A 72,089-nucleotide genomic window follows, 5' to 3' on the forward strand; every position below is an offset into this window, starting at 1 on the left:
AGTAACTTCCTGCATCTGCTAAAGATGTAGAAGCTGCCTGTCAGTGCGTGTCAGTGCAGTGTGGTGTTGGAGAGAAGCTGAGGGTTGGAAGTTTGTATCCTCACTCCTGCTTCCACTCAGTCTCTGAGAAACATCTACTCTTTGCTCCGTGAGGGCAGTGCGTTTGAAATGGTCCCCGCTCTGATTCTCAGAGTTTTAAACCTGCCGGACTGACAGGCAAGGGCAGATCACTCACCCTCAAGCTTCTTTCTGGGTGGCACAGTGGCACAATAGTTAGCACTGCTACCACACAGTGCCAGAGACCCGGGTTCAATTCCCATCTCGGGTGACTGTGTGGAGTTTGCACATTCTCCCCGTGTCTGCGTGGGTTTCCTCTGGTGTCCTCCCACAATCCAAAAATGTACACGTTAGGTGTACGTTGCCTGTAGTGTTAGGTGAAGGGGTAAATGTAGGGGAATGGGTCTGGGTGGGTTGTGCTTCAGCGGGTTGGTGTGGACTTGTTGGGCTAAAGGGCCTGTTTCCACACTGTAAGTAATCTTAACTACAGCATTCTGTACTTTAGATACTTTAGTCACAATGATCTACCAATTTTCAGCATTGGAAATAGCTTCTTTGTGCTCATTGTAACCACCACAATTATATTTTATCCTTATCCCACTTAACTGGTATTGTCTAATCAAGAAGTGATTGCTGGGCCTCTTACTGAGATATTTGTGTTATCGATAGTGACAGGTGAGGTGCCGGAAGACTGGAGGTTGGCTAATGTGGTGCCACTGTTTAAGAAGGGCGGTAAGGACAAACCAGGGAACTATAGACCAGTGAGCCTGATGTCAGTGGTGGGCAAGTTGTTGGAGGGAATCCTGAGGGACAGGATGTATGTGTATTTGGAAAGGCAAGGACTGATTAGGGATAGTCAACATGGCTCAATCTCAAACTTGATTGAGTTTTTGAAAAAGTAACAGATATGTGGGATAATCAGGATTTCAACCTGAGACTCCTGGTCCAAAGTTAGAGACACTACCTCTGCACCACAAGAGCTCTCAGGATTGAACCCAGACATCCCTTTGCATTGCAAAGCAGCTGTCCAGCTAACTGAGTCCTGATAACATCCCAACCTGAAGCCAGCCATGTAACCAATCCTCTTCATGAACCGCTATGTTGTGCACATCTCGAGAGCCAAGTCCCTGCAAGATCAGAGTCTCTCTCCCGAGGTGGAGGCCTCAGGACTGATCACAATTCCTCGGAATGCTGTCTAACTGGAGCTTTGGTTATCCATGACATAACTCTGATGAGCTTCTGCGCAAAGCTTCCTCCCTGAAAAGCTTAAATTGATTTTTAAACCGTTAGTTCAATCATTTCCAGTGATTTTTTTTAACATAAAAATGCCTCTTCTCCATTTTTCCTAAATTCCTGATCTAGTTGAGTTGGTTATCTCATTGTGGTTAGCTGTTTGTGATGGTTATCTGATTGTACTGGTAACCTAGTTATGCAGTTATCAAATTGTGCTTTTCTCTGGTTGTGTGGTTATCTAGTTGACCTGGTTATCTAGTTGACCTGGTTATCTATGCTTCAAGATTTCAATGATTTAATTGTGAATCAGATTAAAAATTCATGTTTAAAATGATCAGGTAATGATCAAAATTCTCAGGAGCTCAGACAACAAGGAAACCAACTAACATTAAAGGTCATTGTCCTTTCACTAGAGCCTGGCGAATGTTGGAGATTAGAATAAATCCCGAGCTGAATGAAGTGAAGAACAAAAGGGAAATTCTACAATTGAGTGGAAGGCCACAGAGACATAAAGATCAAAGGACTGATTACTCAAGGCAGAAGGAGATGTTAATGATATAAGGCAACATTGGAAGGGAAAAAGATGAGATTCTGAAGGGAGAATATAGAAAGTTTAAAAAGGAGGTCCTCGAAAGTAGTAATACTGTATCTGGATTACTCCCGGTGCTCCGAGCGAGTGAGGGCAGGAATAGGAGGATGGAGCAGATGAATGAATGGCTGAGGAGCTGGGGTATGAGAGAAGAATTCACATTTTTTGATCTTTGGAGTCTCTCTGGGGTAGAAGTGACCTGTATAAGGACGAATTGCACCTGAATTGGAAGGGGTCTAGTATATTAGCAGGGAGATATGCTAGAGCTGCTCAGGACGATTTAAACTAGTAAGGTGGGAGGGGGAGGTGGGACCCAGGGAGATAGTGAGGAAACTGATGGACGGACAAAGCAGAGAACAAGGTAGGACTGATAAATTAAACTGCATTTATTTCAATGCAAGGGGCCCAAGAGGGAAGACAGATGAACTCAGGACATGGTTAGGAACATGGGACTGGGATGTCATAGCAATTACAGAAACATGGCTCAGGGATGGGCAGGACTGGCAGCTTAATGTTCCAGGATACAAATGCTACAGGAAGGATAGAAAGGGAGGCAAGAGAGGAGGGGGAGTGGTGTTTTTGATAAGGGATAGCATTACAGCTGTGCTGAGGGAGGATATTCCTGGAAATTCATCCAGGGAAGTTATTTGGGTGGAACTGAGAAATAAGAAATGATGATCACCTTATTGGGATTGTATTATAGACTCCCTAATAGTCAGAAGGAACTTGAGAAACAAACTTGTAAGGAGATCTCAGCTATCTGTAAGAATAATAGGGTGGTTATGGTAGGGGATTTTAACTTTCCAAACATGGATAGGGACTGCCATAGTGTTAAGGGTTTAGATGAAGAGGAATTTGTTAAGTGTGTACAAGACATTTTTCTGATTCAGTCTGTGGATGTACCTACTAGAGAAGTTGCAAAACTTGACCTACTCTTGGGAAATAAGGCAGGGCAAGTGACTGAGGTGTCAGTGGGGGAGCACTTTGGGGCCAGCAACCATAATTCTATTCGTTTTAAAATAGTGAAGGAAAAGGATAGACCAGATCTAAAAGTTGAAGTTTTAAATTGGAGAAAGGCCAATTTTGACGGTATTAGGCAAGAACTTTCGAAAGCTGATTGGGGCAGATGTTCGCAGGTAAAGGGACGGCTGGAAAATGGGAAGCCTTCAGAAATGAGATAACAAGAATCCAGAGAAAGTATATTCCTGTCAGGGTGAAAGGGAAGGCTGGTAGGTATAGGGAATGCTGGATGACTAAAGAAATTGAGGGTTTGGTTAAGAAAAAGAAGGAAGCATATGTCAGGTATAGACAGGATAGATCGAGTGAATCCTTAGAGTATAAAGGAAGTAGGAGTACACTTAAAAGGGAAATCAGGAGGGCAAAACGGGGACATGAGATAGCTTTGGTAAATAGGATTAAGGAGAATCCAAAGAGTTTTTACAAATATATAAAGGGCAAAATGGTAACTAGGGAGAGAATAGGGCCCCTCAAAGATCAGCAAGGTGGCCTTTATGTGCAGCCACAGAAAATGGGGGAGATACTAAATGAATATTTTGCATCAGTATTTACTATGGAAAAGGATATGGAAGATATAGACTGTAGGGAAATAGATGGTGACATCTTGCAAAATGTCCAGATTACAGAGGAGGAAGTGCTGGATGTCTTGAAATGCATTAAGGTGGATAAATCCCCAGGACCTGATCAGGTGTACCCGAGAACTCTGTGGGAAGCTAAAGAAGTGATTGCTGGGCCTCTTGCTGCGATATCTGTTTCATCGATAGTCACAGGTGAGGTGCTGGAAGACTGGAGGTTGGCTAACGTGGTGCCACTGTTTAAGAAGGGCGGTAAAGACAAGCCAGGGAACTATAGACCGGTGAGCCTGACATCAGTGGTGGGCAAGTTGTTGGAGGGAATCCTGAGGGACAGAATGTATGTGTATTTGGAAAGGCAAGGGCTGATTAGGGATAGTAAAGATGGCTTTGTGCGTGGGAAATCATGTCTCTCAAACTTGATTGAGTTTTTGAAAAAGTCACTGAGGATTGAAGAGAGCAGAGCGGTGGCATGATCTATATGGATTAGAGTCAAGATTAGAGTGGTGCTGGAAAAGCACAGCAGGTCAGGCAGCATCTGAAGAGCAGGAGAATCGACATTTTGGGCAAAAGCCTATTCCTGATGAAGGGCTTTTGCCTGAAATGTCGATTTTCCTATTCCTTGGAAGCTGCCTGACCTGCTGTGCTTTTCCAGCACCACTCTAATCTTGACTCTGATCTCCAGCATCTGCAGTCCTCACTTTTGCCTAGTGCCACAAGGATCGGTGCTGGGACCACTACTTTTCATCATTTACATAAATGCTTTGGATGTGAGCATGAGAGATATAGTTAGTAAGTTTGCAGATGACACCAGGTTACAATGGGGTCTTGATCAGATGGGCCAATGGGCTGATGTGAGGTGCTGCATTTTGGGAAAGCAAATCTTAGCAGGACTTATACACTTAATGGTAAGGTCCTAGGGAGTGTTGCTGAACAAAGAGACCTTGGAATGCAGGTTCATAGCTCCTTGAAAGTGGAGTCACAGGTAGATAGGACAGTGAAGAAGGTGTTTGGTATGCTTTCCTTTATTGGTCAGAGTATTGAGTACAGGAGTTGGGAGGCCATGTTGCAGCTGTACAGAACATTGGTTAGGCCACTGTTGGAATATTGCGTGTAGTTCTGGTCTCATTCCAGTTAGAAGGATGTTGTGAAACTTGAAAGGGTTCAGAAGAGATTTACAAGGATGTTGCCAGGGTTGGTGGGTTTGAGCTACAGGGAGAGGGTGAACAGGCTGGGGCTGTTTTCCCTGAAGCGTTGGAGGCTGAGGGGTGACTTCATAGAGATTTATAAAATCATGAGGGGCATGGGTAGGGTAGATAGACAAAGTCTCTTCCCTGGGGTGGGGGAGTTTGGAACTAGAGGGCATAGGTTTAGAGTGAGGGGGGAAAGATATAAAAGAGACCTAAGGGGGAACTTTTTCACACAGAGGGTGGTACGTGTATGGAATGAGCTGCCAGAGGAAGTGGTGGAGGCTGGTACAATTACAGGGTTTAAGAGGCATTTGGATGGGTATATGATTAGATTCCCTACAGTGTGGAAACAGGCCCTTCGGCCCAACCAGTCCACACCAACCCTGTATACAGAATGGAATCCAGAACTACACACAGTACTCTCAACATGGTCTGACCAGGTTTATACAGGTGTAACATAATTCAAGGAGAAAGTGAGGACTGCAGATGCTGGAGATCAGAGCTGAAAATGTGTTGCCGGAAAAGCGCAGCAGGTCAGGCAGCTTCAAAGGAGCAGGAGAATCGACGTTTCGAGCATGAGCCCATCTTCAGGAAATAATTCAAACCCATTCACTACATGAAATGATAGAAGAGGGATTTCACTGGCATGAATGGAAAAGCCTGGCTTTGAGGGATGAGAGGCCTATCGAGGATATTCAGCTCAGTTGGCAGCTTTAGTGTTCCTTCAGCACCATCAGGGCCCCCTTCCTGGGGCAGAGCCCCAGCACCATCAGGGCCCCCTTCCTGGGACGGTCACCCAGCACCATCAGGGCCCCCTTCCTGGGACGGTCACCCAGCACCATCAGGGCCCCCTTCCTGGGATGGTCCCCCAGCACCATCAGGGCCCCCTTCCTGGGGAGGACCCCCAGCACCATCAGGGCCCCCTTCCTGGGGCAGACCCCCAGCACCATCAGGGCCCCCTTCCTGGGGCAGACCCCCAGCACCATCAGGGCCCCCTTCCTGGGGCAGACCCCCAGCACCATCAGGGCCCCCTTCCTGGGGCAGACCCCCAGCACCATCAGGGCCCCCTTCCTGGGATGGTCCCCCAGCACCATCAGGGCCCCCTTCCTGGGGAGGACCCCCAGCACCATCAGGGCCCCCTTCCTGGGGAGGACCCCCAGCACCATCAGGGCCCCCTTCCTGGGGCGGTCCCCCAGCACCATCAGGGCCCCCTTCCTGGGACGGTCCCCCAGCACCATCAGGGCCCCCTTCCTGGGGAGGACCCCCAGCACCATCAGGGCCCCCTTCCTGGGGTGGTCCCCCAGCACCATCAGGGCCCCCTTCCTGGGACGGTCCCCCAGCACCATCAGGGCCCCCTTCCTGGGACGGTCCCCCAGCACCATCAGGGCCCCCTTCCTGGGGAGGACCCCCAGCACCATCAGGGCCCCCTTCCTGGGGAGGACCCCCAGCACCATCAGGGCCCCCTTCCTGGGGTGGTCCCCCAGCACCATCAGGGCCATGATACACAGAATTAGCTTAACTTCCCGACATATCAATTCTCAAAACCCTCTCGAAATGGCAGCTGATGTTTGGCCAATTTTTAAATTAGTTTTGATAACCTGTGGCACAACTTTCACACTTTTAGTGACCAGTGGATTTGAACTGGGATTTGAACCCTTCATCCCACCATCCTACAGGACCTTGCACCTTCCCAGTAAGTGGTGATCTCAGTATTCTTCCTGTCTTGATACTCAATTGTACAGTTACCGCGTGAACAACATTTGTCTGTCCTGGTACATGCATTAATGCCCTCCTGAAATTTGTTGCAGTCCTCCTCAGCATTGACTGTTTATCCTTCACGTCCCACCCAAATTTGGTGTCATCTGTACATTTGGAAATGGTGAAGCTTATTGTTACAAACCCACACTCTACTCCGTCTCCTCCCACTGTTAGTACCGTTCATTGTACTAACGGTAAGTACATTCCTGCAGTGAGTTTGTCATATGGTAGAGCTCACATGACTACAGCAAGTCATCTAACGCATTCATACAATGGGGCATTTTATTGCCTGCGTGTCCCAAACATCATCCTTTTCAGGCGAAGTTAAAAAAATCACACAACACCAGGTTATAGGCCAACAGGTTTATTTGGAAGCACTAGCTTTCAGAGCGACGCTCCTTCATCAGGTGGTTGTGAAGTATAAGATTTACAGCAAAACAGTTACAGTGTCATGGAGCTGTCGTGATAAATTTAGATTAAGTCTCTCAGCCTTTAGAATGGGATGGGCTAGTTTTGGTTCCTTAATATGTAAATCCCAGAATTCCTTTTAGGTTACATTCTTAAGATAGTTTTAGCTTTTCTAACTATAGGTCCATCTCAGCTCAGACAATGCACTAAAGGTGTGAGGTTAAAGTCTGCCTGTGTCCCACTGTTGAGTTAGACTGGTTCTATTTCTAAAGTGGGACTTACAGCTTCTTACACAGATTTATTCAGTTTTTGAGCAAAATAAAATGTCATTCTGCAAGTACAAAGTCACCCCATAAGCTTGTGTGTGCACCTCCAGGTGAGACAGAGTGAGTGTATGTGTGAGGGCTTGCATGTGAAAGAGTATGTGTGTAAGCTTGGTCAACATGTGTGTCAGTGTGATGGGGTATAGCCCTGTGAGAGGGTGTGTGTGTGGGTGAGTGCAGGGGTGAATGTGTGTCTGTGTGTGTGTCTGTGTGTGTGTGTGTGTGTGTTTGTGTGTGTCTGTGTGTAGTGCAGTGAAGTGAAGTTACCTGTAGTGTGACCTGAACCCAAGGTCCTAGTTGAGGCCATCCCCATGGGTACCAAACTTGGGTATCAGCCTCTGCTCGGCCACTTTGCATTGTTGCCTGTTCTGAAGTCCACCTTGGAGGATGGCTATCCGAGGCCGAATGTCCCAGATTGTTGAACTGTCCTCCGACAGGGAATTGGTGACTGTTGTGCGGTGTCCATTCATCTGTTGTTATAGCATCTGCTCAGGCTGGCCAATGTACCATGCCTCAGGGCATCCTTGCCTGCAGCGTATGAGAGACAATGTTGGCCGTGTACACGGTGAGTGGTGTCCCCACGTGTAACGGTGGTATCCATGTTGATACTCTGACATGTCTTGCAGCGGTTGCCATGACAGGGTTGTATGGTGCTGTCTGAGAGCTGGCAGTTTGCTGTGAACAACGATCTGTTTGAGGTTTGCTGGTTGTTTAAAGGTGTGAAGTGGAGGTGTGGGGGAAGGTCTTGGCGAGGTGCTCATCCTCATCGATAATGTGCTGCAGGCTGTGAAGAACATGGTGTAGTTTTTCAGATCCTGGGAAGTACAGGACAAACTGGACAAATAAGGACAAACCTTTTCAGACAAAACAGATGCAGCATTATCATATAGACTGTGAGCATTATCATATAGACTGTGAGCATTATCATATAGACAGTGAGCTACTCCTGAACCCTCTGGGTTCTCATGCATTAACACTTCTTCAGTCCTGTCAGTCTCTGCATGTGGATTCCTAACACAGTCTTTAAACTGTCAGACACTTTATAGTGGGCTGGTGTACTGTCATGAGCAGTTTGTCTGGGTGGTGTTCCTCCTTCAGGGAGGTGTGTCACTCTGTGTCACTTGTTGGTGCTGTGGTGCCTGCTATTGGTGGGAGCCCTATTGGTGGGGGGGTCTATTGGTGCTGGGATCTGTTGGTGGGGGCTGTGGCCTGTTGGTGGGGGCTGTGGCCTGTTGGTGGGGGCTGTCGCCTGTTGGTGGGGGCTATGGCCTGTTGGTGGGGTCTGTCGCCTGTTGGTGAGGGCTGTGGGCTGTTGGTGGGGGCTGTCGCCTGTTGGTGGGGTCTGTCGCCTGTTGGTGGGGGCTATGGCCTGTTGGTGGGGGCTGTCGCCTGTTGGTGGGGTCTGTCGCCTGTTGGTGAGGGCTATGGCCTGTTGGTGGGGGCTGTCGCCTGTTGGTGAGGGGTGTGGGCTGTTGGTGGGGGCTGTGGGCTGTTGATGGGGGGGGTGTGGCCTGTTGGTGAGGGCTGTGGCCTGTTGGTGGGGACTGTGGCCTGTTGGTGGGGGCTGTGGCCTGTTGGTGGGGGCTGTGGGCTGTTGGTGGGGTCTGTCGCCTGTTGGTGGGGGCTGACGCCTGTTGGTGAGGGCTGTCGCCTGTTGGTGGGGGCTGACGCCTGATTGGCTACTTGCAGCTGAGGACTAGCATCTGTAATTGCGCACACAGGCCATTGGCTGTGCCAGTACCTGGTCATTCTCTTGCTCCACACACAATCGAGGTAATACTTTTTCTCCCCAGTTCCCAACGCTGACAAGGTTCTGGCAGTCTTGTCAATATGAAATTTTGATTTTCTGCCATTTCACCTTGATTTATATTACTCATGCCTGTTACTAATTCTGGGTTTTGTTTTGGCGATTGGAAGTGTAGTATTGGAACTGAACTCTTCTCCCGGCCTTGAATTGGTGTGTTCCTGCACCTGGGGAATTGGCTTGCATAGGTTTGTGTGTGATCTGCTTGATTTCCTGATGATCGCTTTGGTGCCTTCCCCTGCTACCTCAGGCTGTCCATTGGCCTGAGGAGAGTGTGGGGAGAGTGTACGTGGTATTGAAATTCTCAATCCTTAATGAAGTGATTGAGTTCCTTGTTGCTGAACTGAGAGCTATTGTCACTTAGAGCACAACATCAGGAAAGGAACACTGACCGGCAATCCTGATGTGCAATCAGGGATTTGGCCAACTCTGTAATAATCACTGTTCCACCCCTTCAGCGGTCAGAATTGTAGTCTACAATGACAGAAGCATTTGGATCATAGTTTGGAAAGTTGTTTTATTTAAACAGGATAAACAGAATCCCACGATCAGGAGCTCAACACAAGAGTGCTATCACAGGTGAACCATCAATTCACTGGTTGGTGACAGCTACAGATGTGACTATCTATCTACGAAAGGTTACTTTCAGTTTGAAGGTAAAAGGAGGAAATATTTAAAGGCTACAAGCTTAAAGACAAGTGTGAAATTTTTAAAAATCAGATTAAGAACGAAGTAATGAAAATCGAGGATGCAGGGCCGGGTGATGTATTGTAACTGCTTTGATGTGGATGCTGGGAGACCCCATTGTTATTCAGAGTGATCACATCTGGAGTAAGCCGTACACTCACCGAGTCCTAGAGATGGACAGATAGAAACACACCCTTCAGTCCAGCCCATCCATGCTGACCCGATACACTAAAATAATCTAGTCCCAATTGCCAGCATTTGGCCCATATCCCTCTAAACCCTCCCTATTCATATCCCCATCCAAATGCCTTTTATGCTGTAATTGTACCAGCCTCCACCAAGAACAAAGACCAATACAGCACAGGAACAGGCCCTTCGGCCCTCCAAGCCTGCACTGACACGTTTTGCCCTTCCATACTGAAACTGCCTTCCCCTAGAGGATCCGTATCCCTCTATTTCCTTCTTATTCCTGTATTTGTCCAGGTGCTGCTTGAAAGCTGCTATTGTGTCTGCTTCTACCACCTCCTCTAGCAGCATGTTCCAGGCACTCACCACTCTTTATCCTGGAAGGCACATCTCTTTAAATTCCACCCCCCCTCCCCCTCACACCTTGAACCTGTGTCCCCGAGTAATGGACCCCTCCACCCTGGGGAGAAAGCCTCTACCCATGCCATTCACAATCTTGTACACGGTTACCAGTTAAACTTCTATCACTTCCTCTTGGAGCTCATTCCATACATGCACCACTCTCTGAGTGAAAACACTGCCCATCGGGTCCCTTTTATATCTTTCCCTTCTCACCCTAAACTATGCCCTCTAGTTTTGGACTCCCCTATCCTAGTAAAAAGACCTTGTCTATTTATCCTATCCATGCCTCTCATGATTTTATAAATCTTTATTAGGTCACCCCTCAGCCTCCGACGCTCCAGGGCAAACAGCCCCAGCCTATTCAGCCTCTCACTGTAGCTCAAACCCTACAACCCCAGTAACATCCTCGTAAATCTCTTCTGCACCCTTTCAAGTTTAAAAAGATTTTTCCTACAGGAAAATGAAACATCGCACATCCTCAGGTTATAGTGCACCAGGTTTATTTGGATAAAATGAGCAAAACTAATGTCATTTACAAAATACTGTACAAGAACTGTAACAAACACTACATTGGACAAACGGGCAGAAAACTAGCCACCAGGACACATGAACACCAACTAGCCACAAAACGACATGACCCTCTCTCACTAGTATCCTCACATATGGAGGAGGAAGGTCACCACTTCAACTGGGACAACACATCCATCCTAGGACAAGCCAAACAGAGACATGCACGAGAATTCCTAGAAGCATGGCATTCCAACTGGAACTCTATCAACAAACACATCGAGTTGGACCCCATCTATCACCCCCTGAGAAAGGAACAGGAAGTGACTTCACCACAGGAAATACATCACCACAGGAAATGACATCACCAACTCAAAGAAACCCAAACATATAAATAGAAAGCAGAAATTTTCAGTGTTGCTTCACCTGAGGCCCACTGAAGGTGTTACCTAGTATGGTGACGAAACATCTGGAAATGAAATAGCTCAGCGAGCAACCCTACATCCAGAACCTCAACCTGAGCTACAAATCTTCTCAAAACTCACCAGATTTATTTGAAATGACAAGCTTTTGGAACACTGCTCCTTCCACAGGCAGCTGGTGACAGAATACATCGGACAGAGACTTTATAGTAAAAGATCAAAGGGTCATAAAGCTTATGTGAATGTATTGAACAAACTGGGATGGCAGTTGAGTCTTTAATCAGTTGGAATGGAGGTGCAGGTTTTGATTGATCCATATGTAAGTCCCTGCCCCAAATAAAACTGGTCTGACTCCAGGGTGAGACTTGAAACATGGCCTCAAACCGAAAATGTATTGTCTAACCGAAGGTGTCCCCTTTATTCTGATAAAACACGAAGTTATCTTAGGGTAAGTGAATCAATTGCAAGACATGATATAAGAGGCACAGAATCTGTGAGAAACTGCAAAGGGATAAGTGGCTAAGCTAACTAGCAATATCACAAAGATTGCAAGAGTTATTTTTAGGTACACAAAGGGTAATAGACACAACAGTAGACATTGGACTGCTGGAAAATGAGGCTAGAGAAGGAGTAATAGGGAACAAAGGAATGGCAGAGGAACTGAATAGGCACTTTACGTCATTTTCACAGTAGACCGGAACCTGAAGAGAGTCAGGGGGCAGAGGGGAGTGTAGTGGCCATCACTAAGGAGAAGGTGCTGGGGAAGCTGTAAGGTCTGAAGGTGGATAAATCGTATGGACAAGATGGACTACACCGCAGAGTTCTGAAGGAGATAGCTGAGGAGATTGACATTGGTGGTGATCTCTCACGAACCACTGCAGTCGAGGTGGCAAAGTCCAGTCCCAGAGCACCAGAAAATGGCTAATGTGACAGCCCTGTTTAAGAAGGGAGGGAGATGGAAAGCAGGAAACTACATAGGCTGATTAGCCTGACCTCAGTCATTGGTAAGATTTTATTGTCCACTATTAAGGAGGAAATTGCGGAGTTCTGGAAGTGCACAGTAAAATAGGGTTGAGTCAACACAGCTTCATCAAGGCAGGGTCACACCTGGGAAATCAGTCAGAATTCTTTGAGGAAGTAATGAGTAGGTTAGACCAAGGAGAGCTAGCGGACATGGTGTACTTGGATTTCCAGAAGCCTTCGATAAAGTGCCACGCAAGAGGCTGCTAAATATGATAAAAGACCATGGTGTTCGGGGCATGGAGAGGATTGGCTGACTAGCAGAAGGCAGAGAGTGGGGATAAAGGGGGGGTTTTCAGGAGTGGAGTTCCACAGGGGTCTGTGTGGGGCCCAAAACAATTCACATTATATATTAACGATCTGGATGAAGGAACTGACGGCATTGTTGTTATCTTTGTAGATGACACAAAGATAGGTGGAGGGACAGGTAGTGTTGAGGAAGTGGGGAGGCTGCAGAAGGATTGGACTGGCTTGGAGACTGGGCAAGGAAGTGGCAGAAGCAATGTGGGAAAGTGTGAGGTGATGCCCTTTGGTCAGAAAACTAGAGGCATGGACTGTTTTCTAAATGGAGAAAGGCTTTGGAAATCTGAAGCACAAAGGCACTTGGGAGTCCTCGTTCAGGATTCTTTTAAGGTTAATATTCAGGTTCAGTTGGCGGTTAGGAGGGCAAATGCAATGTTAGTATTTCATTTCAAGAGGAATAGGTTACAAGAGCAGAGAGGTACTGCTGAGGCTGTATAAGGCTGTGGTCAGATACTGCTGAGGCTGTATAAGGCTGTGGTCAGACCGCATTTGGAATATTGTGAGCAGTTCTGGACCCTGGATCTAAGGAAGGATGGGCTGGTGGTGGAGGGGGTCCAGAGGAGGTTCACAACAATGATCCTGGGGTGAAGGGTTTGTCACATGAGGAGTGGGTGACGACTCTGGGACTGTACTCGATGGAGTTTAGAAGATTGGTCTGGGTGGGGTGGGGGGTGGGGGTGGGGGGGAGGCGGGGGGAGTCTGATTGAAACTTACAGAATATGGGAGGCCTGGTTAGTGTGGATGTGGAGAAGATGTTTCCTGTAGGAGGAAAGACTAGGACCCGAGGGCGCAGCCTCAGGGTGAAGGAATGACCATTAGAGCTGAGATGAGGAGGGATTTCTTCAGCCAGGGGGTGGGGACTCTGTGGAACTCATTGCCGCAGAGGGCTGTGGAACGTCAAGTCACTGAGTGTCTTTAGAACATAGAACAGTACAGCGCAGGAAAGGCCAAATTAGACTAATCCCTGCTGCTGGCTCTTGGTCTATATCCCTCCATTCCTCACATATTCATGGGCTTCCCTCAACGTCCATTAAACTCCTCTATCATATCTGCATCCACCACAACCTCAGGCAGTTTATTCCACACTCCTGCCACTCTCTGTGTAAAAAACTGTCCCTTCACATCTCCTCTGAACTTCCCCCCCACCTCAGATCTCTCTTAGATCTCTCCGTCCCCTCTCCTCACTGCTCTGTTCAAAATGGAGCTTTTTGAAACACATGTTCCCAAATTTAAGACAGATAGACAGGTTCTTAAAAAGTGAAAGAACTGCAAATCAGAAACAAAAAAAATGAAATTGCTGGAAAAGCTCAGCAAGTCTGGCAGCATCAATGGAGAGAAATCAGTGACCCTTGCTCAGAACGGATAGGTTCTTGACTAGTAAAGGGTGATAGGGAGAAGACAGGAGAATACAGTTGAGAAACATATCAGACACGATCAAGTATTGGAGCAGACTGGAGGCCGAATGGCCTAATTCTGCTCCTATATCTTGAGGTCATATGGTCTGTTTCCTTTGTGCATGCGTCATCTATATCTATCTATTCATCTCTGGTATGTGAGACGCTATCATGGCCACATCACTGTCCTCTCACTATTCATTTTTGTAGCACTTGGAGAGTTGCATTTTCTCGTGTATTTCACTTCGTTTGAACAAAGTGCTGGTTTGTTAGATTCCACATGACTGTTGGGTGTCAATACTGAGTTGCAGCTTCCTGCTACCCCTCACTGGGGCAGAATCAGGAAATCAAGCCCCCAATATTCGCAAAATCTTCACAAAAGGTAAACATTTAAAGAGTTCACAAAGATTTTCCAAATGACTTGATTTTAAGGCCAAGGTTGTCTGAAACATGGATCAATGTTTATTCCAACAGGATAGACTCTAACTCCACATAAACAATCCTGAGTGGTCAGTATGTAACGTGACTAATTAAAACTGTCACCCTTAATAAACTCCCTGTTACACACAGCCTCACACTAAGACACACACACACACACACACACACACACACATACAGTCACACACTAGCCTCACACACTAGGCCTCACACAGACTCTCACACAGCAAGCTACACCTGTTAAAGGTGGAGGGAGAGACTGGCAAGAGGGTTAGTGGACCCTATCCATGGGTTTGCTGAGTTGAACCTTTCACTGATCCAAACACTATTCCTCGATCTCCCTGTCCAAATCCTTTCCCTCATTTTCAGGAGATGTAGGATAACTAGTTCCCCATTACAAAAGATCCCTAATGTGTTAATGAACAGCCGCCTCTCACAGCTGAAGGAAAGATAAAGTTGCTTTCTTCAGACTGAATATAGTTTTTACAGCAGATTACTGTGAGTGGAATGTTGGGCCTAATTTCAAAGCAGTTGGAGTAGAAGCGTAGGGAAGTTTTACAGCAACTGTACAGGGTGCTACTGAGGCCACATCTGGAGCACTGTCAGCAGTCTTGGTCCCTTATTTAAGGAAAGGTATTATTTAATTGGAGTCAGTTCAGAGGATGTTCACTAGGATGACCCCTGGTATGGAGGAACTGTCCCTTGAGCGAAGGCTAAACAGATTGGGGCTCTATTCACTGGGGCTTAGAAGAATGAGGGGTGACCTCATTGAAACGTATTGGATTCTTAAGGGTCAATGCTGAGAGGATGGTTCCCCTCAGGGCACAGTCTCGGACCAGAGGGTAGGGTCTCAGAATAAAGGGACACCGATTTAAGACTGAGCTGACGAGGAATTCCTTCTCTCAGAGTTCTGAGTCTTTCCACTCCTTATCACAGAGGGCTTTGGGAGCCCAGGCCCCGTGTATATCTAAGGCTGAGAGAGGGAAAGATTCCTGATCTGGAAGGGAATCCAAGGGCTACAGGGAAAGGACAGGAAAGTGGATGAGCGGAATATCAAATCAGCCATGATCTTCTTGAATGGTGGGGCAGGCTTGAGGGGCTGAATGGCCTACTTGTGTGCCTATTTTTCATGGTCTTTTAGTTACAACTTCACCAGTTAGAGACCCCAGCAGGGAAAGAAACCCTTCGGTCCAACCAGTCCATGCTGGCCATTATCCCAAACAGAACTAGTCCCATGTCCTTCCAAACCTTTTCTATTCTTGTACTTATCTGAATATCTTTAAATGTTGTAACTGCACCTACATCGACCACTTCCTCTGGGAGTTCATTCCACACATGAGCCACTGTCTGTGTAAAAACATTGTCTCTCATGTCCTTTAAAAATTCTTTCTCCTCCCAGCGCCTGAGACCCGGGTTCAATTCCCGCCTCAGGCGACCGACTGTGTGGAGTTTGCTCATTCTCCCCGTGTCTGCGTGGGTTTCCTCCAGGTGCTCCGGTTTCCTCCCACAGTCCAAAGATGTGCGGGTCAGGTGAATTGGCCATGCTAAATTGCCCGTAGTGTTAGGTAAGGGGTAAATGTAGGGGTATGGGTGGGTTGCGCTTCGGCGGGTCGGTGTGGACTTGTTGGGCTGAAGGGCCTGTTTCCACACTGTAAATAATCTAAACAAAAGCTTAAAAATTATGCTCCTGAATTGAAATCAACACTCTTGAGAAAAGACACCTGCCATTCACCTTATGTATGCCCCTCATGATTTTCTAAACCTCTATAACTTTGTAGGTAACCCCTCAAGCCAATGTTTGAAACAGGGGCAGCACGGTGGCTCAGTGGTTAGCACTGCTGCCTCACAGCGCCAGGGACCCAGGTTCGATTCCAGCCTCGGGTGACTGTCTGTGTGGAGTTTGCACATTCTCCCCGTGTCTGCGTGGGTTTCCTCCGGGTGCTCTGGTTTCCTCCCATAGTCCAAAGATGTGCAGGTCAGGTGAATTGGCCATGCTACATTGCCCGTAGTGTTAGGTGCATTAGTTAGGGGTAAATATAGGGGGGTAGGTTTCTCTTCGGAGGGTCGATGTGGACTTGTTGGGCCGAAGGGCCTGTTTCCACACTGTAGGAAATCTCAATATTATCACCAGTTAACTCTTATATTTCAGTGAAAAAGGTCGCAGCCTATCCGATCTCTCCTGTAACTCAAACCCTCCAATCCTGGCACCATCCTGATAAATCTCTTCCGAACCCCCTCCAGCTGAATAATATCCTTCCTATAACGGGATGACCAGAGCACATGCATTTCTGTGCACCTTGGTTACTTTCCTGCAAGTAGGTTTCTCAGCTTTCAGTAGGTGTGCTGTCACTGCAGGATCGCTTACACCCTAATACATTCCTGTCCCTGCTTAGATTGTCTTTCAGCTGTGCATATTCGCAGGGTTGTGTGAGCTGAGTGAATTGATGAATAGATCTCTGTCATTTTGGCCCCTAGATTGAAGGTACACTGCTCGATAGGAACGCAAACCTAGCCAAGGTTTTCAACATTTTGAGCGCCTTTTCTCTGGTTTTGGAGAGATTGCCTGTAGAATATATTAGGAGAAAGTGAGGAGCAGATGCTGGAGATCAGAGCTGAAAATGTGTTGCTGGAAAAGCGCAGCAGGTCAGGCAGCATCCAAGGAACAGGAGAGTCGACGTTTCGGGCATGAGCCCTTCTTCAGTGGGGAATATATTATGAAGCAGAACTCTCACTTCAGTAATGAAATATTGTTACTCACAGCTGCTCTGGCTTATTAATTAAACCTGTTGCAATTTCATAGTTTTGCCGTCAGGGAGGAGAAAATGTCAGTTCTGTTTTGTTTTGTTTTTGTTTCACACAGCACTGGGAGCTGCCATGTCCTACCTGTTGCCTCAGTGGCAGCTTGCTTCCTCATTCCTTTCCTGTGGGTGTTAGTGGCTGGCACAGCTCTAAGCATTCCTGTCTGCTTGCTGGGAGTTGTTCTGCTGTTAGACTTGTCACCACTCGATCTCAGCTCCACCTCGGACACCCATGTTATGAGCTGAGATACAGACATTGCTTTCTGAACTGGCAGGAAGATAGATACCTGTAGTGAGTGTGTCTCATGATAGAGTTCACATGACCATGGCAAGCACATTACTGTCATATTGTATTTCCATTACAAGCAGTTATGAACTGAAACGTGACCTCAGCGTTGAGTCTGGAAGGTGCCTAATCAAGGTCCTGTTCTTTAAGCTTGTATTGAGCTTCAATTCTTCAAACGGTATTAGACAGTGTAACACAGGAAGGATGGTCCTGCAGACTGGGGTGTCAGAACTAGGGGTCACTGTTAAGGATACAAGGTAGACCATTTGGAACTGAGATAAGGAGAAATGTCTTCACCCAGGGAGTGGGGAGCCTGTGGAATTCTCTGGGAAAGTGGTTGAAGCCAAAACATTGAATGTTTGGAAGAGGAGTTTGATAAAGTTCTTAGAGCTAAAGGGATCAAAGGGGATGAGGGAGAGAGTGGGAGCAGAGTGTTGAATTAGATGATCAGCCATGATTATATCGAATAGTGGAGCAGACTAAAGGGCTGAATGGCCGCCTCTTGTTCCTAGTTTCTATGTTACTACATTTCACTGGAACTTTGCAGGAGCAGAGGACAGAGCATTTCGATTGAGAGTGGGATTGGAGAAATAAAATGACCACAAGTTTGGGACCTTACTAGTGGACTGAGGGATGTTGTTCCAAAAAATATAACCCAGATTTGCTCACTGACCAATCTCAACATCCCGGAGAATTCAGCTGATCAAAGTGAAAAGGAGGAAGGAAAGTGCTGTTCCACCTGGAAGGCCATGCCCCAAGGCAGGGCATCCTGAGGAGTGGCAGCCAGTGCCTCTGCTGTCATTGTTACAGGGTGTTACAGACAGAGCAGCTCCTGAAGGATCACATTCTACAAACCCACAAGTGATATGAGATGGATAGTCAGATTGAATGAGGGGCTGAGTCCCATCTGGGTGATTAGATTAGATTCCCTACAGTATGGAAACAGGCCCTTCAGCCCAACAAGTCCACACTGACCCTCTGAAGAGCAACCCACCCAGACCCATTCCACTACCTGACTAATGCACCTTACACTACAGGCGATTTCCCATGGCCAATTCACCTGACCTGCGCATCTTTGGACTGTGGGAGGAAACCGGAGCACCTGGAGGAAACCCACGCAGACACAGGGAGAATGTGCAAACTCCACACAGACAGCCACACGAGGCTGGAATTGAACCCGGGACCCTGGCGCTGTGAGGCTGCAGTGCTAACTACTGTGCCACCGTGCCCCCCTCCCTCCCCCATTTCATTCTAATTTCAGTTTCACACTCCTGTCCATTTCCAGGTGTTTTTTTTGATAATGACTCCCCTCTGGGATTTCCTGGGGCTTCAGTTTAAGCATCAGAGTGACACAGACAATGTGGTTATAATGATGTGACTGGAGCTAACCTGGGTCAGACAGACTGACAACATTTACCGAGTATTTTCACACCAGTTTGGAAACCACTGTCTGGGGTTGTGGTGGAGACAAGTTTAACTCAGGCATTTAAGATGCAATTGGATTCCTTTTGGATAGAAATAATGTGCAGAGATATAGGGAGGGAGCAGGAGATTGGCATTAGATAATAGGCATGGACTAGGTAATGGAGCTCATCAAGGCGTGATGGACCGAATGGCTGCCTTCTACGTAATAATGATTCTGTGAACCTTACGAAACTAATATTAGCTGACCCAGAAACCACAGGGGCTGTGAGAGGAAATTAAGTGACTTATAAAAAAGCAAACTCCAGGTTTCTCAACAGCAGCTCAGTGGGTAACACTTGCACTTCGGAGTCAGTCCATTGTAGGTTCAATACTCAGACGATCTATGGTGAGATTCCCAGGACAGGGCTGAAAGACTGCTGTGTTAGTGGAGGAGCTGTCAGAGTCATTCAGCACCGAAATGGACCTCTCGGTCCAACAGTCCACAGTCCACCATGTTCCCAACCCAAACCAATCCCACCTGCCTGAGCTTGGCCCATATCCCTCCAAACATTTCTTATTCATGTCCTTATCCAAATGTCTTTGAAATGTTGTAACTGTACCTGCACCCACCACTTCCTCTGGATGTTCATTCCACACACGAACCAGTCTCTGTGTAAAGGTTTGCCCCCATGTCTTTTTTAATTCTTTCTCCTCTCACCTTAATGATGTGCCCCCTAGCATTAAAATCCTCCACTTTAGGGAAAAGACCCCAGTCATTCACCTTGTCCATGCCCACCATGATTTTATAAACCTCTGTAAGGTCACACCTCAACCTCCTACCCTTCAGTGAAAAAAGGTCCCAGCCTGTCCAGCCTCTCCTTATAACTGCAACCCTCCAGTCCCAGCAACATCCTGGTTCGTCTCTTCTGAACCCCCTCCCACTTAATCATATTCTTCCTCTGACAGGGTGATGAGAACTGGACACAGAAGAGGCCTCGCAAACATCCTGTACAGCCTCAACATTACAAGCCAACTTCCATAATGAAGACAAGCGTACTAAACCCCTTCTTACCCACCCTGCCTACCTGTGACACAAGTTTTAAACAATGATGTCCCTGAACCCCTAGGTCTCTCTGTTCTACAACACTACCCCGGGCCCGACCATTAACTGGATAGATCCTACCCTTGGCAGCGTCCAAGGAGCAGCAAAATCGATGTTTCGGGCAAAAGCCCTTCATCAGTTTTATTCCTGATGAAGGGCATTTGCTCGAAACGTTGATTTTACTGCTCCTCGGATGCTGCCTGAACTGCTGTGCTCTTCCAGCACTGATCCAGAATCTGGTTTCCAGCGTCTGCAGTCATTGTTTTTACCTGGATCCTGCTGTTGTTTGTTTTACTAAAAATGCAATACCTCACATTTTTCCCAAATTAAGCTCTATCCACCACAACTCAGCCCATTGACCCAATCGATCAAGATCTCTACATAATTCTCAATAATCTTCTTCACTGTCCACTATACACCAATCTTGGTGTCATCCACAAACTTACTAATCATGTTTCCTATACTCTTTTCCTAATCATTTGTATTGATGACAAAAGTGGACCCAGATAGGGCAGTAAACTGAGGCCATGTTCGCTGTGTCAGGTTGAAGAACTGATATCTATTATGTTCTGGTCACCATTTATCCCTCAGCTGAAGTTGCATGTGAAATAATCCCACAGAGGCTGGTTTTCCATCACCAAGTCCCCCTTTACTTACACATGGAGAGCCCTTGACACCTCCCCAGCCCCCTCAGAGCCAGCTCTCAGAGTGAACAGAACCTCTGACACTCCTGGTTATATCTGTCAGCCAGGGCTCCCTGATTGGCCTTCGTTATCATCTCCAATCAGGGAACTCATTTTCTATGAGGTCCACCTGGCTGATCCCACTCCAATCGCTACAGGAAGGTTCACATTACAACAATGCCTAAACTTCCAGATTTAATTCTTTTGTTGGAATTAAAATGTTGAGAAGTCCTCAGTCTCCATTTCACTGGGAAGCAACATCATTGGTCATGGTCCTGAACATACTGTGACCAGGCAGATTGCAGTGGGTCCTGAGGGCCAACCAGCAACATCTGACTGGGAACAATATCCCTGTTTGTTCAGTGTGTTTTGCTGGGTCAAAATCCTGCAATTCAGTCCCTAACAGTATTGTGGGGGTGACCCAGCATTCCAAAAGCAGCTCCCCAGCACATTTTCAAGGAACATTTAGGGATCAACACTGGGTACTGGGTAATAACACCCACATTGCATGAAGCACTATATACTCCAAAAGAAATAGGGATGGGATATAAATGCTGGCCTTGGTAACACTTTGTGATGATGAATTACAGAAGGTGTACAGTTTAGCTTGGCCCACACACAGAAAGTCACTCGTGGGAGTCCGAGTGGGTTTCCTTTCGGGTAAGTTTGTTCCCGGAATGCCGGACAGTGGGAATTGAAGCTGGTGGAGCTAGGGAACTGTACAGACAGGAGGGGAATTGTGGACTCTGGGTAAACTCTCCAAACCAAACTAGTGTTTAAGTCAATGTAAAATTCCCTGTTTGTGGTCAAGCTGTAACATTAATAAATCCCCAGTGCTGTGACATTTACCAGAAATGCTGTGTCACCAAAGGCTGGGGAATATCGGGTGGTCCCCACTGTCCATTGTCCTCTGTTACTTTTCTAATTGTTTTCCTCAGTTGAGTGTATACTTCAGAAATGATCTTGCTGTTTCATCAACTGACAGGGAAGTCCCTAAACAGTTCACCTCTCTCATAAGCTCTGTCTCATTTTATTAGCGCGTCGCTTGTCAGAGCATGAGGTATACCCAGCAGTTTGCTCAGGCAGAGTGACAGAGCTCACAAACGAGCTGACAGTGCCGGGCACGCAGCAAGGGGCAGAGTCTGAGTCTAAGAAAATCACGCAAAGTAATAGATTTAAAAAGTGAGAGGGATTGAGCCAGAGGGGGAGAGGAAGATTAAGGTTCTTAAGATTCTAGATGTCAAAGAATTTCACTGGAATCATATTTTAACAGAACTGAACTGATACTGCCTTTGTGAGAAGCAGGTGTCTAAAGAGAACTCTGTCTGCAGATTTTACTGAAACGATGATGACTGCATCTGTAGGTAAGTGCAGATTGACTTGTTTCTCTGAATATTAACTGATTTCTCACATTTCTGTTAGAACAACCTGATTTATGAAATGGTAAAGTAGCCTAGAGCCCAGTGTTCAGGCAGAGGTAATATAAGCAATGGATAGGATGGTTGAGATATGGTTTAGTGATTATTAGATTACCACCATCTGTGGGAGGTTTCAATTACAGCATTATGTGTTTACATTGGGATTTTCTTTATAAATATACATAGAGGAATTATTAACAGGGCAATATTGAAATTCATGAAGAGATACAATTTTTATAATTGTTTAAACAGATAATTATGATAAATATTAAATAAAGTATGGACAAAATGAAATACTCTGCTGAATATTAAATGTATTCTTGATCTCACATTAGTTTTATATTAGTTCATAATTGCAAATGTTACTCCATTTTGAAAGGTTTTGTTTAAAATTCATTCATTGGACATTGACATCATTTATTGCCCGTCCCTAGTTGCCCCTTGAGAAGGTGGGGGTGAGCTGCCGTCTTGAAACGTTGCAGTCCATGTGCTGTAGGTAGACCCAGAAATCCATTAAGGAAGAAATTCCAGGATTTGACCCAGTGAGAGTAAAGGAATGGCAATAGATTCCAATGCCAGCATTGTGAGGGGCTTGGAGGAGAACTTGATGTTGGTGGTGTTCCCATGTATCTGCTGCCCCTTGTCCTTCTAGATGGAAGTGGTTGTGGGCTGAAAATGTGTTGCTGGAAAAGCGCAGCAGGTCAGGCAGCATCCAAGGAACAGGAAATTCGACGTTTCGGGCATTGTGAGTTTGGAAGGTGCTGTCTGAGGATCTTCGGTGAGTTTCTGCAGGGCGTCTTGTAGATGGTACACACTGCTGCTACTGAACATCAGTGGTGAAGGGAATAGGTGTTTGTGGGTGTGGTGCCAATCAAGTGAGCTATTTTGTGTTGAGTTTCTTGAGTGTTGTTGAAGCTGCTCCATCCAGGGCAAGTGGGGAGTATTCCATCACACTCCTGACTTGTGCCTTGTAGATGGTGGACAGGCTTTAGGGAGACAGGGAGTAAGTTGCTCAACACACGATCTCGGGATTGGATTTCTGCAGAATTGGGAGGACTCAGTGAACCTAAGAAATGGCAGGTGGGACTGGAATGTAGAGATTCAGTTCCCAATTCTGACGGATCCCATTTCCTCACAAAGGGTAATGCCTGCATTCAGAGAAAGACGATTTCCTCTGTTTTAAGGCATTCGGTGTGGGACTGTAGGAGTCACAAATTGATAGAGTAAACATCATTGCACATGAAGGGAAAAGTGCTCTATTTAAGTTTCTATTTCTGTTTAACCTTGAAAACAGATTGTTCTTCAGTTCTCAGTGACGACTAAAAAAAACCTCCTGAGCTTCTTTAATTGACAGGCCATCTGCTATAAGTGAGAAAAAGAACAATTCCATAGTTTCAACTGAAATCTTTGTTGACATTTTTCAAGGGCTGTTCTTATGAATGCTTGGCTGAGTTTCAAAACTTTCAATTCTCTCAGTAGAGATTTGAGTTTACAATTTGCTCATTAGCTTAAAATAATATTAACTAATAGAATTGACTATTGAATAGAATTAGATTTAAAAAATAGATTAACCACTTGAAGAAAGTTGGACGTTTTAAATGGCCTATATGAATGGGAATCCTTTTCACAATGAAGTGTATATGGCTCAGAGCTAGGTTCGCTTGTTAGTGCTATTATTGTCCATCTCCCTATGGCTTTTGAGATATGCCTATCGGGGATGAGAGTTTACAAAGATCACATTGGTCTATAGGAATGTAGGATAGGGCCAGATCATTTGGCCCTTTGAGCTTGCTCCACCATTCAATAAGATCCTGCCTGATCTGGTTATGGTCTCAGCTACACTTTCCTGTCCAACCCGACAACCCTTAATACAGGTCTCTTAATAAGCTACTGATCCACCTTGAATAAGTACACGGTTCTAATCTCTAACACCTTCTGGGGAGAGAATTTGACACTCCAAAAACCCCTCTGAGAGGAGAGATTTCTCCTTGTCTCTGATATAGAGGGGAGAGCTCTTATCCTTGAACTAGTCTGCTAGAATGAGCGCCCCCTATGAGTTGACCATATATTGGCATGGAGATAACATATAGGTAGGAGGGACATCAGGATGGTTGAGTTACGAGCTGCCATTGGGTATAATGGGAACATTTAATTAAAGCTGGATCTGCCAAGCACTACAGTAACAAATTTCCATATCTCCATTTGTTACCTCCTCTTGAAGCTCGTCCTGTTCAGTTTATGGTCGGTGATAACCCCCAGGATGTTGATGATAGTGATTCTGTAAAGGTAATGCCATTTAGTTTCACTGGGAGATGGTTAGATTCTCTCTTGTTTGAGATGGACATTGTCCAGCAGTCCAAGCCTGTCTGTTGTCCTAGTCTTGCTGCATGTGCACTGACCGCTGCTCCAGTAGCTGAGCAGACAGTGTGAAATCATGAACAAACATCTCACTTCAGACTCAATATGGAAGGGATGGGCATTGATGAAGTAGCTGAAGATGGTTGGGCCTATGACATTACCCTGAGGTATTCCTGTAGAGGTGTCTTGGAGCTGAGATGACTGACCTCCAACAATCACAACCATCTTCCCATGTGTTAAGGCATCATACATTACTTTCAGTTCAGTGAAAACGTAGGTGTATAAGTGATGGGATCCCATTGTGGGATAGTGTAGGGGAATGGGCTTAGATAAGTGCACAGGTCAGCGCAAAATCAAGGACCAAAGGGCCTGTTTTGTTCTATGTTCTATGTTCTATTTAGAGGTCAATTTAGGAATATTCTGACCACAGTCTTTTATAGTCCTGGAGAGTTCTTTGATCTCTTAATTTTGGATAGGATAAATAGATAAAGTCTTTTCCCTGGAGTCGGGGAGTCCAGAACTAGAGGGCATAGGTTTAGGGTGAGAGGGGAAAGATATAAAAGGGATCTAAGGGGCAACTTTTTCACACAGAGAGTGGTACGTGTATGGAATGAGCTGCCAGAGGATGTGGTGGAGGCTGGTACAATTGCAACATTTAAATGGCATTTGGATGGGTATATGAATAGGAAGGGTTTGGAGGGATATGGGCCGGGTGCTGGCAGGTGGGACTAGATTGGATTGGGATATCTGGTCAGCATAGAAGAGTTGGACCGAAGGGTCTGTTTCCGTGCTGTACATCTCTGTGACTGTATGACTCTGTGAGTGTGATGTGGGATAGTTGACTGCATCGTGTGTAGCAGACAGAAACGTTGCCCTCGGTTTTACAGTGAGCCATGTGGTTGGATGGGCATCGTTATCAGAGTCACTCACTGCAGGATCGATTGGAGCCAGTGCAAGTGAAACATCAGGAAGAAAGTAGCATTACACAAATTCCCATGCACACAGCAATCTGATTCTGATTATTTATGCTTTCTCAGCCTTGAGAATTTCATAGAAAGCAGTATTCAATTCAAACAGGGGTCCAGAGGTGAATAGATCAACGATGAAGCCTGGAGGTTCCTGGACAGACCTCGCCAATGGCACACCGTGCGAGGATTGCTCAGCACTCTCCGTCCATAGGTTATTGTTCACCGGGTTTTAATGCTGCGTGTGAACAGGGAGCACTGACTTCTTGCCTCTCTGTTTTCATTTCACATTTCCACGCTTTACTGGCTCATGTACCAAACTGTTCACAGATGGAGCAGATTGCAGTGAAATTTGAGTCTGTGGTTTAAACAGTGTGTGTGTGTCAATGCAGCAGGAAATCACTGAAGGCTGTGGTCACATTGGACATGTGGCTGATCATCTACCAGCCTGCAACGAGGTAAAAGTAAGTGTTCGTCAAATTCTCTGACATTTATCTGATAGAATGCTCATAAATCTTCCATCAGGAAAGTCCTGGAGATATGGGCGGCACGGTGGCACAGTGGTTAGCACTGCTGCCTCACAGCGCCTGAGACCCGGGTTCAATTCCCGACTCAGGCGACTGACTGTGTGGAGTTCTCCCCGTGTCTGCGTGGGTTTCCTCCGGGTGCTCCGGTTTCCTCCCACACTCCAAAGATGTGCGGGTCAGGTGAATTGGCCATGCTAAATTGCGCGTAGTGTTAGGTAAGGGGTAAATGTAGGGGTATGGGTGGGTTGCGCTTCGGCGGGTCGGTGTGGACTTGTTGGGCCGAAGGGCCTGTTTCCACACTGTAAGTCTAATCTAATCTACTGGCAACTGTGAATACTCCCATTAACCCAGCTCCATTCTCAAACCACATTCCCAGAACAATCCCCTTACCCCTTGCTCTCCCGACCCCAGTAACCCTTGACCCCAACCACTTTACCCTAGTCACCCCGAACCCTAATCCTCTGCTCCCCCAGTCAACCTCTGACCCCAACTCCCTGCCCTCAGTTACTCGCCCCCAAACCTCGGAACAACACAATCTCCGTTGTTAGACTGGGAGTGTGGCAGGGAATTAAAAAAATATAATGAGCAGAATCACAGGATGATGTTTGTGAACTGAATCAGTGTTTTGTTTTCGTAAGAGACGTCACCGATACTGAGTATTCACATGAAAGACATTCTTCGCTGTTCCCCCCAAAAGGAAGGTTTAAACACTCAGCAAAGGAGGTGCTGGAACTGCCATTCCTGGACACTCCATCAATTCATAATCCGAATAATTGAAGACTCGTCTTAATTTTGTGGGAACGAATTCATTCCTTCACCTCTGAGTCACCTCCCTCCTTTGGTCACAGTCTGAGACAGAACCACAGCAGGTACGGCCTCAGTGTCCTCTCTGGTCTTAAGTTGGGGTTTTGACATTATACATCTACTTCCTCACCAAGACCCCACACTCCCCCCTCTGTAACACCTCCTCAATGCCCCATACTCCCCCCTCTGTAACATCTCCCAACTCCCCACAATCCCTCCTCTGTACCATCTCCCAATGCCCCACACTCCCTCTCTGTAACATCTCCCCACACACCACACTCCCCCCTCTGTACCATCTCCCCACGCCCCACACTCCCCCCTCTGTAACATCTCCCCACACCCCACACTCCCCCCTCTGTAACATCTCCCCACGCCCCACGCTCCCCTCTCTGTAACATCTCCCCACACCCCACACTCCCCCCTCTGTACCATCTCCCCACACCCCACACTCCCCCCTCTGTACCATCTCCCCATGCCCCACACTCCCCCCTCTGTAACATCTCCCCACGCCCCACACTCTCCCCTCTGTAACATCTCCCCACGCCCCACACTCCCCCCTCTGTAACATTTCCCCACGCCCCACACTCGCCCCTGTACCATCTCCCAACGCCCCATACTCCCCCCCTGTAACATCTCCCCACGCCCCACACGCCCCTCTCTGTAACATCTCCCCACGCCCCACACTCCCCCCTCTGTAACACTCCCCATGCCCCACACTCCCCCCTCTGTAACATCTCCCCACGCCCCACACTCTCCCCTCTGTAACATCTCCCCACGCCCCACACTCCCCCCTCTGTAACATTTCCCCACGCCCCACACTCGCCCCTGTACCATCTCCCAACGCCCCACACTCCCCCCCCTGTAACATCTCCCCACGCCCCACACTCCCCTCTCTGTAACATCTCCCCACGCCCCACACTCCCCCCTCTGTAACATCTCCCCACGCCCCACACTCCCCCTGTACTATCTCCCCACGCCCCACACTCCCCCCTCTGTAACACTCCCCACGCCCCACACTCTCCCCTCTGTAACATCTCCCCACGCCCCACACTCTCCCCTCTGTAACATCTCCCCACGCCCCACACTCCCCCCTCTGTAACATCTCCCCACGCCCCACACTCCCCCTGTACTATCTCCCCACGCCCCACACTCCCCCCTCTGTAACATCTCCCCACGCCCCACACTCCCCCTGTACTATCTCCCCACGCCCCACACTCCCCCCTCTGTAACATCTCCCCACGCCCCACACTCCCCCTGTACTATCTCCCCACGCCCCACACTCCCCCCTCTGTAACACTCCCCACGCCCCACACTCTCCCCTCTGTAACATCTCCCCACGCCCCACACTCCCCCTGTACTATCTCCCCACGCCCCACACTCCCCCCTCTGTAACACTCCCCATGCCCACCCTTGCCCCTTCCTTTGCTCCTACCTCAGCTTCTCTGATGCTGAAACCTTCCTCCATGCCATTGTTACCTCTGAGCCCAGTTTGCGATGTCTCCTTGGGGAGCCTCCCACTCTCTGCAAACCCAGACCGTTTAAAACGTGCCACTTCACACCAAGTGTCTCTTCCCCTGTGGCCATTCACCTCCATTTGATTCCTGCTGGCCCCCCCCTTCAATGTTAAAGATCTCCCCCTTGTTTCACCTGTTGCCCCACTCAGTATGATCATGAGCTCAATGCCATAATCCCAGCCTCCCCCCAGATGCCTTGATCACTTTTAGTCAACAGACGTATATCTACCTCCTCCTTGAAAACATAAAATGTTTTGGTCTCAGCACATTGAATTCTACAGGCTCCCCCCTCTCTGGGTGAAGGCATTCCTCCTCATCTCAGTCCTAAAAGATTTGACCCTTATCTTAAGCTATGACCCCTGGTTCTGAACTCCCCACCACTGGGAACCCCCTTCCTGCATCTAACCTGTCTCGTCCCGACTAGAATTTTATCAGTTCCTAGGAGATCCTCCTCATTTTCTAAACTCCAGTGAATACAATCCTAACTGACTCAATCCCTCCTCATACGTCAGTCCCGTCATCCCAGAAATATGTCCTCCATGCACTTAGAGTCATGGAGTCATAGAGATGAACAGCACGGAAACAGACCCTTCGGTCCAACTTCTCCATGCTGACCAGATATCCCAACCCAATCTAGTCCCAGCTGCCATTCCCACTCCCTCTGTAGCAGGAGTATCCTTTCTCAGCTAAGGAAATCAAAACTGCACACAATATTCCAGGTGTGGCCTCACCAAGTCCCCTGTATAATTGCAGCCAGCCATCGTGGTTCCTGGACACACACCCTCTCACTACAGAAACCTACACCATTTGCTTTCTTTACTGTAAGCAGCACCTGCACACTTACTCTCAGTGACGACTAGTGTGTGAGGACATCCAGCTCGTGTTGGAACATTCCCTTCTCTAAATTTCAAATTCTCTGAATTTTCAATTCAGATAATAATCAGCCTTCCTATTTTTACTACCAATTTGAATATTCACACTTAATCCACATTACACAGCATCCGCCATGAATTTGCCCACTCAATCAGACAGATCACACTGCAACACCTCTGCATCCTCCTCTGAGCACGGCCTCCCACCCAGCTTTGTTTCATTTGCAAACATTTTGATATTATATTTAGATCTCTTGTCTATCTCATTAACTATCTGTGAAATCTCAGGCCTTCTTTAACCCCTGCATTGATCCCAGACTGGATTCGACACTCTGCACTGATACACTGCTTTTACATGTGGATTGGGAACCGCTCTGGACTGGAGCACTTGGCCGAGTCTACTGACTGACATCAGAAACACAACATCCCCTTCCTCCCCCACTCAATGAGACTGGCCAGTGAGTGAATGTGAATATTATTAACAAATCCTTTCCCCCCCCCTTTCTCCCCTACTCCCCCCTCCCTCCCCCACTCCCCCTCCCCCACTCCCCCTTCCCCACTCCCCCTCCCCCACTCTCCCTCCCCCACTCCCCCTCCCCCACTCCCCCTCCCCCACTCCCCCTCTCCTGCCCCACCAATTGTTCTTCTTTCTCATTCCATTTCCCTCCATCGTCTCCTTTTGGTTTTCTCTCCATTTTGCAGCTTTTCATAATTCACCCTCCCACTTCCCGCCACTCTCTGTGTCTCTCTATTGTCAGTCACTTGTTTTCTCATTGTCTGATCTCTCTCTCTCTCTCTCTCCCTCCCTCTCTCTGTCTCCTTCTTACTCATGTTCCCTTTCCTTCGGTCACACCAGTCTGATTTTATTCCATTTGTCTCTTAACCCCTTCATTTCGGGTTTGCTCTCAATCCCTTTTTTTTATCAGCCCCTTACTCAACCCTCATTCCTGTCTGTGGAGGACTATCTCCTGCTCTTTATCACTCTCAATGTGTCGCAATGTAGCAATGTTAACTCTCTAACCCTTGCCTCTCACACACTCTTGTTTTCTATAACTCGCTCTTGTTTTTCATCTGTCGCTCTCTCACTTACATTTTCTGTTTCAACCTCCGTGTCTGATTTACGTACTCACTGACTCATTCTCATTTGGTTTCTATACACTGCATCGGTTTTCTATACTTTTTTCATCCTTTAGATTACTTACAGTGTGGAAACAGGCCCTTCGGCCCAACAAGTCCACACCGACCCACCGAAGCGCAACCCACCCATACCCCTACATTTACCCCTTACCTAACACTACGGGCAATTTAGCACGGCCAATTCACCTGACCCGCACATCTTTGGACTGTGGGAGGAAACCGGAGCACCCGGAGGAAACCCACGCAGACACGGGGAGAACGTGCAAACTCCACACAGTCAGTCGCCTGAGTCGGGAATTGAACCCGGGTCTCAGGCGCTGTGAGGCAGCAGTGCTAACCACTGTGCCACCGTGCCGCCCTTTAGACGTGCTGAATTGTCTCTTTTCTCGTGTTTGACTGTTTCATCACTTTATTCTCATTCTTTAGTTGTCTGTATCCCTCTCCTCCTATTCTCTGTGTCCAGCTCTCATTGTTTCATCACTATCTATCCTTCACCTCTCTTTGACCTCACAAGGGAAATGGAAAGGAGGAGAGCAGTTTTGCTGTATCTCTGGTCAGACCACATCTCGAATGCCCTGTACAGTTTGGACTCCTGATTTGAAAAATAATATCATTGTTTCAGAAGCAGTTAGAAAAATTCACTCAACTCATTCCTGAAATGAAGGAATTATTTTATGATGAAAGTTTGAGCAGAATGGGGTTCAAAAGAAAGGGAGTTGCTGCTACTGCCGTGTAAGACACTGAGAGGATAGTTCTTGAGGGTTTTTCTCTCCAATAGTTGATGGTCTCTTGCCCAGAGAGCAGTTAAGGTTGGTTATTGAATGTATTAAAGGCTGAGTTACAGAGAATTTTGATGAACTGGAATTTCAGATTATGGGAGGAGGGGCAGCCGGAAACATGGAGCTGAGACCACAACCAGATTGGGGGGTGATCATATTGAATAGTGGAGCAGGCTCGAGGGGGCGAACTGGCCTCTTCCTGTCCCTAAATTGCTGTGGTCCTGAATCCCAGATTAAACCCTAGGAGAGCTATGGGTGAGCATTCTGACACAGACCCAACATTAACGTGTTGCTGACGCTGGAAGCGAGCAGTTACAGAATTTGCAACAAGTCATTTGGGTCTCAAAGCCCTTTGTTTGACAAGATCACCAGCATCTCAGAGGATTAACCTCTCAGATCCAGGTGAGCTCTCTTGGTTTTGCTGTTAACAGTGCAGTTCAGAACCTCTTTGTTTCAATACCTGCCTCCATCCTTTACTGCAAAGAAGGTTTAATCCTGCAACATTTTTCTTATTTTTAAAATGCGACCTCCTGCTGTATTACCAAAACGACCTGCTGCCATCTGCCTCTTGTGTGACACTGTACCATTCAGTTTTATCCTTGCAATCGATCTGACAGTGAGCTGAGGGGTCAAGGAGAGGAGAATGCTACTGAGATTGTTCAGCCTCATCGCAATCTACTGGCACGTGCCAGTCAGACAACAGGATGACACTCCATGGGATGCCCCACAACTGGCTATCCAGCTCCTGCTCTCTCTCTCTCTCCCTCTCTCTCTCTTTGCTGTATTATCTAAGATCATTCTCAGTACATTCCACCTGCTACACAACAGAAGGAAGCTGGAGAAAGGAATCTGAGCAGATTTTGGAAGGATTTCATCGTCCGGTTAAATTTTGCAGTGCCTCTCAGCAATGAGACTGTGCCAGTGTAGTGCTAATGCAGTGCCAACCTGTCAGTGAGAGATCAACGTTTACACTGGGACCGTCGCTGGCATCTTGACTGGAAGCAAAACGCAAAGGGCACAAAGATCAGGGGCTCTGCCCCTCAGCGATGACCAACCATCATCACTGAACAACGTACATAACCATTGATTTAGTTGGTGGGAACTTGCTTTGTGTAAATTATCTGGTTATGTTTCAACACATCAGAATTATAAAATTGCTATGAGGCATTTTGAGACAATCTTAGGACGTCAAAAGTGCTACATTAATGCGAATGAGTTTGCTGTCTCTATCGTTGGTAGTGTTGTCCTCGGTGTATCTTGCAGTTAGCCAAGGACCAGGAGAGATTCTTAACTTTAGCCTCTCTTCTAGTTACTTTGCTTCTCACTAAACTGCAATTTCATCTCATTTTACCCGGTAAAGTAAGTAGGGTCTTGTTTATCAGTGAATGATGAAGGATTCGGTCTTATTTGCAGATGTTTTACTTACTTGTATTTTCTCAGAAGGAGAGGGACAGTCCCTGTTCCAATAGCCTTTAGATTAAACCTTCACTGGAACATCTCAGGGGGAACTGGAAACTTCCACACAAATCAGATCATTATCCAATTTTATTGCCTGTAGCAGTTTGCTTCTAGTTACCAATCACCGGATTTCCAGGGTTTCCAGGATTTCTGCCCTTTGCTTCCCAGTAACTTGCCTCCAGTAAACACGAGATAGCTTCTGGTAAAATAATTAACAGAAACCTGTTTAACCAACTTTAATAACATAACCATGACTTGTTTGAAGCTTTCTCAGAATGACAGACAGAAACCTGAGCTGTCTTAGTCTGAAGTTGTGGTATCAGTGACACATGCAGCACTGAAGGTGGCTGTTCAGCCCATTGTATTTGTGCTGACCCCTCAAAAGAACTGTCCAATCAACTCACCCTGCTCTGTCCTGAGAGCCCTGCAAATATCTATTTCAAATGCTGACCCAATCCTCTTTAGAACATAATGATTGTTGCTGTGTGCAGTCAGAAAGTGAGCTGGGCTGTGTGGTGGGAAAGTCAGCAGCAGGAATTATCCTGTTCCTGGATGTTCCCACAGTGACAGTAGCTCGGCACTTTTCTGTCCATGTTTCTAATTAAATGGATGATTAACGGTCGTTTTACAATCATTTTACACTTGCTCAGGGGTGTCCCGGCTCCCTGCTGTGTGGGGTGACTCCCACTGGCCTCTCAGGGAGGATAGCGTTGGGGGCAGTTGTGAGGGTCCTCTGTGCTGTTTGTCTGGGCTGTTGGTGCTGTGATTGGTCTGGTCACTCAGCCAGACAGATTCCTGTTTGATGGTATTGTGGTAACATCACTGGCCAGAGGCCATGTCTAATGGTGTGGGGACCTGAGTTCAAATCCCACCGTGGCAGATGGTAAAATGTGAATTCAATTAGTGTCTGGAATAGATGGAAAGGAAAGTAAGCCCAAGGGCAACCAGTCGCTGTTGGTTGTTTTAAAAAAACATCTGCTTCACTAAAGCCCTGCAGGGAGGGAAATCTGCCATCTTTACCTGGTCTGGTCTACATGTGACTGCAGTCAGATGTTGGCACTTACCTATGTCCTACCCAGTTAATAATGGTTAATAGATACTAACTGATGGTGACCAGCAATACCTCCCCAGCCATGTTTCTGCCATTCATGGAAGGGTTTCCATGGTGCGGAACCTACTTTTTGTCTGGCCAATGAGATATCCTGGCCTGTGCCTCATGTGGCCTCTGACCTTTTGTCAATCACTTCAGATTTAGCGTTGCCTGGTTACCAAACATTGTGGGGCTGGAAACAGATTCGCCCTGTACTCCTCCACATTCTGAAATAAGAGCTAATAAAAGGGCAAACATCTGGTCACCCTCTCATTGTTGTGTGTGGGATCTTACTGTGTGCACAGAGGCGGAGTGTACAGCGTACACATTACATTTCAGCACGTTGACATCGCTGAGGCAGGGCACCTCCTTCTGTCAAAAAAAAAGCCTTGAACAAGCCAGTGAGCTGCCCTTGTGAAGAGGAACTGAAGCTGCTCCTTGTCTCCTGGGCATTAAATGGCACAATTATACTCACTCAAACAATTCTGTTTGTCAAAGATAAACGGTCAGATCAAAATCAGCACTAATTCATGGAGAGAAACTCAAACTTTGTCTAACACCTCCGAGACACCTCCCCTCTGAGTAACCTCACTCTGGTACATCAAGGGCATGATCAGATCTCTTTAAGGTGATCGCTCCAAGCTTCGAGGCTTTGTTCTGTAAGCCTGCAATGCAGCAATAATATCTGCACCAATCTGCTCTGGATCAGATAAAGCAGCTGAATAGGATGTGGCGATGAGCACCTGTCACTGAGCCCAGTGTCTGCAGCAACACCTGCTGCACATTTCCCTTCAAGGCTTTCATTCACTTGTACAACAGCCAGAGGAAGAATTTAAATCTTTGCATTTGATCACATGACCACATGAAGGCTCAGGCCCGAGGTGTGAGAGGCCAGGCCTAGCTGGGACCTTCACCCACTCAAAGCTGCTGTTTGCTTCTGGAACTTGGTTCTCGAAGGCCGAACGATTCCCATTGCCCAACAAGAACATGTTCAATTCATCCTCAGTGTTTCCTCAAGGTGGGGAGCTGGATGTCCACACCTCCACCCCAGTCACATTTCCTCAGAGCACCTCTCCACCCAATTCCAATTTTAAGGCCTTCCTCCCTGATTAGGACCCCTACCCACTCTCCACCACAACCACCAAAAGAAATTGTTTCTATCAGCCTTACTGTATTCTTTAATCATCTTCTCACATTATTGGGTAAGGTGTTATTATCTTAGACACGCATGAATGTGGTTGAGTTCAAGTCTGAGTTCAAAATGCATTAAACACTTTTCTCGGGCTAAATTCATTTATTCATTCCATTTGAAATAGCGAGTTCTGTTATTTCTGGGGAACTGGGCGGAGTGTATTGAGATGGGAGATAAGTAAAACCAGAAGAATGTGTCTGACCACAGATAGAAATCCAAATTCTTTTTCATTCATTGTGTGGGGTGTGTGTGTCACTGCCCATCCCTAGCTTCCCCTGGAGAAGGTGGGAGTGAGCTGCTTTCTTGAACCACTTTGGTCCATGTGCTGTAGATTGACCCATAATGCCCTTACAAAGGGAATTCCACGATTCTGACCCAATGATAGTGAAAAAACGGCAATATATTTTCAAACAGGATGGGAAGGGGTTTGGAGGGGAACTTGCAGGGAGTGGTGTTTCCGTGTATCTGCTGTCCTTGTCCCAGATGGAGGTGGTCGTGGGTTTGTAAGGAGCTGTCTGAGGATCTTTGGTGAGTTTCTGCAGTGCATCTTGTAGATAGTATACACTGACTCTCACTGGGGTACAGTCCCCCACACACTGACTCTCACTGGGGTACAGTCCCCCACACACACTGACTCTCACTGGGGTACAGTCCCCCACACACTGACTCTCACTGGGGTACAGTCGCCCCACACACACTGACTCATACTGGGGTACAGTCCCCCCCACACACTGACTCTCACTGGGGTACAGTCCCACACAGACACTGAATGACAGTGGTGGAGGAAGTAAATGTTTGGATCCAGTAGCAATCAAGTGAGCTATTGTTTGTCGAGCTTCTTGAGTGTTTTTGGAGCTGCGCCCATCCAGGGCGAGGGAGGAGTACTCAACCACATTCCTGACCGGTGCCTTGTAGATGCTGGACGGGCGTTTGGAGGCAGGAGATGAGTTACATGCCACATTATTCCTCGCCTCTGACCTGCTCCTGTCGCCACTGTGTACATCTCGTGAATCCAGTTGAGTTTCTGGTGAATGATAAGCCCCCAGGATGTTCATAGAGGGGCGATTCAGTGAAGGTAACATCACTGAATGTCGAGGGACGGTGGTTAGATTGTCTCTTATTAGTGATAGTCATTGCCTGGCATCTGTGTGATGGGAATATTATTTGTCACTTGTCAGGCCATGCCTGGATATTGTCTGGATTTTGTTACAATTGAATATGGACTGTTTCAGTATCTGAGGAGTCTGGAATGGGGCTGAGTATTGTTCGTTAACTAATCTCTCTCTTTCTCTGTCTTGTGATAGGTTCTGTTATTCAAACACTCCTCACTCTGGGCATGATATCTCAGGTAGGTGAAAATTCCTTTCAGTACTTAAATAGAGACAAACAAAAGATAGCTCACTGACCCCACTTTGTTGGTCTGAGGTATAACGAGGGTAGACTTACTCTGTATCTAACCCTGTGCTGCCCCTGTCCTGGGAGTATTTGATGGGGGACAGTGTAGAGAGAGCTTGTCCATTCCAGTCTGGAGATGTTTGTGGTCAGTAAATCACAACTACTGAATGAGCTAAATCTAGGGCAGTCAAAGTTACAGTTGTAAAATTTCAGGCTTGTTGAATTCAGGCAGCATGAGGCAGGATGTGGTGAGATGGAAGTGCCAGAGAAATGTACAGAGAGACGGAGCCGATGGCACCTGTCATCAGTAAAAGTGGAGACATGAGTGAGAAGGAAAGTGCCGGGCTGAATACGAAAGTCCAAGGGGTTGTATATATTTACTCATGAAAATAAATATGAAAGTAATTCTTAATTTGTAAGCAGTCCTGGAGATAAAATCTCCACACCTGTACAGTCCCCCACACACTGACTCTCACTGGGGTACAGTCCCCCACACACTGGCTCTCACTGGGGTACAATCTCACACACACTGGCTCTCACTGGGGTACAATCTCACACACACTGACTCTCACTGGGGTACAGTCCCACACACACTGACTCTCACTGGGGTACAGTCCCACACACACTGACTCTCGCTGGGGTACAATCTCACGCACCCTGACTCTCACTGGGGTACAGTCCCCCACACACTGGCTCTCACTGGGGTACAGTCCACACACACTGACTCTCACTGGGGTACAGTCCCACACACACTGACTCTCATTGGGGCACAGTCCCACACACACTGACTCTCACTGGGGTACAGTCCCACACACACTGACTCTCACTGGGGCACAGTCCCACACACACTGACTCTCACTGGGGTACAGTCCCCCACACACACTGACTCTCACTGGGGTACAGTCCCACACACACTGGCTCTCACTGGGGTACAATCTCACACACACTGACTCTCACTGGGGTACGGTCCCACACACACTGACTCTCACTGGGGTACAGTCCCACACACACTGACTCTCGCTGGGGTACAATCTCACGCACCCTGACTCTCACTGGGGTACAGTCCCCCACACACTGGCTCTCACTGGGGTACAGTCCACACACACTGACTCTCACTGGGGTACAGTCCCACACACACTGACTCTCATTGGGGCACAGTCCCACACACACTGACTCTCACTGGGGTACAGTCCCACACACACTGACTCTCACTGGGGCACAGTCCCACACACACTGACTCTCACTGGGGTACAGTCCCCCACACACACTGACTCTCACTGGGGGACAGTCCCACACACACTGACTCTCACTGGGGTACAGTCCCACACACACTGACTCTCACTGGGGCACAGTCCCACACACACTGACTCTCACTGGGGTACAGTCCCCCACACACACTGGCTCTCACTGGGGTACAGTCCCACACACACTGACTCTCACTGGGGTACAGTCCCACACACACTGACTCTCACTGGGGCACAGTCCCACACACACTGACTCTCACTGGGGTACAGTCCCCCACACACACTAGCTCTCACTGGGGTACAGTCCACACACACTGACTCTCACTGGGGTACAGTCCCACACACACTGACTCTCACTGGGGTACACTCCCACACATATAACTCTCACTGGGGTACAGTCCCACACACACTGACTCTCACTGGGGTACAGTCCCCCACACACACTGACTCTCACTGGGGTACACTCCCACACACACTGACTCTCACTGGGGTACAGAGTTACACTCAGACACACACACTGACTCACACTGACTCTCACTCAGATGCACACTGATGAGTTGGTGCTGGGGACCTTGTGTCTGTCAGTTTCTCAGTCAGTGTCTGGGTGATTTTCCTGTTTGGGCTGTTTAATCACGATGCCTCTACCTTCCTGACCAGTTTATGTTCTCTGCTACAGCTTAGCATCTGCTCCACCGTGCCCCCACTCGATCTTACAACTGCCATGTACGATGACTATGACTCGACCGATGAGCTGGTGTCTGTGGATTATGATCAGTTTGTACAGCAGTGTCAGAAGGCAGATGTACGCTCTTTCCGTCAGTCCTTCCTGCCAGCCATCTACGCGGTCATCACCGTCCTCGGCTTCCTGGGTAATGGTCTGGTTGTCATCACCTACATTTATTTTAAACGACTAAAGACCATGACAGACGTGTACCTGCTGAACCTGGCCCTGGCTGATCTGCTGTTCCTCTTCACCTTGCCATTTTGGGCGGTCAATGTGGTGAAGCAGTGGGTCTTTGGCCCGGTGATGTGTAAGACCGTCTTCGTGCTGTACCGGGTCAGCTTCTTCAGTGGCATGCTGCTGCTCATGTGTATCAGCATCGACCGGTACTTCTCCATCGTGAGAGCTGCTTCGGCCCATCGCCACCGCTCCAAGGCGGTGTACTACAGTAAGATTGTCTCTGTTTGTGTCTGGCTGTTCTCGTTGGTTCTGTCCATGCCTGAGCTGCTGTACAGTGGCCAGAAGCACATTGATAATGGGCTGCTGTGCAAAATGAACCTGGACAACAGCACAGTTCTGTTCACGGCAGGCACACAGTTAACTGTAGGCTTCCTCATCCCTTTTGTAGTCATGCTGTTCTGCTATTGTGTGATCATTAAGACCTTACTATTGGCCAGGAATTTTGAAAAGAACAAAGCAATTAAGGTAGTCTTTGCAGTGGTGCTAGTCTTCCTCCTGTTTCAGTTACCCTACAACAGTGTGATGCTGATAGACACTATCAACGACGTTAATGCCACTGTCACCAAATGTGAAGCGAGCAAGAGAATGAATATAGCCATCGATGTGACAAAGAGCCTGGCCTACGTCAGATGTTGCCTCAATCCTTTCCTGTACGCCTTCATTGGAGTCAAGTTCCGCAATGACCTGTTGAAACTGATGAAGGAGTTGGGTTGCATGAGCACAGAGCAGCTGGTTAAATACACCCACTTTAAGGCCACCCTGACCAGTAAACGTGGTTCCACTGTAACAGACACAGACAGTACAACCACCTTCTCCCCATGACACCGTGCTGTCTGAACTCACTGACAGTATCTCCTTGGGAGACTCACCTGGACAGACATGCAAAACCGAGAGATTTTCACAAAATGTTAATGTGTCAGTGAGATGGTCCTGGAGAGAGCCTGAGTGTAGCCTGCACCAGGACATTACCTTCATCAATGGTGTGCCCAGAGAGCACAGCTGCAAGTACTGACTGGGCCCTCAGTCTCCGTTTCAAACTGCTGGCTGCAATTCTGAACAATTCTTCGATTTCCTGATTCTTTGACTTCAGATTAAAGCTGTCTCCCAGCCTGACCTTTCACCCTGCCTCACCAGCAGGTTGACAGTAATAGTCACAAGAGCAGGTTTTATTAGTTGCTGTGGTTACATAGTCTCTCACATTCGGAGTGACATCACACTCGTCCTCACTGCCCTGACAGACACTGTGCTTTCCAAAGTTTAGCTCACGCTCCAACCCAAATACAAGCAGGTCCTGAAACCCAGGGGAACAACCACTCAGTTGGGGAAATAATCTGGAGTCATTCCCTTGTTCCAGTTTTGAGACCCTGCTGTATCCCACTGATAGTCAGTCTGTACCCCAGTGAGAGTCAGGACAAGGGGAGAAAGCTACCTTTAAAAGAATGCTTCATGTAGTTGTTTGTATCTATTTCCCATTTATTTTCTCTTGATAATTTGAAATTAAGAATGTGATGTCGATTCTGTAATGCAAATGTGTTGAATTCTATCAAAAATGTTTAGGTGTATTTAAAAAACTAGGAATGGGCTTTGGAAGATTCTTTTAAAGTGTTGCCCATGTTACTTTCCTCTGCTTTTACATTTTGCACTTATTGATATGTTCATATTTCACGTCAAAGTCATCATCACATCAAGGTCACGGCTCCAGATATTGAAAAGGGAGGACCAATTTTAATTTCCTGTCACAACATCTCTTTAAAAGTGATATATTTTGGGCATTCCTCATGTGGCTGAACTCTCTACCTCAGACTCTCCCTTTCCTTGTCTTTGCAGTATTTTACACTGGCTCAGTGAAGGGGATACCAATAAACACAATCCCTACTGACACCAACTTCCCAACCTCCCACAGCCCAAAGAAAATCCTTCATTCCAACACAGCTGCTGCCTCCCACCGTCCAACCCTGACTCTCAACATTAACCCCCCCCCCCTCCAATTCACAGTCAGTTGGAATCGGGAGTCACTTTAAGATGAGTCAGACCTAGAAACCAGTGAATGTGAAAAGCCAGTAATCTTCATGGAGCCGTCATGACCAGGGCACCATCAACATTTGCATTATTGGAATGTGACTACTTTAAAATTCTCACCTTTGTTTTCAAATCCTTTGATGGCCTCATCTCTCCCGATCTCTGTAATCTCCTGCTGTCAACCCTCTGAGATCTCTGCAGCTCTTCTGTTTTTGGCTTCTTGAACATGCAGAAGTTTAATCCCAGGTGCAGCTTTCACTGTCTATCCCTCTCTGCCTCAGATTTCCTTCTTTAAGCTGTTCATTAAAAGAAACCCCTTTCACCTGTCCAAATATCCCCTCACGCAGACCTGATGCTAGATATTAATTAAATCCTGTGAAGCGCATTGTGAGGTTTAGTATATTAAAGTCAACATATAAATACAAGTTGTTTTAATTTTTGTACCGCGGTAAAATTGAAGTTATGAGATTGTGGTTGATGAAGATATCAGTAATTGGATCTCTTTCAATGAATGTATTGGAGTTTAGCACATTTCTTTTTTAAAAGTTTTCAACGTGTTTAGTGCGAATGTATTGCTAATTTTAACTTTGAGGCTGTGTAATATTACTTTGAGTAATTGTATTTAGAAGCAGAGTTGATAAAGTGTGGTGCTGGAAAAGCACAGCAGGTCAGGCAGCATCTGAGGAGCAGGAGAATCGACGTTTCAGGTAGGACCTTTCATCAGGAGTCCTGACCCATGAGTCCGAATAAAGGGCTTTTGCCCAAAACGTTGATTTCCCTGCTCCTCGGATGCTGCCTGACCTGCTGTGCTTTTCCAGCACCACACTCGCGACTCTAATCTCCAGCATCTGCAGTGCTCACTTTCTCCTTGTATTGGAGAGTTTGGAGCACCAAATATTTTTGTATGAATTAATCATCTTTATTGTAAAAAGAATGCCTTCCTGTAATAAAAGCCTGTCTTAAAATGTTCCCGTTGATACTCTGTGACATTTGTTTCAGTTGATTCACTATCGGAATGTTGCTGACACAGCATGGTAATCCAATTAAACCGGGTGGACTCTAACCTGGTGTTGTGTGATTTTTAACTTTGTACACCCCAGTCCAACAGCAGCATCTCCACATCATGGTAATTATTACTCAGCCGAAAAGCTCAGCATCTTTATTGAGGAGTGCACAGGCCGCCACAGTCTGGAGTTACATGCACATAACAAGAAAGAGTATTAACAGCAAATTTCCTGACCTCATTCAGGAACTTACAACAATCTGACCATTCCATGCTCACTTTTAGTGAAAAGTGATTTTTAAAACTGAAAATAAACTTATAGTTGTCCACAGGTGGTTTTGAACTCTGGACTGTTAATCCAGCCACAGAATCCCTTACATTCCCCCACAAAGAAACACATTTCACTATCATTCGATTAGCGTGCAGACAGACTCACACTCACAGTCTCACACTCACTCTCACTCTCTGATTTGAGCTTAGACACTGTCTCTCAGGCTCACTCATTTACACTCCCACACAAACTCACTCATTATCATGCAGTTAGGACATAAGGAGGACTGCAGATGCTGGAGATCAGAGTTGAGAGTGTGGTGCTGGAAAATCACAGCCGATCAAGCAGCATCCGAGGAGCAGGAGCATCGACGTTTCGGCCTCATTCCTGATGAAGGGCTTATGCCCGAAATGTCCATTCTCCTGCTCCTCGGATGCTGCCTGACCTGCTGTCCTTTTCCAACAACACACTGTAAGCAATCAGTCACTCACACACCCTCACTCACTCACATTCTCTCACTCTAACTCTGACCTCGACAGTGATCAGGAGCAGGGGTTCTGGCGGATTTGCTCTTTTTCTTGCCTTGAGACACTGAAGCCAAAACGATGCAAGGACTGGGGTTACCACTGGTCTATAGGAATCTGAGGTACCACATTTCACACACAACACTCATCCCTTCATCCACAACACTCACCCTCTCCGTCCAGTAATATTCTCTCTTCACCAGTAACACTCACTCCCTCCATCCAATGTCTCTGGATAGCTGCAGTCCTGGGAATCTCAAGCTGAGGAAAATTCGCCTCAGTTTTGGCATACCACCCTTCCCAGATGTCCATTCCAACCGGGTTTGTAAATGCTCCCTGTCCGTTTGACAAGGGGACCCTTTCTCGTGCTTGTACTGACAACAGCAGGTGACAGAACAGAGGAGCATCAAAGGAGGCCATTTGGTCCATCATGCCAGTGTCATTCTATCTATTTAGACCCAATGCATAGATCCACAGCCCTCTAACTTCTTTTAAGAAAAGAGATTATAACCAATTCCCTTGTAAAAAGCTAATGTTGACTCTGCTTTCACCATCCCTTCAGGCAGAGGACTCTGGACTGGAACAACTCAGAGTAAAGCAATGTTTCCTCCAAGGTCATTGGCTTTAATGCTAGTTACCGGAGACCAAAGCACCTGTCAGTGAATGGACATAGTTCCTCCCCCATTTACCTGACCAAAATCCCACATCCCATCTTGCAATCGTAGCTATTACTTCAATTGGCCAACAGTCTCTTCATCCCTATAACATTTCGCTTTGCAGGGCCTATAGTTTAGATGGCTGCTGAAGGAAGTTCAGACGGTTAATCACAATGGCGGAGCTCAGAATAGAGTCATAGAGTCACAGAGATGTACAGCCCGGAAACAGACCCTTCGGTCCAACCCGTCCATGCTGACCAAATATCCCAACCCAATCTAGTCCCACCTGCCAGCACTCGACCCATATCCCTCCAAACCCTTCCGATTCATATACCCATCCAAATGCCTCTTAAATGCTGCAATTGTACCAGCCTCCACCACATTCTCTGGCAGCTCATTCCATACACATACCACTCTCTGCATGAAAAGGTGGCCTGTGAGGTCTCTTTTATATCTTTCCCCTCTCACCCTAAACCTATGCCCTCTAGTTCTGGACTCCCTGACCCCAGGGAAAAGACTTTGTCTATTTATCCTATCCATGCCCCTCATAATTTTGTAAACCTCTATAAAGTCACCTCTCAACCTCTGACGCTCCAGGGAAAACAGCCCCAGCCTGTTCAGCCTCTCCCTGTTGCTCAAATCCTCCAACCCTGGCAATATCCTTGTAAATCTTTTCAACAGTACCAGTCTCAGATTGATCTCTTTCCTCACTATCTCCCTGGGCCCCCCCACCACCAACAACCTCCCCCCCCCCACTACCTTACTAGTTTAAATCCTCCCGAGCAGCTCTAGTAAACCTCCCTGCCAGTATATTAGTCCCCTTCCAATTTAGGTGCAATCCGTCCCTCAGGTACAGGTCACGTCTACTCCAAAAGAGATTCCAATGATCCAAAAATGTGAAACCTTCTCCCATACACCAGCTCCTCAGCCATGCATTCATCTGCTCTATCCTCTTATTCCTGCCCTCACTAGCTCGTAGCACTGGGAGTAATCCAGATATTACTACCCTTGAGGACCTCCATTTTAAATTTCTGCCTAACTCTCTGTAATCTCCCTTCAGAGTCTCAACCTTTTCCCTTTCAATGTCATTGGTTCCAATGTGGACAATGACCTCCTGCTGGCCCCTCTCCCCCGTGAGAACATTCTGCACCCTCTCTGAGACATCCTTGATCCTGGCACCAGGGAAACAACACACCATTCTGCTCTTTCTCTGCTGGCCACAGAAATGTCTGTCTGTACCTCTGACTACAGAATCCCCTAACACAATTGATCACTTGGAAGCCGACGTACCCCTCGTTGCGTTAGAGCCAGTCTCAATACCAGAAACTTGGCTGTTCATGCTACATTCCCCTGAGAATCCATCAGCCCCTACATTTTCCAAAACAGCATACCTGCTTGAAATGGGTATATCCACAAAAGACTCCTGCCCTAGCTGCCTACCTCTCTTACCCTTCCTGGAGTTACCCCATCTATGTGACTATATCTGAGACTTTCCCCCCTTCCTATAACTGCCATCCATCACATACTGTTGCTGTTGCAAATTCCTCATCGCTTCTATCTGTCTCTCCAACTGATTTACTCAATCTGATAAGATTCGCATCCAACAGCATTTATGGCAGATATAATCTGCAGTAACCTTTAAACTCTCTTTAAACTCCCACATCTGACAAGAAGTACACATCACTCTATTAAAGGCCATTTTTGCTCCTTCACAATCTACAGACCAAGAAAATAACACCGTCTTGTTCCTCTATAAACACTGCCCCAGGTTAAGTTAATAGTTATGGCTTATATTTTAAGTTTAATCAAGAGACATATCTCCAAAAACATATAATCAAGAAAGAACCTACTCTACTCACTACTGAAGATCTTCTGTTGGTCACACTTAAAACAATGATTGACTTATCTGATTCTGTGCTGTAAACTTCGCCCAAACCGGTTCCTCCAAGATTATTGTGAATTTCACTGTTTGTTAATTTTCCCAGGTGCACTCCGATGTCCAGCGATACATGAATTCAAACAGCAAACGCGGTAACTGTGCAGGTTCTCTCTCTCTCTCTCTCTCTCTCTCTCTCTCTCCTGCACTGACCTCCCCATGTGCTTCTTCTGTCTGCTCTTCTCCCTTTTAAGACTACTGTTGTTTTGACTTTTTTTTCCAAAGTTTGACAGGGTTTTAGGAAGTTGGAATCAGATACACACTTGGAAAGGAAGCGTTTGATGTCTAAGAATCAGAAATGCACTTGGGCCACCCATGGGTGATTGAGGTGCTATCACCAATCTGTAAATTTAATCTAACTCCACTCACAGGTTCAGGGTGTGTAAAATTAAAGGGAAAAGGGAGAGGTTTTTTGAGATGTTTGGCCCTATTTCCAGGAATCATACCTGAACTGGACTCAGGCTGGGTCACCTCAACATGTCAGCCACAGTCTCTTGCATTCAATGACTCCCAGAATCGGTTGTGTTCCCATCTCTTCCTTCATTCGGGGATGGCGGCTGCGGCTGAATTCATTGACAGTTCCTGGTCAACCTCACAAGAACGTTGGCTTGAACTGTCATCTCCTTATGACAACCATCATCTCCCAAAGGAGGGGAGTTCCTTTAAGCAGATGATGGGAAAGGTTTAAGAAAATTCTGCCAAATGGGTTTTTTGTGCTGGACGTAATGGTCCATTAACACAGAGCCACATGGAATTCATGGGAAGGACTGACTGGCCTGTGTCTCACTCCTTATACATCAGCAACTGAACTGGTGAGAGACCCAAACTGTGAACGGGAAACAACATTCCAGGAAAACGGAATCAGAATTTGATTTTTGAGTGTAAGGGACTTGGCAGTGAATCAATTCCTATTCTAGATTTTATTTTAAGACACAGAATTCTGTAAATATTTTAAGTCAACCTGTTCTGACACAGGTGGGATTTGAGCTCAGGTCTCCTGGTGCAGAGGTAGGGACATTACCACTGTGCCGCAAGGCTCCTAATTGCTGTTTCCCAAAAGGTCTGACACCCTGACACGTCAGAGTGAAATGGGAATGTGTTTAACAATCAGCCACTTGTCCAGGACCCAACGGAGCGTCAAAGACCAATCCCATTCTCTAAGAGCTAGTTGATTCTTCCTGCATGGAAACAAACGCAGGAACCCATGGGTGTGGAGTATCAGCCTGGATATTGAAAGTTCAGCCGCGAGTGAGACTGTGGCTGACACACAGAGAGAAACCAGGGATCAATCAAACCCAAAGGTAATCTCAACCTTCCACCATTCCCAACCAAATCCCAGACAGGAGAGTTCCACTGAAGGTCTCACATGTGTGGGTTTTGTCAGCTGACTGCTGCAGAACTTTAACCTGCGAGGCTGATGGACGATGGAGTTGAGTTGGTGAGGAGCTGGGAGCCACAGCTGGGGTTTGTGAGGAAAAACGTGGACAGCGGCTGCAAGGAAATCCTTACCCTCCCTGCCCCCCAGGCAGGGATACCGAGAGAGAGAGAGAGAGGTGAGGTGGGGTGGGAGGGGTGGGGGGAGGGTGTGTGTGTGTGTGGGGGGGGGGGGGTGGGGAGGTAAAGGGGGGGGGGGGGCACCATCAGGGATTCTCCTCAAGCAGATGGATCCCAATTAATTCACAATTCCAGAAACTTCAAACCTGTTCAAACTGCCTTCCCACCAGAATTTCCTGTGATTGTGTAAGTACACCATTCACTAAACCGACATTTGCTCCCAGCTCCAGATCCAAGATAAATATCACTGTCAACCAGGTTAACAAGCCCAGATTACCCACAGCAGGCAGTGCTGAGGGAGGGCCGCACTGTCAGAGGGTCAGTGCTGAGGGAGGGCCGCACTGTCAGAGGGTCAGTGCTGAGGGAGGGCCGCACTGTCAGAGGGTCAGTGCTGAGGGAGGGCCGCACTGTCAGAGGGTCAGTGCTGAGGGAGCGCTGCACTGTCAGAGGGTCAGTGCTGAGGGAGTGCCGCACTGTCAGAGGGTCAGTGCTGAGGGAGTGCCGCACTGTCGGAGGGTCAGTGCTGAGGGAGGGCCGCACTGTCAGAGGGTCAGTGCTGAGGGAGGGCCGCACTGTCAGAGGGTCAATGCTGAGGGAGGGCCGCACTGTCAGAGGGTCAATGCTGAGGGAGCGCCGCACTGTCAGAGGATCAGTGCTGAGGGAGCGCCGCACTGTCGGAGGGTCAGTGCTGAGGGAGTGCCGCACTGTCGGAGGGTCAGTGCTGAGGGAGCGCCGCACTGTCGGAGGGTCAGTGCTGAGGGAGCGCTGCACTGTCAGAGGGTCAGTGCTGAGGGAGGGCCGCACTGTCGGAGGGTCAGTGCTGAGGGAGGGCCGCACTGTCGGAGGGTCAGTGCTGAGGGAGGGCCGCACTGTCGGAGGGTCAGTGCTGAGGGAGGGCCGCACTGTCGGAGGGTCAGTGCTGAGGGAGGGCCGCACTGTTGGGGGGTCAGTGCTGAGGGAGTGCTGCACTGTCAGAGGGTCAGTGCTGAGGGAGCGCTGCACTGTCGGAGGGTCAGTGCTGATGGAGTGCTGCACTGTTGGATTGTCAGTGTTGAGGGAGTGCTGCACTGTTGGAGGGTCAGTGCTGAGGGAGTGCTGCACTGTCGGAGGGTCAGTGCTGAGGGAGTGCCGCACTGTCGGGGGGTCAGTGCTGAGGGAGTGCTGCACTGTCAGAGGGTCAGTGCTGAGGGAGCGCTGCACTGTCGGAGGGTCAGTGCTGATGGAGTGCTGCACTGTTGGATTGTCAGTGTTGAGGGAGTGCTGCACTGTTGGAGGGTCAGTGCTGAGGGAGTGCTGCACTGTCGGAGGGTCAGTGCTGAGGGAGTGCCGCACTGTCGGGGGGTCAGTGCTGAGGGAGTGCCGCACTGTTGGAGGGTCAGTGCTGAGGGAGTGCTGCACTGTCAGAGGGTCAGTGCTGAGGGAGCACTGCACTGTCGGAGGGTCAGTGCTGAGGGAGCACTGCACTGTCGGAGGGTCAGTGCTGATGGAGTGCTGCACTGTCGGATTGTCAGTGTTGAGGGAGTGCTGCACTGTTGGAGGGTCAGTACTGAGGGAGTGCTGCACTGTTGGGGGGTCAGTGCTGAGGGAGTGCACCATCACTGAGTGTCCTGCAGTTGCTGATCTCTGGTGTGTCCCTGTGCTGCCTGTGGGAGGGAGCGGTTCCCAGTGTCCAGCGATGGGCGGTGTGTTGGAGCTGGCTGCAAATGGGGATTGTGAAATCCGTTTGTAAGAAGCAGCTGACCGTCGGCCTTGTGACAGCTCCCGGGATAACAACTGTTTGTTTGGATGGACTGAACAAACAAGATGCACCAGATTAGAGGAAATGGAGCATCTTCTGAGAAATCAAAACCTACATTTCCATAGCACCTGTCACACCCACCCACCTTATTGGCCAATCACAGCAGCTGCAGGTTTGTTGGTATTAGTTGGTAGGTACTGGTATATTCACAGGGAGGGAAGGCTATGTTACTGAGGTTAGAACAGCCAACATAACAGTACTGTCTCATCCTCTGATGGTAAGATTCCTTTCAATGACAATTGGCAAGAGAGAGAGAAAATATTGAGTGTTCCTCTGAGATACTGGAACATATACGGTGAATTGTAGGGAACTGGGAAATGATGGTCAGAGGAAAATCTCTCAGTAGCTGGAGGGAGATCATCACGGAGGCAGAATCTAAGGTGGAAAGGATGAGGACAGTTGTTCAGAATCCAGACCTGGTGTTGAATTTGTTAAACCCCTCCCTGGATTACCTTCTTTGATCAAGCATTTGACAAACTCTCGATCTCAATGGGATTCCCTGAATGGAATGGCCTTCAACGAACTGCGTGAGGAAATTCCACCCCATAGGAGTCACTGATTCAATTCATGTTGTTCAGTTACACATCAGACTGCACCCTGCAAATCCATGACCACTCCCATCCAGAAGGACAAGGGCAGCAGATACATGGGAACACCACCTTCTACAAGTTCTCCTCTGAGTCCCTCACCATCCTGACTTGGAAATATATCGCCGTTCCTTCAGTGTCACTGGATCAGAATCCTGGAATTCCCTCCCTAAGGGCATTGTGGGTCAACCCACAGCACATGGACTGCAGCGGGTCAAGAAGGCAGCTCACTCCCACCTTCTCAAGGGGCAACTAGGGACGGGGAATAAATACTGGGCCCAGACAGTAACAATCATTTCCCACGAGTGAATAAATGAAAATGCCAGTGCCTTCAGGAGAGGAGGGGAGAACATTACCCAGAGGGCATTGGGCTCAGGATCGAGAGGCCTTGGTACAGGCTTCACCACCAATGAGGAGCTTCCTTGGGGTGATGGAGTTTACAATCAGGAACTTTGGGAAGACTGACTGAGAGAGCTCTGCTTATTCCTGGCCCTATCAGTCTTCCTGTCTCTCTCTCTCTCTCTCTCTCTCTCTCTCTCGCTCCCTTTATTTTTCTTTCCTTATTTCTATTGCAGCAAACTAGCTGCATAGTTTAATTATAAAAGGAGAGATTGCAAGTTGACATTTTGGCTGTGAAATGGTGTGGGACCATCAGAGGTGATGCCAAGTGCTTCTCCCCAGCAAGAGGGGCATGTGGGCAGAGCTAACCCTTGGATAAGGCAGCAGAGGACAACAGGGCGGCAATGGTGAGGAAAGAGTTAACTCTAAAGACCCAGTACTTCTTGAAAAGTACGTGGTGTTTGGTTGAAGGGTCTGGAAAGTGCAGTTTGAACATTGTTTCTTAGGTAGCACCACACTGTTCAATGAACCGCAGCAAAGGCCACACCTCAGCCTTCCTGTAAATTATCTTTCTGCTGGGCTCAGAACAAACCCATCTTTCCACTAGTGAAAGCTTCAGTTGTGATAACCTTTACTTAGCACAAGCTTGTGGTATCAGAGCCGCTGCTATGAAACCACGAACTCTGAACGTTTGTTCACTCAGGCAGACAATGGTGTTTGTTTGGAGAGAATGAGGGAGGAGCAGCTTCTGGTGGCTGTACAGGGAACTGACACAGACGGGGAATCGTTTGGTCTCATCTCCTGTTCATCTCTATATTGGCCGCATTCCTAAACTGGTCAGCATTTCCTGCCTGCTCCCAGTTGCCCTGGAGAAGGTGCTACTTCCTTGAAGAACTACAGGGTACATTTAGAGGCAAAGTTACTATTGTCTACTGGGCCCGCTCTCTCATTAAACAGAGAGACAGAGAGAGAGAGAGAGAGAGCTAACTGGTGGTGGTTTAACCTGAGGGTCACCATACCTCAGGGAGAGGTTGGGATGGAGAGTCCCCATGGTAACTTCAGCTGGTGTGGGAACTGAACCCACACAGTTGGGCATTGCTCTTATTATGGACTAGGCCAGACCACTGAAAACACTCTGAAACAGGCAGCCCAGACCGTAACATCGTAATTTGGTTTAGTAAGTGTACAGTGAAAATTACCCAGAGTAAGTGCGCTCGGTTGGCTACCAGGTTTTAAAGGAGACAGAAGTTTACTTAGAAAATTACAGAATGAAGCACAAAGAGCAGAATTTAGAACACCCACTGGTCCCAGTCTGTCCAAACTAGATTTAATCATGCTGTTCCAAAAAATACAGGCAAAGGTCCCAAAACACAAACCCCTTAAACACAATAAAAGTGGAACCGTGGCATCAGGGTCAGGATCAGACTGCTGCCCTTGCAGATGGGCTGAATGGACTCAGTGCCGAAGTATCCGAATGCCAGGTAATCCTCACCTGCTGCTTGCCAATTCCTTGCTGCCTTCATCCTTCGCTTGGCGAGAGCTTCTCCTGAGTTGTGATGTTTTCGGACAATTCTCACCCCTCCTGCTTGAACTGGGAACAAATTACAATCATCGCGAGACAGAGAAACGAGCGATAATGATGTTATAATCCTCTCCGTTAGTTACTGCTTTCAATTAAGGTGGAGATGCTGAGTAATGTAAGGAACAAAATCACTCATTTAAACCAATCCCTGGCCGTGTGTCTCTCTGCATGATTGCAATTCTATTCTGATGTGAATTCTGTCAGCTCAAATAGACTCCATTGACGATAACGTTCCAGACCATCCTCCCTCTGAAATATTTACTTCACCTCATCCTGTCTCACCACACGCCACCACCTACTCCCCCGATCCCCACCCCAACTAGTACTTCCAAACTGTGTGGGTGCGAATGGGGATTCCAGGGAAGTTGAACAAATTGACCAGAGCATCTGGGTACAGGGAGCCATCCAAACGTGAGCAGGAAATAGCAGCAGTGTGCATAAGGAGGGGATGGAATAGTGTTCTCTGTAGCCAGAGGGTGCCTGGTGCCAGGATTATGGACATCTCCTTTGGGCTGGAGAACCTGATGTAGGGAGCGGAGGGTTTGCAATTCCATTAAAAAGGGAATCATTTTGGGAGGTTTATCAGACCCAAGGGTAAGCTGGCAAAGGGTATGGAAAGTGCAAGGGTTCAATGTGTGACTGAGAGATTGGAATGGGCGTAGTGGGTTTCAGCCTGGCATGGGGATAGAAAGGGACTGTGCCAGTGGGAGGGACATGACTGGAACTGTGCTGAGACGAGAATCCTGGGAAATGGGAATACTAGCTCCTGAGAGAGAGCTTTAAAATAAATACTGGGTGGGGGAGGGGAGTTGGGGGGATAATCAGGTGAGGGAAAATGAGTGGCATCAATGTGGATTTCACCAGTTTCCTCATTCCCCCTTCCCCCACCTCACCTCAGTTCCAACCTTCCAGCTCATCACTGTCCCCATGACCTGTCCTACCTGCCAATCTCCCTCCCCACCTCTCCACTCCACCCTCCATCCCTGACCTATCATCTCCATCGCCATCACCATTCACCTATTGTACTCTTTGCTACTTTCTCTCTCCCTCCCCCACCCCCCAGTTATTTATTCACCCTGGAGGCTTCCTGCCTCTATTCCTGATGAAGGGCTTTTGCCCGAAATGTCGATTTTCCTGCTCCTGGGATGCTGCCTGACCTGCTGGGCTTTTCCAGCACCAACTCTGATCTAGACTCTGGTTTCCAGCATCTGCAGCCCTTGTCTTTACCCGGGTGAGGGAAAATGTCAATCCTCAAAGCGAAAGGAAATGCTGGTGTTGCAGGACAGCTATTCAGCCAATGATCCCTAGAGTAGACCAGGATGGGACAGAGGGTAACATTAAACAATCCCAGACTGAGAGGCATCCAGGAAACAGTAACCATAGCATGGAGGGAGAGAAAGAGAGAGAGAGGGAGAGGGAGAAAGAGAGAGAGAGGGAGAGGGAGAGAGAGAGGGGGAGAGAGAGAAAGAGAGGGAGAGGGAGGGGGAGAGAGAGAGAGGGACGGGGGAGAGAGAGAGGGAGAGGGAGAAAGAGAGAGAGAGAGGGGAGAAAGAGAGAGGGAGAGGGAGAAAGAGAGAGAGAGAGAAAGAGAGGAGCCTGTAGAAGAAGGCAATTGAGGCCAAAACATTGAACGTTTTCAAGCAGGTGTTAGAGGTAGTTCTTAAAGCTAAAGAGATCAATGGGTGTTGGGGAGAGAGTGGGAGCAGGGTGTTAGGGAGAGAGTGGGAGCAGTGTGTGGAGTTAGATGATCAGCCATGATCATATTGAATAGTGGGGCAGGCTCGAAGGACCAAATGGCCTCCTCCTGCTCCTATATTCTGTTTCTACGATTGACTGACTGGCTATTTGGCGCATTGTTTAAATGACTAACTACAGCAACACTCACACGCAGCAAGATGGAGTTATTTACATTGAAGCTTCAAATGTCATAATGTCATGAAGGTCTCATCCCCTCCTATGATCTGAGCAATAACCCACCAGGGAGGCAGAGGATGTGGGACAGAGTTCCAGACAGGAGCCAGGAAGCTGAGGGCTGTGCACAGTGCGGTGATTCAGATCAGAGTGCTCATTACTGAACCAAAGGCCATAACTCTGGCCATCTCCCTCAGTCAGGGAGGTGACTGGTTATAAAGGATGGGCAACTGGACAATATTCAGAGAGTGAGGGGCAAGTTCTTCATCAAATACCAAGTGCTTAAAAAGCAAGAATTAAAAGAAATTATTTATTATTCCAAATGTCTCAAATCTTCCACTGAGTAAGAAATAACCACTGTCAGCAATCAGGGACATCGCTTCCAAACAGATTCCTGCAGATGCTGGAATCTGCTGGAAACAACAAATGCTGGAGATCACAGTGAGTCAGGAATCATTTCGACCGGAACCGTTAGCTCGCTGTCCCTCCATGGATACTGTCCCTCCATGGATACTGTTCTTCCATGGATCCTGTCCCTCCATGGACACTGTCCCTCCATGGATCCTGTCCCTCCATGGATCCTGTCCCTCCATGGACACTGTCCCTCCATGGATCCTGTCCCTCCATGGATCCTGTCCCTCCATGGATACTGTCCCTCCATGGACACTGTCCCTCCATGGATACTGTCCCTCCATGGATTCTGTCCCTCCATGGACACTGTCCCTCCATGGATACTGTCCCTCCATGGACACTGTCCCTCCATGGATCCTGTCCCTCCATGGATCCTGTCCCTCCATGGATCCTGTCTCTCCATGGATGCTGCCTGACCCACTGTGATTGTGAGCGTTTGTTGTTTTCTGGGATATTGTTCAGACTGTTTGAGGAACGTAAGGATGAGGAAGTTAAACATTCATATTCCTGCAGAGGGAATTCTTGGGGAGATACAGTGAACATCAGGGAAGGATGTGATGAAACAGCAAGGAGTAATAAACTGTCTGATGTATTTTGAATCTTTCGAGACTTTTGTGGTGGTTTAAGGGTCTTAGCCTCCCATTTCCTGTTGTCACATCAGATTGTGTCAGTTTCACTCAGCGTTGTCTGAAAACAAACGAATCTAAGTTTGGACTGGGATTTCCCAGAACACCAGACACAGTGTTCTAGAAATCCACCACCAACTCTGCAGGAAGGGCAAGACAAACACAAAACATTTCTCCAAAGCAATAAACTCATTTGCCGTCTCCAGGTTAACACGAGCCTGTCCAGGAGCATTCCTCATTTTGGGTGTGGATTTGACGGCATTGAGACTGGTCACTGGGCTGTTCTCCCCTCCCCTGCCCATGGGCAGCTCCAACAACACGCAAAAACTCTACATAATCCAGGACATAGCTGCCCAGTCCTCAACTACCACAGTCCATGTGCTGTAGGTTCACTCACTATGTCTTTAAGGAGGGAGTTCCCTGAAGCAGGGAGAGGGGAGTCTGTCCCGGAGCAGGGAGAGGGGAGTGAGTCCCGGAGCAGGGAGAGGGGGAGTGAGTCCCGGAGCAGGGAGAGGGGGAGTGAGTGCCGGAGCAGGGAGAGGGGGAGTGAGACCCGGAGCAGGGGGAGGGGAGTGAGTCCTGGAGCAGGGAGAGGGGAGTGAGTGCTGGAGCAGGGAGAGGGGGAGTGAGTCCCGGAGCTGGGAGAGGGGAGTGAGTCCCGGAGCAGGGAGAGGGGGAGTGAGTGCTGGAGCAGGGAGAGGGGGAGTGAGTCCCGGAGCAGGGAGAGGGGGAGTGAGTGCTGGAGCAGGGAGAGGGGGAGTGAGTCCTGGAGCAGGGAGAGGGGAGTGAGTCCCGGAGCTGGGAGAGGGGAGTGAGTCCTGGAGCAGGGGGAGGGGGAGTGAGTCCCGGAGCAGGGGGAGGGGAGTGAGTCCCGGAGCAGGGAGAGGGGGAGTGAGTCCCGGAGCAGGGAGAGGGGAGTGAGTCCCGGAGCAGGGAGAGGGGAGTGAGACCCGGAGCAGGGAGAGGGGAGTGAGTCCCGGAGCAGGGAGAGGGGAGTGAGACCCGGAGCAGGGAGAGGGGAGTGAGTCCCGGAGCAGGGGGAGGGGAGTGAGTCCCGGAGCAGGGAGAGGGGGAGTGAGTCCCGGAGCAGGGAGAGGGGGAGTGAGTCCCGGAGCAGGGAGAGGGGGAGTGAGTCCCGGAGCAGGGGGAGGGGAGTGAGTCCTGGAGCAGGGAGAGGGGGAGTGAGTCCTGGAGCAGGGAGAGGGGGAGTGAGTCCCGGAGCAGGGAGAGGGGAGTGAGACCCGGAGCAGGGAGAGGGGGAGTGAGTCCCGGAGCAGGGAGAGGGGAGTGAGTCCTGGAGCAGGGAGAGGGGGAGTGAGTCCCGGAGCAGGGAGAGGGGGAGTGAGTGCTGGAGCAGGGAGAGGGGAGTGAGACCCGGAGCAGGGAGAGGGGGAGTGAGTGCTGGAGCAGGGAGAGGGGGAGTGAGTCCTGGAGCTGGGAGAGGGGAGTGAGTCCTGGAGCTGGGAGAGGGGAGTGAGTCCTGGAGCAGGGAGAGGGGGAGTGAGTCCTGGAGCTGGGAGAGGGGAGTGAGTCCTGGAGCAGGGAGAGGGGGAGTGAGTCCTGGAGCAGGGAGAGGGGGAGTGAGTCCTGGAGCTGGGAGAGGGGAGTGAGTCCCGGAGCAGGGGGAGGGGAGTGAGTCCCGGAGCAGGGAGAGGGGAGTGAGTCCCGGAGCAGGGAGAGGGGGAGTGAGTCCCGGAGCTGGGAGAGGGGAGTGAGACCCGGAGCAGGGAGAGGGGGAGTGAGTCCTGGAGCAGGGAGAGGGGAGTGAGTCCCGGAGCAGGGAGAGGGGGAGTGAGTCCTGGAGCTGGGAGAGGGGAGTGAGTCCCGGAGCAGGGGGAGGGGAGTGAGTCCTGGAGCAGGGGGAGGGGAGTGAGACCCGGAGCAGGGGGAGGGGAGTGAGTCCTGGAGCAGGGAGAGGGGGAGTGAGTCCTGGAGCAGGGAGAGGGGGAGTGAGTCCTGGAGCAGGGGGAGGGGAGTGAGTCCTGGAGCAGGGAGAGGGGGAGTGAGTCCTGGAGCAGGGAGAGGGGGAGTGAGTCCTGGAGCAGGGGGAGGGGAGTGAGTCCTGGAGCAGGGAGAGGGGAGTGAGTCCCGGAGCAGGGAGAGGGGAGTGAGTGCTGGAGCAGGGAGAGGGGGAGTGAGTGCTGGAGCAGGGAGAGGGGGAGTGAGTCCCGGAGCAGGGGGAGGGGGAGTGAGTCCTGGAGCAGGGAGAGGGGGAGTGAGTCCTGGAGCAGGGAGAGGGGGAGTGAGTGCTGGAGCAGGGAGAGGGGGAGTGAGTCCCGGAGCAGGGAGAGGGGGAGTGAGTGCTGGAGCAGGGAGAGGGGAGTGAGTCCCGGAGCAGGGAGAGGGGAGTGAGTCCCGGAGCAGGGAGAGGGGAGTGAGTGCTGGAGCAGGGAGAGGGGAGTGAGTCCCGGAGCAGGGAGAGGGGAGTGAGTCCCGGAGCAGGGAGAGGGGAGTGAGTGCTGGAGCAGGGAGAGGGGAGTGAGTCCCGGAGCTGGGAGAGGGGAGTGAGTGCTGGAGCAGGGGGAGGGGAGTGAGACCCGGAGCAGGGAGAGGGGAGTGAGTGCTGGAGCAGGGAGAGGGGAGTGAGTGCTGGAGCAGGGAGAGGGGGAGTGAGTCCCGGAGCAGGGAGAGGGGAGTGAGTGCTGGAGCAGGGGGAGGGGAGTGAGACCCGGAGCTGGGAGAGGGGAGTGAGTCCCGGAGCAGGGAGAGGGGAGTGAGTGCTGGAGCAGGGAGAGGGGAGTGAGTCCCGGAGCTGGGAGAGGGGAGTGAGTGCTGGAGCAGGGAGAGGGGGAGTGAGTCCCGGAGCTGGGAGAGGGGAGTGAGTGCTGGAGCAGGGGGAGGGGAGTGAGACCCGGAGCAGGGAGAGGGGAGTGAGTGCTGGAGCAGGGAGAGGGGAGTGAGTCCCGGAGCAGGGAGAGGGGAGTGAGTCCCGGAGCAGGGAGAGGGGAGTGAGTCCCGGAGCAGGGAGAGGGGGAGTGAGTCCTGGAGCAGGGGGAGGGGAGTGAGTCCCGGAGCAGGGAGAGGGGGAGTGAGTCCCGGAGCTGGGAGAGGGGAGTGAGTCCTGGAGCAGGGAGAGGGGGAGTGAGTGCTGGAGCAGGGGGAGGGGAGTGAGTCCCGGAGCAGGGAGAGGGAGGCTGTTGTGAACTTCCCTCGGACCAGCTGCGTGGTGATGCCGAGTGGAGCAGGAGCAGCTGTTGGACCTGGCTTCTGGCTCGGGGTGTGTGACGGTGTGTGTCAGCCCCTGCGCTGACCTCCTGCCCTCTGATGTTCAACTGAAATCTTTTACCTCTCTGTAATTTAACAATGTTTTATTCCTAACTTATTTTGTAAACTACATTTTATTCCTCTGTTGTCTCCAAGATTTGAACCTGGGTATTGTCCCTAAAATGGTGCCATCAGAGACCGACATTGTAAATGCTTTTGACGGTCCTCTTATAATGGAGTACCCATGACAATAAAGGATAGTCTATGCTACTGTACGGCCAGGACGGTGACCCAGCGACTGTGAAGGAACGGTGATATATTTCCAAGTCAGGATAGTGAGGGGCTGGGAGGGGAACTTGCAGGGGGTGGTGTTCCCATGTATCTGCTGCCCTTGCCCTTCTGGATGGAAGTGGTCATGGGTTTGGAAGGTGCTGTGTGAGGAGTGTTAGTGAATTACTGCCGCGCATCTTGTAGATGGTACCCACTGCTGTTACTGAGTGTGGGTGGGGGACGGAGGGGATGGTACCCACTGCTGTTACTGAGTGTTGGTGGGGGACGGAGGGGATGGTACCCACTGCTGTTACTGAGTGTGGGTGGGGGACGGAGGGGATGGTACCCACTGCTGTTACTGAGTGTTGGTGGGGGAGGGAGGGGATGGTACCCACTGCTGTTACTGAGTGTTGGTGGGGGAGGGAGAGGATGGTACCCACTGCTGTTACTGAGTGTTGGTGGGGGAGGGAGGGGATGGTACCCACTGCTGTTACTGAGTGTGGGTGGGGGACGGATGGGATGGTACCCACTGCTGTTACTGAGTGTTGGTGGGGGAGGGAGAGGATGGTACCCACTGCTGTTACTGAGTGTTGGTGGGGGAGGGAGGGGATGTTTGTGGATGTGATACCAATCAAGCGGCTGCTTTCTCCTGGATGGTGTTGAGCTTCTTGAGTGTTGTTAGAGCTGCCCCCATCCAAGGAAGTGGGGAGTATTCCATCACACTCCTGACCTGCGCCTTGTAAATGGACAGGCTTTGGGGAGTCAGGAGGGGAGTTACTCCCCACAGGATTCCGACCTGTGAAGCCACTGTGTTTATGTGGTGGGCCCTGTTCAGTTTCTGGTTAATGATAACCCCCAGGATATTGATCATGGGGGACTCAGTGACAGCAGGGTGAGGGTGAATTCTCTCTTGTTGGAGCTAAGAAGGTAAAAAAAAAGAACACTTAAAAACACTACATTCTGCTGAAATACAACAACATGAGGAGACCATTCAGCCTATCCAGCCCATCCAATCAGATTGTGGCCAATCTGCACTTGAACTCTGTCAACAGAATCCCCTTTCCACTCCCTCACCATCTCCAAACACCCATTGCTATCCTTTAACCAACAAGACCCCAGTAGCCTCAGGGTCACAATATCCAGTCGCCCTGCAGTGGCAGAAGGTTATCTTGAGGGATCGAAGGAGCGAGGGACTGAAGGAGGGAGGGAGCGAGGGAGGAAGGGAGGGACTGAAGGAGGTAGGGAGCGAGGGAGCGAGGGAGGGAATGAGAGCCCCGGATTCCAGCCTTTGGTGTGGGGAATGTTTCTGACACCACCCCCGCTGGAGTTTAAAACCTCAGCCCCTTTCGATGCCAACAACTTATCCCCAACCCAATTCACCCCCTCAGCCGCTCCGTTCCCACCCCCCCTGTCCCCACACCCCCTCTGTCCCCACCCCCCTCTGTCCCCACACCCCCCTCTGTCCCCACCCCCCTCTGTCCCCACACCCCCTGTCCCCACACCCCCCTCTGTCCCCACACCCCTCTATCCCCACCCCCCTCTGTCCCCACACCCCCGTCCCCACACCACCCTCTGTCCCCACACCCCTCTATCCCACACCCCCCTCTGTCCCCACACCCCCCTCTATCTCACACCCCTCTCTGTTCCCACACCCCCTCTGTCCCCACACCCCTCTACCCCCACACCCCCCTCTGTCCCCACACCCCTCTATCCCACACCCCCCTCTGTCCCCACACCCCTCTGTCCCCACACCCCTCTACCCCCACACCCCCCTTTGTCCCCACACCCCTTTGTCCCCACACCCCTCCATCCCCACACCCCCCTCTGTCCCCACACCCCTCTGTCCCCCACACCCCCCTCTGTCCCCACACCCCTCTGTCCCCACACCCCTCTACCCCCACACCCCCCTTTGTCCCCACACCCCTCTGTCCCCACACCCCTCCATCCCCACACCCCCGTCTGTCCCCACACCCTTCCGCCCCCACACCCCCTCTGTCCCCACACCCCTCTGTCCCCACCCCCCTCCATCCCCACACCCCTCCGTCCCCTGACCCCTCCATCTCCACACATCCCTCCGTCCCCACACCCCCCTCTGTCCACACCCCCCTCTGTCCACACCCCCCGTCCCCTCACCCCACTCTGTCCCCACACCCCCCTCTGTCCCTCACCCCCTCCATCCCCACATCCCCCTCTGTCCCCACGCCGCTCTGTCCCACACCCCTCCTCTATCCCACACCCCCCTCTGTCCCCACACCTCCCTCTGTCCCCACACCCCCTCTATCCCCACACACCCCTGTCCCCACACACCCCCTCTGTCCCCACACCTCCCTCTGTCCCCACACCCTCCGTCCCCACACACCCCCTCTGTCCCCACACCTCCCTCTGTCCCCACACCCTCCGTCCCCACACCCCTCTATCCCACACCCCCCCTCTGTCCCCACGCCCCTCTGTCCCACACTGATTTTAAAGGGAGGCTGGGTAAACATGGATCTGCTGGGCTGAATGGCCTTTTACAGTGAATGTACCCAGGGGTGTGGGGGTGTAGTGGGGTAGGGGGGAATGATTCTCTGGGTGGTGGGTGTGGGGATGGTGGGTGTGGGGGTGGAGTCCAGCAATGAGTAATGACTAAACGGTGGGTTAAAGGAGGTGAAGAGAGTGATCCAGTAACCTCTCCTTAACTTCCTCTGCCTCACTCACTCCCTCTGTCCTCTCTGTCTCTCACCTTCTTTCTCTATCTCTCTCTCTCTCTCTCTCCATCCCATCTTTCTCTTCCTCTGTCTCTGTCACTTCTCTATTTAGGGATGGCTCTCTCTCCCTGTTTCTGTGTCACCTTCCCTCTCTTGTCCCTCTCCTCTCTCTATCTCTTTTTCTATCTCACTTTCTTCCCACCCTCCCTCTCCCACCTTGTCTCTCTTCCCCCACCCCACAAAAACAATCTATTAATCTCAGTCTTTAATGAGCAGAATCATCCTCAGGATCCTCAGGGTTTGAGGGAGTGAGTCCCAGATTTCTCACCTGTGTGAGGAATTAGTTCCTGATCTCACCTTGAATGGTCTGCCTCCGATTTTAAGTTTTGTCCCTTATTCTGGACTCCCCTCCCCCCTCCTCCAGGACACTGGGGATTGTTTTGAAGTCAGTCCCTGTTACTGCTCCAGAACCATAACTAACCAGGGCTGGTTGTCCTTTCGGTTTAAGTTCTGTGGTTCTCTCAGTTTCACTGACTCAAACCCCCCTGACGTGACTGGTCACAGAATGAAGCAAAACAAGGTGCTTTTTTTAACACAGAAACAAAAACAGAAGTTACTGGAAGTGCTCAGCAGGTCTGGCAGCATCTGTGGAGAGAAATCGTTCCGGGTCTGGTTAACGTTCCGGGTCTGGTGACCCTTCCTCAGTACAATTTGTTAACCCACTTGTTCCAACCACAGTAAAGCCAGATCTGACATTCTCGTCCCTGGATCACAGATTCCGCTCCTTACCTCACATAGTCTCATAATCGGATTACAGATACCCCATCCCTCAATCCCAAATTCCCATCTCTGGATCCCAGACCTCCCTCTGCAATAATAATTGGCAGGATGTGCCAAGTGGAGTCCCGCAGGTCTCCATGCTTGAGCCTCAACTTGTTACAATTTACATCAATCACTTGGATGGGTGGAAGGAGGGAGAGTCGTTAACTTTGTAGATAACATCAAGATAAAATATGTGATTAAGCTGGAGAGGGTTCAGGAGAGATTTGCGCAGCAGGTCAGGCAGCATTCTTCAGATTCCTGATGAAGGGCTTATGCCCGAAACGTCAAATCTCCTGCTCCTTGGATGCTGCCTGACCTGCTGCGCTTTTCCAGCAACACATTTTCAGCTCTGATCTCCAGCATCTGCAGTCCTCACTTTCTCCTTCAGGAGAGATTTACCAGGATGTTGCTGGCTTCGAAAGGCTTGAGTTATAAAGACAGGCTGGATGGGCTGGGAATTTTCTCACTGGAGTGTAGGAGGTTGGGAGGTGACCTTATAGAAGCTTATAAATAATGAGGAGTATAGATAGCGTTAATGGTAGTTGTCTTTTCCCCAGGGTGGGGGATTTCAAGACCACAGGGGGCCCAGTTTTAAGGTGAGAGGAGAGAGATTTAAAATGACATAAGAGGCAAATACGTTATGTGGTGGGTGGTTCGTGTGTGGAATGAGGAAGTGGTGGATGTGGGTATAATTGTAACAATTAAAAGAGGTTTAAGAAACATTTGGAGGGAACTGGGCCAGGAGTAGGCAGGTAGGACCAGTTTAGTTTGGGGTTATGGTCAGCATGGACTGGTTGGGTGCTGCTTATCCCTGACTCTATGAGGAAGACACAAGGAGATATGAATAGAGTTGAATGAGGAGCCAAAAATCTGACAGGTGGAGGATAATATGGGAAAGGGGAAGTTGTTAGGTTGGTGGGAAGAACAAGAAAGCAGAGTTTAATTAAACAGAGAATAACTGTAGAACTCCACAGTGCAGAGGGGTTGAAAGTATTTATAGAATGTGAGTCACAAAATGTTAATGTACAGGTACAACACATAATCAGGAAGGTAAGATCAAAAATGCGATCCTTTATATTAGAAGAATTGAATATAAAAGTGTGGACCTTATGTTTCAGTTACACAGGGCATTGGTTAAACTGTGGCTCTCATACTGAGCTCAGCACAGGTCTCCTTCTTCAAGGAAGGAGCTGGCTCTGAGGAGGCTTCCTGGAGGGATCCCTGGAATGAGTGGGTTGTCTTGTGTGGAAAGGTCAGGCATCCTGGGCTGGTTTCCACCGGAGTTTGGAAAAGTGACAGCTGACCTGTTTGAAGAGTGTAAATCCCTGAATGTCCGAGACAAGGTGAACCCGGGAATGTCATATCCTCATGTGGGTGGGTCCCAAATCCGGGGAGGATGGGGGGAGGGGCACTGTTTAAACTTAGAGGGTTCTCTTTAAAGACAGAGACGAGTGTAAACGCCTTTCTCCGAGAGGATTGTGTGACTTTGGAACTCTGCCTTTGGTGGAGATGGGAATAGTGATCAAAGTTTGGGAGATTTGTAGCTCGGGTGCTCGTTGTTGTGGTTCTGTTCGCTGAGCTGGGAATTTGTGTTGCAGACGCTTCGTCCCCTGTCTAGGTGACATTCTCAGTGCTTGGGATCCTCCTGTGAAGCGCTTCTGTGATGTTTCCTCCGGCATTTATAGTGGTTTGTCTCTGCCGCTTCCGGTTGTCAGTTCCAGCTGTCCGCTGCAGTGGCCCGTATATTGGGTCTGGGTCGATGTGTTTGTTGATAGAATCAGTGGATGAGTGCCATGTCTCTAGGAATTCCCTGGCTGTTCTCTGTTTGGCTTGTCCTATAATAGTAGTGTTGTCCCAGTCAAACCCATGTTGTTTGTCATCTGCATGTGTGGCTACTAAGGATAGCTGGTCGTGTCGTTTCGTGGCTAGTTGGTGTTCATGGATGCAGATTAGTGATGTCGACAGATTCCAGGCTATCAAAGGCCATCAGAGGTAGGTGGGAAAGTGACATTTCAAATAGAACCAGTTAAGCTGTGATTTCATTGAATGACGGAACTGGCTCGAGGGGCCGAATGGCCTACTTCTGCTACAAATTTGCATGTTTGTAACAGACAGTGAAAGCAGTGCGCTCAAACAGTCACAGCATTTAGGATTGTACAAATCATGGTGAAATTTGGTGAGGGAGAACTGGTTACCTTCCTTATCACTTTTGAAAGATGCGTACGACAGTTAGAGTGGCCAGTCCATTGTTGGGTGCTGCTGTTACAAAGCAAGCTGCCAGGGAAGTTCAACTCAGACCCACTTTGAGGAACGGGGCCGCAGGGTCACAGATTGTCCGCGGCTCTCACTGATGGCTATGAGTTGTCACACAGCCTCAGAACCTCAGTGAGTGTACAATCTGGAAACGGTCACAGATCAGAGAGGGATAGGGGCGAGGCAAATACCCCAGGAACAAACTGGACAGAAAATGGAGGTCAGGCAGGGAAAACAGAACTGTTTCTGACTGATCAAAAGAATGGGATGGGAGGCCGATGGGAATGGGATGGGAGACCGATGGGAAATGGCTGCAAGTAAGGGAATCCAGAACACCGAGAGAAACCTCATCAGCTCCAGCTCTCAGCAGGAACTCAAGCTGCTGGGCCTGTCCAGGTCACAGACCTGCTCAGAGCTGACTGCTGACCAGCAACTCTGTCCACTCTTTATCCCAAGGCCAGAGGCTGTTCTCAGCAAACAAAGAGAAACTGCAATCTCAAACAGAAAATAACAATTCATCACCTGGAAACCGGTTAAATTCCAACACGCTGATAAACAGGAGCATGGTTAGAGTTTACTCCGAGTGAGCCCGCTGTGGGAATGCCAACAGTGAGCATTTCCCCAAGATTGCCAGTGCCGGGGTAGCTGGCTAGTTTATCGGGGAATAATTCACCTGGTAACAATATATCACCCTCAAACAGAAAGAACAGCCCAAGAGGTTGGAAAGGCTTGAGGAGCAAGTCACAGGAGAGTAAAGAGCCATGGGGTGGGGTGGTGTAGTGATAATGTCTCTGGACTAGTAATCCAGAAGTTCAGATTAATGTAAGACCATAAGACATGGAGCAGAAATTAGGCCATTGGCCCATGGGCTTGCTCTGCCATTCAATCCATTTTCTTACTTTCTCCCCAACACCTTTGATCCCCTTGATAATCAAGAACCCAGCTATCGCTGTTTTAAATGTACACAATGACTTGGCCTCCACAGCTCTCTGTGGCAATGAATCCCTTAGATTCACCACTCTCTGGATATTCTTGGGATATAGGTTCAAACCCCACCATGGCAGATGGTCAAATCTGAATTCTATAAGAATGTGGAATTTAAAAACACAACTAATCCCATGGAGACCAAGGGCTGCCTTCTCCCCAGCCCCACCCCCTCCCATTTATCTCTCCATCCCAGAGGCTCCCTGCCTTCATTCCTAATGAAGGGCTATTGCAGAAAACATCGATGCTCCTGCTCCTCGGATGCTGCCTGACCTGCTGTGCTTTTCCAGCACCACTCTAATCTAGACTCTGATCTCCAGCATCTGCAGTCCTCGCTTTCACCATGTGACCATTGTCAATTGTTGTAAAAACCCATCTGGTTCACTAATGTCCTTACCTGGTCCAGTCCTACATGTGACTCTAGACCCAAAGCAACTTCTTGCCATCTTCACAATTAGATTTGTGCAATAAATTAGGATTAATCCTCAGCATAGCATCGTGGGCCGAAGGGCCTGTTCTGTGCTGTACTTTTCTATGTTCTATAAATGTTGGCCTAGCCAGAAGCACATGTAGATTGAATTAAATAAAAGAGATTCAGAAACCCTGCTCGGAACAGTAAACCATGAAGGGCAGAATGGCAAGAGAAGGGTAATTTTTGATAGATCAGTGGAAAGTGGAGATGAGATACGGAGCTGGGAGAAGCTCCGAGTAAAGCCCATGACGTCTTGGGTCAATGTCACTGAATTTAACCAGGGCCTGAAGTGAGGGCAGAGTGTCAGAAAGTGACAGTATGGGTCCAGGAGGAGCGGAATGGCCTGAGCGAGGGATGGGCAGGAGAAAGTGACAATGGAGCCCCATAAAGTGGAAAGCTGCAGAGGAATATTGCAGAAGGTGAACATCCACTGGATGGCACCAGTGTTCAAGGGAAAGTGGATCAGGTTCAGGGGAAAAAAGTAAGGTCTGCAGATGCTGGAGATCACAGCTAAAAATGTGTTGCTGGTTAAAGCACAGCAGGTCAGGCAGCATCCAAGGAACAGGAAATTCGACGTTTCGGGCCAGAGCCCTTCATCAGGAATACAAGAGTGGGCACATAGTGATGAAACTATATCAGATACAGGTGAGACCACAACTGGAATATTGTGTGCAGTTCTGGTCACCACATCACAGGAAGGATGGAATTGCTGTAGAGACGGTGCAGAGAAGATTGATAGAATGTTGCCAGGGCTGGAGAATTGAAATTATGAAGAGAGATTGGAGAGGTTGGGATTGTTTTCTTTGGAACAGGGAAGGCTGAGAGGTGACATGACTGAGGTGTACAAAATTGTGAGGCGTAGAGCTAGAGGAGAGACCTGTTTCCTTTGGCCGAGAGTTCAAAAACCAGGGGTCAGAGATTCTAGCTAAAGGATTACGGGGTACGTGGGGAAATCCTTTTTTACAGAGAGGGTGGTGAGTGTCGGGAATTTGCTGTCAGAGTTAGTGGTAGAGGCAGAGACCTTAAACTCTTCAAAATGTCCCTGGATCTGCACTTGAGTTAGTGGTTTATCGAAATGAAGGATTTTGGGAATATGAATGAGTCCAATAACCAGATGTGGATCGGGTTCTGAATCCAGGTTTAGGATGAATACACTGAATGTAGAAAGAGCATGTGCTGTTGTCCCACATTTCTGCATTGGTCTTTCAGACTGAGTCTACAATAGAGCTGTCACCATAAACAAAGCAGAGATATATTGCTGTCTGCGGTGTATTGATTATGCAGAAATGAACTATCAATATCCAACTTCCATCATTCGACTTTATTCCTGAGACTTTTATAAAGTAAAGATGATGCTTCAAGGATATTGTTGACTAAAATGTCCACTATGATCACCTGATCATGTCCACTATGATCACCTGATCAGCCCGGACAACGTACAGGGAATACACAAACTGGCTGCTTTGTAAGTACCGATTTAATCAGGTGCCACTGTAACTAAGTGAGATGTCTATAAGTTCCTAACTCTGCTACAATCTGAGAGATGAAATGCTGCCTCCAGCTATTCAGCTTGGAATGAAACAATGTCACAGGCGGAAGATGAGGCGTTCTTCCTCCAGGCGTCTGGTGGTGAGGGAGTGGCGGTGATGGAGGCCCAGGACCTCCATGTCCTCGGCAGAGTGGGAGGGGGAGTTGAAATGTTGGGCCACGGGGCGGTGTGGTTGATTGGTGCGGGTGTCCCAGAGATGTTCCCTAAAGCGCTCTGCTAGGAGGTGCCCAGCCTCTCCAATGTAGGGGAGACCGCATCGGGAGCAACGGATACAATCAATGATATTAGTGGATGTGCAGGTAAAACTTTGATGGATGTGGAAGGCTCCTTTAGGGCCTTGGATGGAGGTGAGGGAGGAGGTGTGGGCACAGGTTTGACAGTTCCTGCGGTGGCAGGGGATGGTGCCAGGATGGGAGGGTGGGTTGTAGGAGGGCGTGGACCTGACCAGGTAGTCACGGAGGGAACGGTCTTTGCAGAAGGCAGAAAGGGGTGGGGAGGGAAATATATCCCTGGTGGTGGGGTCTTTTTGGAGGTGGCGGAAATGTCAGCAGATGATTTGGTTTATGTGAAGGTTTGTAGGGTGGAAGGTGAGCACCGGGGGGCGTTCTGTCCTTGTTACAGTGAGAGGGGTGAGGTCTGTGGGCGGAGGTGCGGGATGTGGACAAGATGCGTTGGAGGGCATCTTTAACCACGTGGGAAGGGAAATTGCGGTCTCTAAAGAAGGAGGCCATCTGGAGTGTTCTGTGATGGAAGTGGTCCTCCTGGGACCAGATACAGCGGAGGCGGAGGAATTGGGAATACGGGATGGCATTTTTGCAGGAGGTAGGGTGGGAAGAGGTGTAATCCAGGTAGCTGTGGGAGTCAGTGGGTTTGTTTTGGGATTGGGATAGGAGGTGGGTCCTGAGTGATGTTCGGATTGGGGTCAGAGGTGGGTCCTGACTGATGTTGGGATTGGGGTCGGAGGTGGGTCCTGACTGATGTTGGGATTGGGGTCGGAGGTGGGTCCTGACTGATGTTGGGATTGGGGTCGGAGGTGGGTCCTGACTGATGTTGGGATTGGGGTCGGAGGTGGGTCCTGACTGATGTTGGGATTGGGGTCGGAGGTGGGTCCTGACTGATGTTGGGATTGGGATAGGAGGTGGGTCCTGACTGATGTTGGGATTGGGATAGGAGGTGGGTCCTGACTGATGTTGGGATTGGGGTCGGAGGTGGGTCCTGACTGATGTTGAGATTGGGGTCGGAGGTGGGTCCTGACTGATGTTGGGATTGGGGTCGGAGGTGGGTCCTGACTGATGTTGGGATTGGGGTCGGAGGTGGGTCCTGACTGATGTTGGGATTGGGGTGGGAGGTGGGTCCTGACTGATGTTGGGATTGGGGTCGGAGGTGGGTCCTGACTGATGTTGAGATTGGGGTCGGAGGTGGGTCCTGACTGATGTTGGGATTGGGGTCGGAGGTGGGTCCTGACTGATGTTGGGATTGGGGTGGGAGGTGGGTCCTGACTGATGTTGGGATTGGGGTCGGAGGTGGGTCCTGACTGATGTTGGGATTGGGATAGGAGGTGGGTCCTGACTGATGTTGGGATTGGGGTGGGAGGTGGGTCCTGACTGATGTTGGGATTGGGGTGGGAGGTGGGTCCTGACTGATGTTGGGATTGGGGTCGGAGGTGGGTCCTGACTGATGTTGGGATTGGGGTCGGAGGTGGGTCCTGACTGATGTTGGGATTGGGGTCAGAGGTGGGTCCTGACTGATGTTGGGATTGGGGTCGGAGGTGGGTCCTGACTGATGTTGGGATTGGGGTGGGAGATGTGTCCTGACTGATGTTGGGATTGGGGTCGGAGGTGGGTCCTGACTGATGTTGGGATTGGGGTCGGAGGTGGATCCTGACTGATGTTGGGATTGGGGTCGGAGGTGGGTCCTGACTGATGTTGGTGTTCAGATTGTAGATGAGAGCAAAAAGTGTGGGATACAAGGACGTGGAGTAACTGCTGGAAAGGGGGATTCGAATCGCCGGCTCCCTGGCTTTAACTGGCACAGACTTGATGGGTTGAAGGGTCTTTTCCTGCAATGTAGACCTCTCGGTTTCTGTGGCTTTAACATAAACATGTTGTTATGGACTGGGCCAGACCACTCAAACATTTTTCTGCAGGCAACCCAGACCATAACTTTGCTGTTTGTTTCAGTTAGTGTACAGTGAGAGGTACCCAGAGTAAGTTAGCCAGGTTGACTATCAGGTTTGAAAACAGACAGAAATGAGAGAGAGAGGTTTTGCCACACAGTTCAGTGTTAAACTCCCAACTAGTTCTGGATTGAACTGGTCAACTAGAGAGCTGACCATTCCCCGTTCATTATACAGGTCACTTCTAAAACATGACCACTTTGGCCTGAAGTCTCATCCGTTTACGTATAAACAGACAGGCCTCTCAATGCCCTTTCATCTCCGTACCAAACCAGACTGAGCGGAGCCCGGCCCGGTTTATGACCCCTCTGAAAATAAACCAAGGACACAGTCTCCTTTAGAAAAGGAACAGTTTTTCAAAAAAAGGAACAAGTTTTATGACACTGTTGAGAGAGCAAGTTCTGAGCATGTACAGTGAGGAGCAATATCAAGGAAATCTCCTCAGTTCCCTTTCCTCTGTCTTTTGCATTCTCTATCTTCTCACTCACTCACTCCTCTGCACTCACCTTCCCACACTGCGTTTTTACTGTGTTTGCTGGTACCCAGGAACATGAGCAATAGGCACAAAATTTATGAAATGAATGATGACAAAAACCCACAAACCCTTAAAAATGAAAATAAAGAAAGTGTAGCTTTTCTGGTGCTACAAGGGATTGGCAGGAAGATGGCATCCTCAATAGCAGGGAGGCATGTGCAAGGCTCAAATGAGATACAGTAATCAGAAATAGTACATTGAAGAGACAGGTCAGGCTGGAACACGACAGGGAGCAAGGAAAGCCTGTTGGATTAAACTGTATTTATTTCAATGCAAGAGGGCTGATAGGTAAGGCCGATGAACTCAGGGTGTGGATAGGTACATGGAACTGGGATATTATAGTCATTACAGAAACATAGCTAAGGGACGGCTAGGATTGGCAGCTTAATATGCCAGGGTACAGGTGTTTTAGGTGGCACAGAGGTGGTGGAAGGAGGGGAGGGGGAGTTCATTTTTGATTAAAGTAAGTATCACAGCAGTAATCAGAGATACGATAACTGCAGGATCATCTAGTGAGGCTTTGTGGGTGGGGCTAAGAAATAAGAAGGGGATGGCAATGTTATTGGGATTGTACCATAGGCTCCCAAATAGTCAATGGGAATTAGAGGAAACAAAATGCAGGGAGATTGTGGAGACTTGCATGACCAATAGGGTTGTCATAGTAGGGGATTTTAATTTTCCTAACAGAGACTGGGACTGCCAGAGCATTAAGGGCTTAGATGGGGTGGAATTTGTTAACTGCATTCAGGAACATTTTCTCAAGCAGTATATAGAAGGCCCTACTCCGGAAGGGGCAAAACTCGACCTCCTTTTGAGAAAAAAGGTAGGGCAGGTGGCGGATGTGACAGTGGGAGAGCACTTTATGACCAGTGACCATAGTTTTACTAATTTTAAAATAGTTATGGAGACGGACAAAACTAGTCCACAGGTTTAAGCTCTAAATTGGAGCAAGATGAATTTTGACGGAATTAGATAGGAGCTTGGAAGAGTTAATTGGAGGAGTTTGTTTGCAGGCAAAGGGACCTCCAGCAAATGGAAGGCCTTTAAAAGTGAGGCAGCTATAGCTCAAGCTCTACATGTTCCTGTGAGGGTGAAGGAGAAGGTTGGCAGGAAGAGGGAACCCTGGATGACAAGAGGCATTGAGGCTTTGATAGGGCCTTAAGGAGTGTAGTGGAACAGAGGGTTCTTGGAGTTCAGGAACATGGTTCTCTGAAAGTGGAGTCCCAGGTAGACAGGGCAGGGGAGAAGGCTTTAGACACACTGGCCGCCTTCATCACTCAGGGCATTGAGGATTAAAGTTGGGAAGTTATCTTATAGTTATACAGGCCATTGGTGAGGCCACACTTGGAGTATTGTGTTCAGTTTTGATTAGGAAGGATATTAGTAAACTCTGTTCCCCCAGCCTCCTGCCTGTCCCTCCTGATACTGCCTGCCTTGCTGTGTTCCCCCAGCCTCCTGCCTGTCCCTCCTGATACTGCCTGCCTTGCTGTGTTCTTCTAGCCTCCTGCCTGTCCCGCCTGATACTGCCTGCCTTGCTGTGTTCCCCCAGCCTCCTGCCTGTCCCTCCTGATGCTGCCTGCCTTGCTGTGTTCCCCCAGCCTCCTGCCTGTCCCTCCTGATGCTGCCTGCCTTGCTGTGTTCCCCCAGCCTCCTGCCTGTCCCTCCTGATGCTGCCTGCCTTGCTGTGTTCTTCCAGCCTCCTGCCTGTCCCTCCTGATGCTGCCTGCCTTGCTGTGTTCCCCTAGCCTCCTGCCTGTCCCTCCTGATGCTGCCTGCCTTGCTGTGTTCCTCTCCCTCCTGATGCTGCCTGCCTTGCTGTGTTCCTCTCCCTCCTGATGCTGCCTGCCTTGCTATGTTCCCCTAGCCTCCTGCCTGTCCCTCCTGATACTGCCTGCCTTGCTGTGTTCCCTTTCTGCAATGATGTTTCGATGTCTCTGGACATGACCATATATTTGGTCGTTGACATTCACCAGGCACAACCATTGGGACCATTCCTCACCGTTGGCTCTAAGTGGCCGTGTGGGCTTCTGGATGTTTACACTCTGGCTCTGAAACGTCCAACAAAAGTGAAGTTTCGGTTTCTGTTCTCCCAGATTGATTTGGTCAGCCATTCTTGTTCATACTCCTTGCTTCAGGTGTTCTTCATTCCTGGAACAACAGTTTGTTCGTGGTTTGACCTGAGACTGAAGTACATTTCTTCCCTCAAGGGTGGCCTTGTACAACTCTGTGTTGGATTTGCTCATTTTTTAAATGCTTTCTTTAATGGTTTTAACTGTCACCTCAACCATTGACTGGGGGTTGTGTGGTGAGGTGGTGGTGTCGAAGTTTGCAATCTGACATGAAGCAATAGGATTCCTCTCTCATGAATTGAAAGTAGCGGTCTCCCATCACAATGTAGGGAATGCTGGAGGTCACCGGGCACCGCTTCCAGACACAGAGTCATCTTACGGGCTGCGTTGGCCATCCGTCAGTGTGCCTCTCAGTTGTCAGCAGTGACAAGATGATTGGTTCATGTGAAAGTGAAGAGGTGAAAACACCAGCTGATGTCTCTCTCTCTCTCTCTCTCTGTCTCTCTCTGGGATGTGATGTGTTATAACTGGCTCTTTGCCTTGTTCAGGGATTTATGACAGCACCCCGCGGGCAGAGTGGTATTGTTCATGTTCGAGAATTTCTCTTCCCTCCCTCAGACTCAATTCCTAAATAGTTCACACAGAATGTTCTTCAGCCTCTCGCCGTTCATTACGGTCAGTGACCTATTTAATTTGAACAAGACAACACTTTATTTCGAATACACTTTCAGCAGCAGGGTATATCCTTATCACTTCCAGACCATCCCTCCATCACCACATCCCTCCATCACCACATCCCTCCATCACCACATCCCTCCATCACCACATCCCTCCATCGCCACATCCCTCCATCGCCACATCCCTCCATCGCCACATCTTCCATCACCACATCCCTCCATCACCACATCCCTCCATCACCACATCCCTCCATCACCACATCTTCCATCACCACATCCTCCATCACCACATCCCTCCATCACCACATCCCTCCATCACCACATCCCTCCATCGCCACATCCCTCAGCACCACATCTTCCATCGCCACATCCTCCATCACCACATCCTCCATCACCACATCCCTCCATCACCACATCCCTCCATCGCCACATCCCTCAGCACCACATCCTCCATCACCACATCCTCCATCACCACATCCTCCATCACCACATCCCTCCATCACCACATCCTCCATCACCACATCCTCCATCACCACATCCCTCCATCACCACATCCTCCATCACCACATCCTCCATCACCACATCCCTCAGCACCACATCCCTCCATCACCACATCCCTCCATCACCACATCCCTCCATCACCACATCCCTCCATCACCACATCTTCCATCACCACATCCTCCATCACCACATCCTCCATCACCACATCCCTCCATCACCACATCCCTCCATCGCCACATCCCTCAGCACCACATCCTCCATCACCACATCCTCCATCACCACATCCTCCATCACCACATCCCTCCATCACCACATCCTCCATCACCACATCCTCCATCACCACATCCCTCAGCACCACATCCCTCCATCACCACAT

At 49.1% G+C, this 72,089-nt stretch overlaps 1 protein-coding gene across 3 annotated transcripts; it reads left to right on the forward strand.

The window, feature by feature from the left end:
- Positions 1–21,648: 21,648 nt before the first annotated feature.
- Positions 21,649–41,296, forward strand: ccr7 (chemokine (C-C motif) receptor 7). 3 transcript variants are annotated; one of them, XM_060848814.1, is made up of 4 exons: positions 25,679–25,788; positions 26,490–26,720; positions 36,002–36,045; positions 38,013–41,296. In XM_060848814.1, the coding sequence occupies exons 3-4, from the start codon at positions 36,034–36,036 to the stop codon at positions 39,117–39,119; spliced, it is 1,119 nt and encodes a 372-aa protein (XP_060704797.1). In that variant the 5' UTR covers positions 25,679–25,788; positions 26,490–26,720; positions 36,002–36,033; the 3' UTR covers positions 39,120–41,296. The 3 variants fall into 3 exon arrangements, with proteins under 3 accessions (XP_060704796.1, XP_060704799.1, XP_060704797.1); XM_060848813.1 differs by lacking the exons at positions 25,679–25,788; positions 26,490–26,720 and adding an exon at positions 21,649–21,947; XM_060848816.1 differs by lacking the exons at positions 25,679–25,788; positions 26,490–26,720; positions 36,002–36,045 and adding an exon at positions 21,649–21,947.
- The last annotated feature ends 30,793 nt before the right edge of the window (positions 41,297–72,089 follow it).

This window comes from Hemiscyllium ocellatum, chromosome 32, assembly GCF_020745735.1.
Source record: "Hemiscyllium ocellatum isolate sHemOce1 chromosome 32, sHemOce1.pat.X.cur, whole genome shotgun sequence".
Taxonomy (NCBI): Eukaryota; Metazoa; Chordata; class Chondrichthyes; order Orectolobiformes; family Hemiscylliidae; genus Hemiscyllium; species Hemiscyllium ocellatum.

Coding starts and splice junctions, on each gene's coding strand:
- ccr7 (XM_060848813.1), top strand. Junction 36,046..38,012: donor CTCTGGGCATGATATCTCAG/GTAGGTGAAAAT, acceptor TCTCTGCTACAG/CTTAGCATCTGCTCCACCGT.